Below are 60948 nucleotides of genomic sequence, written 5' to 3'. Positions count from 1 at the left end.
GTATCTTCAATCGCTCCTCCATCTGTCTGGTGTACCGTGCTTATGCCTTCTTAGTACTTTTGGCTATTCAGCCCAATTTTAGTAAGGTTTTCTATAATAAAAATCGAATTTTAATCGTTCATATAGGCAGTGATAAATTTTTTGGTACTTTAAAATGGTGACTGACACTACAACTCCTCCCACAAAAGATAAGCCTTCACACCACTCTATTGACGGAAAATACAAAAATTATAGCTCTTGGAAGGCGGGGAGTGTAAAACGAAAATGAAAAAACAGAAAATGGCTTAGCCCCGAGGGGGGTTAAAATCAGAAATCTATTGTCTAGTTGATATATATAAATCTAGGTCAGAACGGTTTATGAAAGCTTTATTTATATCATTTTTACTAGAGAATTGCGCTTATATTGTCTCCCATTATATTCTGTGATATTATTTTAGTATACTGTATAGCACTTGTTAAGGACACCCCAAAAATATTTTTTTTAAAAACGAGGCAAAGCGCACATAGTTTGCTGTTTTGGTGCATTTGTTAATCCAACAACAGATGACAGGTCCACGTCAGTGTCCCCCGAAGGTAAACGGAAGGTGAATTTCTGTAATAGACTTGTAAAAAATATGAAGAGCTCCATCCTTGCAAGTGTTTCTCCAACACATACTCTGCGACCTACAACAGGAGAAATAAGTAACATAACTCAATGAGACCTGAAAATGCTGCATGGCACAAAATACAAAGGAGAAACCTGACATGGGTGATATATACTTACCAGCAGAGAATGGCATGAAGGCATCTTTCTTTATGAAGTTTCCCTCCTGGTCAAGAAAATGATTTGGGTAAAACTCTTCAGGTTTCTCAAACTGCGTCTCGTCTCTTAATACAGAGGACAGTAATGGGATTATGTAGGTTCCCTAGGCCAGAAATTAGAATTTCGAACATAAAATTATCCAATTTGCATTAAAGAGTAGCTCTAGAGTAATACTTAATGAAATATTAAAGGAGTTGTCCCAACCGGACAACCCATGTCCAGATGCCCTGTTAAGTTATATGGACGTCATATAATCTAGAGCGCATGGACATCTATTAGTCGGAGCGGAGTCATGTGAAGAATGAAGATGAAAGGTTAGGCACGCTTTACAGAAGGTGATGTACAAGTGGCACAACCCTCTTCAGGCACTTCATGACATACAGCTCCCACATATACTTTTTCTATTGAATCTTGTTGCCTTCAGTTGCTAAAATTCTGTATTTACTTTCTATTATTATTTTTCGATTGACACTAGAACTTAAAATTTTTTTTAAAAAATGGTCTCAAACTTGTGTGTTTTTCTTTTTTTTAGTACATTTGATATATTATTTTATTTAGACTTTCTCAAACTTTTTATGGATCTGCTGATTATTAGGCTAAGTTCACACTACCGTTACTTTCCGTTCACCTCTCTTCCGTTAGAGGAAGAGATGATCGAAAGTTTAAACGGAAAGCAACGCTTCCGCTAGAATTACCATTGATTTCAATGGTAATTCTTTTGTTTCAGTTGCTTTCCATTTGTCTCTGGTTTGCTAGGTTTCTGTCAATTACCTTGACTAATGGGAATATCCAAAATGATAGATTGGACAAAAAAAAAAGGAAAAAGTTAGGGCTCATGCAGTTGGTAAAACAAGGGCCCTGTATGATGGCACACAAAATGCCTATAGATCCATATCACAGACTCAGACTTGTAGGAACTCTATGTATCTCTGTATGGTGCCTTCGTAATTTGGCATGCTATGGTCCAAACATAACCTCTTTGTGCTTAGCTATGAAATCAGAGGCACACTGTGGTATAGTATGGCCAAAAGAAGGCTATGATCAAGTGTAGTATCTGTTCTTATCAGTCCTTATAAGGGCGTAAGCTCGAAGAACCACTGAGGGCTATAGACACTTAGCTTGGTGATTAAAGAGCGTTCCAGAGGCTATGGATGTCCCTCTGACGGTGGAGGAGCTGCTCTGACGCTAAATCCTTCAGACCCGGCAGGACCCCGGACAGTGACGGTCTCCCAGCATAGCTCTATGTAGCGCTGGGGGACCTGATCTGTCCGGATCTGCTGGAGCTCTATGGGGAGATGGTGGTGGAGGGAGGAGTGCTGCCATCATTGAGGGAAGGCATGATCACGATCTTGTACAAGCGGAAGGGAAATAGATGTGACCTGAAAAACTGGCATCCCATCTCCCTCCTGAACGTGGACTACAGGATCCTCGCTAAAGTACTGTCTAACAGACTAAAGGTGGTCATCGGAGTGATCATCGGATCAGACCAAACCTGCGCCATCCCTTGCCGCAGGGTGGCCGACAGTCTTGCCATTGTGAGAGACACGGTACACACGTGGCCCTCATCAGTCTTGATCAGGAGAAGGCTTTTGACCGGGTCCCTCACGAATTCATGGACAAGGCTCAGCGTAGGCTGGGGCTTGGCAGGATGTTACGTTTGTATGTTGACCTGATGTATTCTGACATTTACAGCACAGTGTTGGTGAACGGCTGGAAGACTGAACCCTTTCCTGTCGGGGGTTAGACAAGACTGTCCTCTTTCACCTCTGCTTTTTGTTTGTGTTATAGAACTCTTCACACAGGCTATCCGGCAGAATGGAGAGATCAGAGGGATCACCGCACCAGGTCCAGGACACTTCGAGGTCAAGTGCTCGCTGTACATAGATGTTGTGACCGTCTTCTGTGCTGACCAGCGTTGGGTGACTGCACTCCTCCAGACCTGCGAAGAGTTCGGACAGGCTTCAGGGTCAAAAGCCAATTGCAGGAAGTCAGAAGCTATGCTCTTTGGAATCTGGCACCTGTCCTCTTCTGCCCCCTTCCGATTTACCATCTATCTGGACTTCATCAAAATTCTGGGAGTCTGGTTCGGGAAGGAAGGTGCAGCCCTAAAGTCGTGGGAAGAACACTTGGCCAAAGTCAACCAGAGAATCGGACTGTGGAGCCTCAGACAACCCACTATTGAGGGCAAAGCACTGGTCCTGCATAACAAAGTCTTGCCTGTGCTACAATACACTGCACTGGCATGGCCCCCTCTTGCCACCGTCTCGAGGGCCAATACCAGGACTGTGTTTCACTTAATCTGGGGCTCGAAAATAGACAAATGTGAAATGGACTGTTATGTACAAGGAGCCCTGCAAAGGTGGGAAGGGTATACCCGACATCCCCACTCTGCTGTGGATTGCTTTTGGATGTGACTGCGCTTGCAGGACCTGAAGGACAGAAAACAGCTCTGCGGGCAAGGCCATGTCCCGTTTCTTCCTCCTTCCCACTGGCGAGGTTTTGGCTGGAACAAGTGGGACAGCTCCTTCCCTTACAACTGACAGGCTCCCTGATTCTATGGGGATGTTGTCCAGTTTGTGAGGCAGCATCAACTGGAGGGTCTTAAGCCCGAATTGTGGAAACCTAAGATGATCCACAAGCACAGCAGAGCAAAGGACTTGGCGGAGTCTGTTCCAGGGCTTCATGCCGACATGTTGGAGACTGTTTGTACTAACGTGTCATCTGGCAGGTTGACCAATGAGCACAAGGACATTTCATGTATGGCCATCCAGGGAGGACTGCCTCTTAGGTCATTCATGCATGCCCGCAACCTGTGCAAGACCCGGTACTGCCCCAGGTGCCCCTTCACGGAGGAAATATCTTTGCACATTTTCTGGCAGTGCCCCTTAGCACAGGGTCTGTTGAAAGCCTTGGAGCACAAACTCAAGGACTCAGTTCCCAGGAACAAACTGTCGTACCACTCAGTACTTTATGAAATATTTCCTGGGATTGACACTGTTGGAGCAATCCAGGAGGCCTGGCATCTTATAAACGGTTTTAAGGACGCTATATGGTTTGCTAGGAATCATCTAATTCTGAGGAGGGAGGGAGGGCCGCTTCCTGACCACTATGATGGAGACGCAGGTACCGGTCGTGGATTTTTGAACCAGTGCCAGATCCACTTCAGCCTGTATCCTAGGGCATTTTCGTCTGATGGCGCAAGGGTCGCTTTCATCATCTCTCTTCTCACTGGCAAGGCTCTTGCATGGGCAAACCCTCTCTGGGAGAGACAAGGACAGAGACCCGTGAGTTCCAGGGATTCCTCCAGACATTTCGCACTTTCTTTGAGGAGCCTGGACAAGTCTCCTCTGCAGCGGATTCCTTGTTTGAACCTACGCCAAGGAGACCTCTCTGTGGGCGAGTACGCCATCCACTTCCGCACCTTGGCGGGAGAACTGTTGTGGAACAATGAAGCCCTGGTGGCTACATTCTGGCATGGGCTGTCTCCTAAAATTAAGAAGAAACTTGCCGCTCGAGACCTGCCATCTACCCTGGATGACCTCATCCTTCTGGCTGCCCGGATTGATAGAAGGTTCCGAGAACGGCTCCAATAGGTTAGTCGGGAAGGAGCTCTTCCTAGTCCGGCTCTTACCTTGCAGCAACCTCTGCCGTCCTCAGGTGCCGATCCTCCTAAGGAGTCTCTGAGACTGGACCAATATAAAGCTATCTACCCAGGAGAGACCACGCAGGCGCACTTCGGGACTCTGTCTATATTGCGGCCTCGGAGGTCATCTTGTGCGTCTGTGTCCCCAAAAGCCCCAAAGCCTAGGGTTGGTAGGAAAGATAACCTTGGGCAAAGAAGGACTCCCGTCTAAATTGTCGATACCCGTGACCATAGTATCCGGTGAGAAAACGCATCAGGTCTCTGCGTATCTGGACCCTGGATCCGCTGCTAATTTAATTTAATAGAACACAAGAGAAATAGGAGTCAAAAACTATTGAAATATGGATTGCCAAAGGCATAGAAAAATACAAATTTTATTTGGACAATACAAAATACATGGTTAAAAACAGACTACAAATCTCTCCATACTTGGGAGTTACTGCATCTGAGGAACCATATGGGTTAGTAGTTATGTAGGCTTCACTTCAATTTAAATACTTGTTATGCCATTTACACTCTGTAACCTTGTTTACTTTCGTCTGAGATTCAGACAGGCTGAGCTGAATATTCAATGTCTCTTAAATATAGCGAGTGTGGGTGAATGGAGACTATCTTTATTTACCACTGTTGGTATTCTCCACTACTTGCTATAAGACTCACCGTTTTGGTGACATGACAGAGTATCGGACATGAATATATGTATATTCTGGTTCTTGCCGTACATTTATATTTAAACTACCTTAGAGTGACTGACATATTTTCCTTTAGAGAATTTTTCTCTTTTGTGCATTTACTCATAACTATTGTAATCCTATTTCTCCTCCTACACATTTGGAGATATACAGTTTTTTCGATTTGTAGTCCGTTTTTAACCATGTATTTTGTATTGTCCAAATAAAATTTGTATGTTTCTATGCCTTTGGCAATCCATATTTCAATAGTTTTTGACTCCTATTTCTCTTGTGTTCTATTCAATGTTAGTTGGGGTTTCTATTTTTACTGGGGAGCATAATAACCCGCACTTGCTGGTGACTTAGCCCATATACCTTATAGTCCCATGAGACATATGTTGACATGCTAATTTCATTTGTAGAGACCTGGTGGGACCTTCTTCAGTTGCCCACTACCCCTCTGGAGAGACCATTGATGGTTGCATCGGTAAATGAACTACCTCTGCCAGACCCAGTTATAGATGTGACCAAGCCGCTGAGGCTCCAGGTGGGAGCTCTTCACTCCGAACTTCTGTCGTTCTTTGTCCTATCCAAAGCCGTTAACCCTGTGTTTCTGGGCCTGCCTTGGCTCCAACTACATGCCCCAGTCCTGAACTGGAATTCTGGAGAGGTTCTCCAGTGGGGCCCTGAGTGTCACAGCCGATGCCTGGTGCAGATTCGTTCAGTTCAGCCTTCTCTGCCTCGGTCATTGGCAGGATTGCCTGGTCACTATGCTGCATTTTTGGACGTCTTCAGCAAGAGGTAGGCGAAGACATTGCCCCCACACAGGGCGTATGACTGCCCTATCGAGCCGATTCCTGGTGCATCTCTTCCCCATGGTAGGATATATCCTCTCTCCTTGCCAGAGACTCTGTCCATGTCCGCCTACGTTAAAGAGAACTTGGAGAGGGGCTTCATATGGAAGTCTCCCTCCCCGGCTGGAGCCGGGTTCTTCATTGTCAAAAAGAAGGATGGCTCCCTGCGTCCTTGTACCGGGGTCTCAACCAAATCACGGTGAAGAATAAGTATCCGTTGCCACTGATCTCTGAATTGTACGTGGTGCCAAGATTTTTTCCAAACTAGACCTGCGTGGGGTTTACAATCTAATCCAGATTTGCCAGGGTGACGAATGGAAGACTGCATTTAAAACCCGTGATCGACACCATGAATATCTAGTAATGCCATTCGGCCTGTGTAATGCTACCGCGGTCTTCCTGGAGTTTGTTAATGACATTTTCCGTGACATCCTCTAAGTTTATGTTGTGGTCTATCTTGAGGACATCTTTATTTTTTCTCCAGATCCTATAACGCATCAGAGACATGTCCGTCAAGTTTTGCTGCGGTTAAGGGAGAATTGTCTGTATGCCAAGTTGGAGAAGTTTGTGTTTGAAAAAGATGCTCTACCCTTCCTGGGCTACAATGTCTCGAATAGAGGGCGCAGCTTATCCCATCCTGATTTTTATGAACCACAAGAACCTTAACTATCTTCAGACGGCCCAACGGCTGAACCCTCGTCAGGCCAGGTGGTTGCTGTTCTTTACCAGGTTCCAGTTTGAGGTCCATTATCGCCCGGCCGACAAGAATGTGAGGGTCGATGCCTTGTCCAGGTCTTTCGAGACAGAAGACACCATGGGGATTCCACAGAATATTATTGATCCGTCTTGCATTCTCTCTGTCAATCCCCTGCAAGTTGGGGACATTCCTCCAGGGAGGACTTTTCCTGGCTGACAGAGGGAGAATCCTCCACTAGGGACACTCCTCTAGACTGGCAAGACACCCGGGAACCCGTAAGACCCGGGATCTGATTGCCCGTCATTTATGGTGGCCCACGCTGCCCAAGGAGATTATGGACTTTGTTTCTTCCTCCTCAGTGTGTGCAGCTAACAAGGTCGCTCACTCCAGACCTGCTGGCCTGCTCCAGCCATTGCCTATGCACGATGCTCCCTGGCAGCATATAGCTATGGACTTTGTCACTGACCTGCCTCTCTCTGCTGGATGCAGTACTGTCTGGGTGGTGGTGGATCGATTTTCGAAGATGGCCCACTTCATTCCTCTGACCGATCTTCCTTCTGCTCCTCAACTGGCCAAGCTTTTCATCCAACACATCTTCCACCTGCACGGCTTGCAGTTCACCTCAAAGTTCTGGAGAGCCCCCTGCGGACTCATAGGTGTAAAGTTGGACTTTTCCTTGGCCTACCATCCTCAGTCCAATGGTCAGGTCAAGAGGATCAATCAGATCTTGGAGAACTACTTACGCCACTTCATCTCCAAGCAGCATGATGACTGGGTGCAGTTACTCCCGTGGGCTGAATTCTCCTACAATAATCACACCAACGAGTCCACAAGGAATACACCGTTCTTTATCGTCTATGGTCGACACTCACGAATTCCTATCCCGATCCGGTCGACCGCATGAAACGGAAGGCGGACACAAGGAGAAGAGAACCTCCTCAGAATATTCCTGGCACGAAGGTCTGGCTGTCCTCTAGGAATATTCATCTGAGGGTGCCATCATACAAATTTGCTCCCAGGTTCCTCGGACCCTTCAGATTCTGCAGCAGATCAACACTGTCGCCTACAAGCTTCGGCTGCCTCCTACCCTAAATATCCCTGACTCCTTCCATGTCTCTCTCCTGAAATCTGTGGTTCTGAACCGCTTTACCAAGACTCCTAGCCCTGCGGTTGCCTCCAGCGGCCCTTCAGACACCTTCGAGGTTAAGGAGATCTTGGACACCAAGAAAGTGAGAGGAAATACTTTTTATTTGGTGGATTGGAGGGGGTTTGGTCCTGAAGAGAGGTCCTGGGAGCCAGAGGAGAACCTCAATGCTCCTACCCTTCTGAAGAAATTCCTTTCTCGCTCTGGCCCCAAGAGGAGGGGGCATAAGAGGGGGGATACTGTAGCGTCCATGGCCGCGGGGCCGTCCGGTTTACTTACCTCCCGATGCCCAGAGCCTTGGATCTGTGAGCACCAGCGCTCATTTCCGCTCTGGTCCGCTGTGACCCGTAGGGTGCACGCGCACGCTAGTGCCCGCTCTTAAAGGGCCAGTGCGTACACATGAAAACAATCATCATCATCAACTCACATGATGTCCTTGACTATAAGAAGGCCTCTGCCACTTCCAATCCTTGCCCGAGCGTGGTTTGTCATATCCTAGTTTGTATAAGCAAATGGTCTCCTAGTGTGTTCCAGTTCCAGTGTTCCCTGTTCCTGTATCCTGTGCTATCCTGGTCAAGTGCCGTGCTATGCCATGCTGTAGTAGTACTGTGCTGTATCTACACCTGTCCTGCTACTCCACGCCTAACGTCTACCTGCTGCCTAGTCCCAGCCGAGCCTGTCTTGCTACTGTCCGAGCTGCCACAGGTACCCTATACGAACTATAGACTTTGACCTGTGCCCTGTTGGCCAGCTGCCATACTGCCAAGGCGGTACGGCCCAGTGGGTCCACGAACCCTACGTGACAGTGGTGCGATGTATAGTCTAGGTTAGCCTGTACTGTGTGTCATACGGTCATGTTATGTTTGGCGGTTATTATTTACTGCTTAATAGCCTGTGCTGCTTTGCAGTAAATGTTTGTATGATGACGACTGATTGTGAATAAAGCGTTTTCAATCAAAACATGGGCACCAAATTACAGATTCCTTCAAGGATCCAAAATACGGCCATGTGCATGTGACCTTAGTGGGTCTTGAATGCTGTAATCACTTTAAAATATAAATACTACTTTTAAATATCACATATAGAAAAAGGAAAACATTGCTCTTACTTTTGGAATTAAATATCCCTTAAAGGTTACATCTTTGGTTGTTTCATGACCCAAATTTAGAGGAACGACGTCAGAAAACCTCTGGATTTCATGTATTACTGCATTTGTAAAGGGCATTTGTACTCTGTGGAAGTACATTGGCTGTGCAGATCCAATAACTCTTGATATCTCCTCCTGGACTTTTTCTAAATAAAATAAAAAGAATATAATAAAATGCTAAAATGCAACATATTTTTATCAGTACCTGTTTCAGGGAAACCCACAATACAATTTCTCTATTTTACAAACACACCCTAGGTTTAATTCTACCGAGAGAGCGTAACGAAACTGGCTTACCTGGGAGAGACCCAAGCAAACTCTATGCAGATGTTGTCCCTGAAGACATTCCTACTCCCTGATGAGTACATTTTTTATATGGGCTGAGACAAGGAATTCCAAAAAGGTGTGAACCCCAATATTTGGCCGAGAATTGGATTTTAGCTCTTCACTTCTGCAGCCCGTGCCTTAAAGGGATTGTCTAGTTTAGAAAACCCATTTCCATATACCCCATTAGGGATTTCTAAGGTTATAGAGGGGGAGTCATCTGTTCAGGATCTTCATCTCTTGGCCATACTGAAGAGCAGCTACAAATGGCGTCTCTCCCTCTGGAGGACCTGTCCTGTATTACACAGACAACCTGTTGCTATGAATGGGCACTGTGTAATACTTATTTTAGCCAGTGGTAGCGCTGCAGGGAAATTAAATATTTACAGCCAGGCTTACCCACAGATTACAGCTGATCACCGGGGGTCCCAGCACGGAGACACCTTGAGATCAGTTTATTGTCAAGGGTCCCTTCTTGCAAGTAGGGATTGTAGAAATCAGACAACCCCGTTAAGCTGGAGATGTCTACTTGTTTTCAGTTGCTACAGGTCTTGACAAAATGGGAACACTGCTCTATAAGGGAGAAGGTGGCATGCAGTGTCAGACTGGGGTACATTGAACTCACCAGCGGGCCACCCGCTATCCATACAGAACATGTACATGTCCACTTTTCATTTAATCATTGTCCTTGTTGTTCTCATTGTACGCACAAGACATATCCTCAATAAGATCTAATAGGTTATTTGTGAAACATCCCATAAAAAATAGAACCGAAGTGTTAAATATAAAACACCTTGGATACTTGGATATTTTATCATCAGTAGAAGTCCCCAGTGCAGTGTGGTGGAAGTTGTCTCTATTCCAGCAGTAAACAAGTTCCTTACAACTCTTGTCAGATTACCATTGTGGAAATAAGATTGGGGGTTCCCCGCCTCCTGCAAAATAAATTGGTAAACAAAGTGAGCTAGCAGCACCTCATGCTCCATACATATACCATATAAATGTATATAACAAGCCATTTGACAATTTAAAATGACCTCTCGGATGAGCCTCTTTCTTTCACTGGGCTAAGTTTTTGAAACCCTGTGCGATCATCTGTTATCAGTGGGAGTAGATGCTAGATTTACATTTTTCTCCCATAGTCGACACTAAAATGTAGTTCTACATGGCATTCAATAAGAGTGGAGTCATCAGTGGGGGACCCTCATTACAGTGTCCATATGCCCAGATAGGGCATTTGAACAGGATTTATCCAGTTGGGACAACCCCCCTATTAAAAAAAACAACTGGTCACCGAGTACTGAACCAGCATGTACCACTGGGCTATACCAGACTAGACACTATATTATACCAGTAGGTGACCATCTATTGAATGAAATATATTTTACTGGTTTACTATTAATTGAAAATACTAGAATGTACAGATTTAGCGGTGCTAATTTTTATTTATTTCACGGTTTCAGAAGAGGATTTTTTGAGATAAGATAATGAGTATAACATCATACAGAAGGACAAATTCAGCTCTGCTGAATCTGTGCAAACACCAGTAGATGGATCAGTACAACACAGAACAGGGATTGCCCTGTGGTGACAATTTTTTTGTATTATATGCATGGATTCTGTACCTCTTTTTGTCTTACAAGGAATGCATCAATGAAACTTCTCTGATCATTCTCATCCAAGTTCTTCAGATGTTCTACAAATGTTTTTGTAATAAACTCACACTGTTCCTCTACATTTTTCACAATGGTTTTGTGACTTCCGGGAATAAGCCACAGAAACGTGAATATGTTACAAAGCTGACAAAATAAGAATGAGACAAAAATATCAAAACTGGACACAATTTTATTTATCAATTTTATCTATCTCTTTCCTTGCAAGCACCAAAAGATCTGCCTCTATAGGTAATGATACAACTCCAGATCTTCCCAGTGGTAAATCACAGGTGTTCTGAAGTCTGGAAGGATTTTAGTAGTAATCCCTAAATGATCTGCAGGGAAGTGTTAGGCCCAGACAATAAGGGAAATGCCCCTGGTTTTTAGCTCAGTGCGCCGGTTGTCCAAGTGATTGCCATTTCTAATTGCATCCCTATCCTCAGGACTTTATAACATGCGCCTGTGAGATTACCATTCCCCTCGGCTTGGTCTGAAGATGCTCATATACATTAGACAAAACTTGGCCACATCCACCAATTGAAACAGGATCAGTCAACCATAGACTGTGCATGGGGGCCACTTGTCTCTACCCTCAGGGCAGATGTTATGGGAAAGTAGGATCGATCAATGAGGGTCCTTTGCTCAATGGGAGGATGAGGAGATAGGTCTGGCAGTGGCTTATTCCCTTCTGCCCATTGACAAAAACATGCATGAACGACCAAGAGTCCTTGTTTATGTTGGACTTAGGAGAACTAACTAAAAGTTATTTAATGTGTATGGCGACCTCAAGACTTCTAGCTAAGAAAAACCTGAATTGAATACTGTTAAAGGGCTGGTGTGATAGTGGGGTTCATTGGCTAGTGTCACCCACTCAGACAACCTCCTTTATATCTGGGTCACTAGGATTATGTCTAGCTCCCCTATCTTTTCCTTGTATTAACGCCAATCTAACAGATTTGCTGCTACGTAAATGTATACAACTGTGTCGTTTATAATGGCAATATTTATTAATACAAACAGAAATCACTCTTAAATATAAAATACACCAAACTCAGAACACAGTAAATAATCTGTGTAGTATCAGTGTATCCCAATACATATAATAACTTAATATGTATTGAATACACTGACACTACACGTGGCACAATATAAACAAGGTATCACAATCCTAATTTATACCACCACCCACCATCTAAAAACATACATACAAGTTGTGTTACAATACACACACGTTCACCGTTTCTGTCCCACTCCTTAACTATAACTGTCCCTGTACACTAAGGGTTAACAAGTGATATGGAGGATAAAAGGGTAAATCAGGGGAATGGGTTGATGTGTACCAGGGGATATGCAGGTAAATGGTGGGAAAGGGTTAATGTGCGGGTAAACAGGTACCGGGGGATGTGCAGGTAATGTGAGGGTGAACAATGGGACCAGGGGATATAATGTGCAGGCAGGTTGGAAAGGGTTAACCAGGGATGTGTAACAAGGGGACCAGGGGATAATGTGCAGGCAGGTGAGAAGGTGTTAACTAGGGAAGTGTAGGTATAAAGGGTTTGTGCTCGTGCAGGGGGAAGAGTAAGATGGGCCACCAGCTCGTTGTATAGGGGGAGAGAGGAAAAGGATTAAACCAGGGAAATGTGTAGGGTGGAGAGGGTTACGTGTAGCTGCTGCTACACGTGGATACTTAGTGCTCAATGTCCAGGGGAGCGTGCCGGGAGGAGGACGTTGGTGGAGCCGGGAACAGGAGAGGACCATTGGCGGAGCGGTGAGGGAGGCAGGAACAAGTAGGGCGGGAGAGGAGAGGTCGGTGGACCCGGGGAGCAAGAAACAGAGAGAATGAATCGGTGCAGGGCAATTTAAACCTCTCCGGTATGCTCGCTCCTGAGCCAGGCGCAGGCACAATAGTGGCGCTCGTGCCCGGCTCAGATGTGGCGGCATGGTGGTATAAAGTCACCAGCCGACTCCTGAGCACGTGGGGGGAGGGAGGTATGTTAAATGGCTTATCCGGGATCCAAAGATTGCTTTGGAATAATTTATGTGAAACGAAGTAATTTACTAATATACTTTCATTTAAAATTCTGTACTAAATGGTGCAGTTCAAACCTGGTGAATTGTTCCCGGAAGTGCTGGAGCTTTTCTAAAAATGATGATGCTCCGACGAACACAGCCCTTACGTGACTGAGGGCTTGCTTTATGTGGTGTTCATGAACATGACCGCAAGGGGCTGTCAATTGCCTATTTCTTGAGTCCCGAGCAGAGCATCAGCTAGCGCTGTGCTCGGGACTCCAGCACTGCTCCCGACGTCCATATTTGGTCAATTCAGAAGTTTCCTATCGCTGGAGTCCCCGAGCAAAGCATCAGCTGATGCTCTGCCTGCGGACTACAGAACTTCTGCCAACGACACTGTCAATATATAGATGATGACGTCGGTAGCAGTACTGAAGTCCCCGAGCAAAGCATCAGCTGATGCTCTGCTTAGAAACTCCAGCTATAGGAAACCCCTGAAGTCACTGACCATATATGGACAGTGACATCAGCAGCAGTACTGAAGTACCCTGGCAGAGCTTCTGCTGATGATCTGCTCGGGGACTCCAGTACTCCTGCCGACGTCACTGTCCATATATGGACAGTGACTTGGGCAGAAGTACTGGAGTCCCCAGGCAGAGCATCCGCTGATGTTCTGCTCAAGAACTCCATTACTGCTGTTGATGTTACTGTCCTTATATAGATGTTGCCAGAAGTGCTCTAGTCCCCAGGCAGAACATCAGCTGATGCTCTTCTCAGGAATTCCAGCGATAGGCTATGTTACAACCCCTTGCGGTCATGCCATTGATAACACGCAGACACGAACAGGACATGAAGCAAGCCCTAAGTCACGTAGGGCTGTGTCAGAACATCATAATTTTTGGAAAAGCACCAGCACTTCCAGGAACAATTCACGAGGTTTGAACTGCACCATTTAGTACAGAATTTTAAAGGAGTATGTTCGTAAGTTACTTTGTTTCACATAAATATATTATTGCAATGCAATTTTTGGATCCCGGATAACCCCTTTAATCAGTGGGGATTGCACAAGTGCACCACAGGATACATCCCCAATTACCTCGTCGGCCCCCTGCAGAGTATGAAGACAGGAGATCAAAGGCAGTATCTTCTTTCTACCTATATTAATCAAATCAGGACATTGACTAAATTGTCATTGTCGGTTTTGAGTAAGTTCCCACGACCAGGTCTGTTTTTCTACAGACCTGGCTCCTGGGACATCAAGACATATACACACACACACACACACACACACACACACACACACGCTCCCCCTCCATCGCCATTAAAAGAGGACACTTCCCTTTACAAATACTTGAAGAAGAGAACTTATAATGTGGTGACAGAGCCTCTTTAAGTGCCCTATCTCCTACATAAGGAGATGGGCGCTATAATGTAGGTGACAGCAGTGCTTTTTATTTTAAAAAACAATCTATTTTCACCAGGTTATTAGCGATTTTAGCTTTATGCTAATGAGTTTCTCAATGGACAACTGGGCGTGTTTTACTATTGACCAGGTGGGCGTTGTACAGAGGAGTGTATGACACTGACCAATCAGCGTCATGTACTTCTCTCCATTCATTTAGTCAGCGCATAGGGATCCTTTTAGATGGCTATGTGCTGTCTTATACTAACACATTAACGATACTGAAGTGTTGACAGTGAATAGACATTCCACGGAATGTCTATTCACAATCCCGACACTTCATTAAAGTTTCTGTGATAGTTACAGCAGAGCAAGCGTAATCTAGTTGTAACCTGTCATTTACAGCGAGATCTCGCAAGATCACGCTTCCTCTGCTGTAACTACCACAGAAACATTAACGAAGTGCCGGGATTGTGAATAGACATCCCGTGGAATGTCTATTCACTGTCTAAACACTTCAGTATCGATAATGTGTTAGTATAAGACAGCACATAGCGATCTCAAAGGATCCCTATGAGCTGGCTAAATGAATGGAGAGAAGTGTATGACGAGGTTTGGTCACTGATTGGTCAGCGTCATACACTCCTCTGTACAACGCCCACTTGGTCAATAGTAAAACACGCCCAGTTGTCCATTGAGAAACTCATTAGCATAAAGCTAAAATCGCTAATAACCTGGTAAAAATATATTGTGGTTTTTTTTAAATAAAAAGCACTGCTGTCACCTACATTATAGCGCCCATCTCCTTATGTAGGAGATAGGGCACTTATAATGTGGTGACAGAGCCTCTTTAAGATTATTGGTGATTTTTTGGTATTTGGGAAAATGGTCTATAAAGCTTCGTTCACATCTGCGCTAGGTTCCCGTTCCGACGTTTCGTCTGAGCTTTGCGTCGGAATTTCAATGGTGATGGATCCGGTGACAATGGTTCAGTTTGTCTCCGTTGTGCAAGGGTTCCATCCTCTTGACGGAATCAATAGCGTAATCGACTACGCTATGGATTCCGTCAAAACGACGGAACACTTACACAACGGAGACAAACGGAAACCATTGGCACCGGATCCATCACCATTGAAATCAATGGTGATGGAAACGGAAACCTTCGGTTGCAGTTTGGTGTCAATCAGGTTCCCGATCCGACGGAAAGCTCCAACGAAACGTCGAAACGGGACCCTAGTGCATATGTGAACGATCTAATCTTTCTATTTTTTAAGGCTTTATAAATAGGTCTACATATTCTATATCTTACACTACCGAACTTCACAACTTCCTTCACAAGGTTACTCCAAAATTTGCTTATACATTTACGGAGTTGTATTTCTTGCATATATGATAATGGAGGCTCAAGTTTTGAATTTGTCCATCAGTAAACTGTATGCAAAACATTTCAGATTATTTAATCTGTAGTGTTTGATTTGGACAGTGATGAATCAACTGACCACAGGGTCCAGCTGTTAGGAGTCCAGGTGATAAACTAGGGGCAAGGGCTGTGGTCATAATGAAACTTGCACAACACTATTTGAAATACATTTTCCTGACTTTAGCTGTAAACTTTTTCTTCATCTCATATGTATAGCATGTATCATCAATAAGAAAACAAGGGTGAAGAGATGTACAGTATAGGTAGTCAATGATATTACCGAAACCATCGGCATTCCTGCCAGTCTCACGGTCTCATTGATTAGGCTCAATAGTCTCCTAAATTGGGGATCATCATAGTTCATTCGATGCCCGAGTAAAATTGATACAATTATATTTGCCACTGCAGCATTTAAGATCTTAATGTTGTCAAACGGTTTTCCTAAAGGAAATAATAATGAACAAAATTTAGCATTATGAAACATGTGACTTATGACATCACTCAGATACATTACAAGAGTCACCCAACACTCAAAATACACAACAGGAATCTTTATGTCAACAGTTAGAGTAACATGCATTGATATTCTACTGTATGGATGACCATGAACCATTCATTGAAAACAATGAGAAACGTATAAATGTATGGGTTGGCATGATGCGACTGTGAATGTATTTTTTTTATTTTTTTGGATACTGCTTGGAAAATGACCTACTAAGGGTATGTTCACACGCTGAGCCAAAAACGTCTGAAAATACGGAGCTGTTTTCAAGGGAAAACAGCACCTGATTTTCAGACATTTTTGAGCAACTCACGTATTTCGCTGCGTTTTTCGCGCCGTTTTCGCGGCGTTTTCGCGCCATTTTTTCGGCCGTTTCTGGAGCTGTTTTCAATAGTCTATGAGAAAACGGCTCCAAAAACGTCCCAAGAAGTGTCCTGCACTTCTTTTGACGAGGCTGTAATTTTATGCGTCGTCTTTTGACAGCTGTCAAACGACGAAGCGTAAATAACAGGTTGTCTGCACAGTACGTCGGCAAACCCATTCAAATGAATGGGCAGATGTTTGCCGACGTATTGGAGCCGTATTTTCAGATGTAAAACGAGGCATAATACGCCTCGTTTACGTCTGAAAATAGGTCGTGTGAACCCAGCCTGAGACTTCTTTTCTGGTTGTTTTGGTGAAGTTTTTTTTAAAAAAAATCTTTATGTATGGAAATGTGTTATATTATTTTTTCCATTGTCAAGCACCATGTTGTTGTGTTTTTATTTAAGAAAGGGAGTGGGTAAGATTAAGAAGTAGGAACATTTGGAAGCTTGACCAACTCTACAATACCCTAGTTAAGCTTACTTTAAATTGTACCTGTAATGATGGTATCCAACGCTAGAATTTTAAAAAGTGACAGCAAGAAAGTCAGTAAGCTGCATGCCTAGGCAAACTGTCATGTCCATGGCCGTGGGCCGTCAGGCTCACTCACCTCCTGACGGCCGCAGCCGTGGGTCTGCGAGCGCTGGTCCCAGTCTCCTCCTCAGGAGACGCCATCGCTCACTACCGCTCACCTCGGCCGGGTCCCGTAGGGTGCGCGTTCATGTTCGTGCCCGCTCTTAAAGGGGCAGCGCGCGCACCGGACTTTTAAAATTTTACAATTAACCCATAAGTACCCTGGAATAAGAAAGGCCCAGCCCCTTTCTTCCATGCCTGAACATTGTTTGTCGTATCCTAGTTTGTCTATGCAAATGATCTCCTAGTGTTTTCCAGTTCCCAGTGTTCCACGTACCTGTAACCTGTATCCCGTACTGTCCTAGTCAAGTGCCGTGCTGTGCTGTAGTCGTATTCCACGTCTGTCCTGCTACTCTACGCCTGACATCTACCTGCTGCCTAGTCCCAGCCGAGCCTGCCTTGCTACTGTCGGAGCAGCCACAGGTACATTATACAAACTATAGACTGTGACCTGCGCCCTGTCGGCCATCTGCCATACTGTCAAGGCGGTACGGCCCAGTGGGTCCACGAATCCAACGTGACACAAACACATTACGCCGGAAGCTTCTGGTGAGAGATGCAGTCAACACAGTCATGTTAGGTACATTTTAAAGCTGGGTCTGATCGTCTGGGGTATGAATAACTGTAGAGGTAAGGTCTGAGCTCTAAATTAATTTAGGGGTCTGGGCTGGGTGTCTAAATTTGTTTTGCAACAGAGGATGAGGATGGGCTGCAAAAGCGAGGGGCCAAAGAAGTCTAAGCAGCAAACTGTAGTCGTTGGGAGAAGTCTTTATGGTATTCTGGGCCCGATCAAAAAGAAAAGGAAAATGAACACCTCCCATAAGAGAAAACGTCACCTGTGGGTCACTGGACTTAATAGTTATTTATTCTATCTGTGTATGATCAGCATTGTACCCACTTGTATTGTCTGCAGCAAGATAATACTCTGCAGGCCACCTATTTAGAACCAGTGTCTGACTGCTATATTACATAGTACATTCGAAAAAAGACACATGTCCTTCAAGTTCAAACAAGGGATGGAAGAAAGGGAAGGGGTGGGAGAATTTATAGAACTTTGTTTTTTACCCTTTTGGTCGAGAGCAAGGTTTAAAAAAAAAACTAAAAAACGAAAAATAATATTGTCGCTGTATGGCGGGACTATTGCCATTTATATAGTAGAAGTAGTAGCGCACACCGGTCTCTGATTGTATAACCAGGTGTTTGTGTTCCTCTTTATTTTTCTCTCGTGTATTGATGGTGTGGCTTACATATTTAAGGGAGAGGTGAGACAAAACAAAGAAAAATTTGCCGTGGCACGCGTAGCTTTATTTTATCCCATAGACTTCAATCCTGGATTCGCCCCTGTGGGAGGTTGATGTGGATGAAGAAAAGAGGAGGGGAGAGGAGGGTTTACACAAGACAGTTTGGTGCAATTTCAGTTTTTTCTACACAAAGTCAGGATGGGATCTTGAAAGGAGAAAAAGGATTAAAAGGGAAGACTTTATTTCTGCTCTTTTGTGTCTACTCCTTTATTTAGCTGAAACAGATGTACTAAAAATGGCAATGTGTGAATCTGAAAGGGGTGTATTTGGCCCCAAAAAAAACAATAATTTTTTAGTTGTCCCAGAATCCTCGGACAATAAGTATATCATACCTTTAAAAGCAGCTAACACATTAGTTAAGTGGACACATTCATCAATAATTTTTTCTTCAATTGTACTTTTTCCCATGCCGAAATCACGTAAGGTGCTTATTGTAAATCTTCTCATTGTCTTCCAATTTTCCCCATGTGAAAATAGCAGTCCTGAAATATGTCAAAAATCATAACCTCTGTAGAGTAAATATATTTCATAAATATATTAAACATTTTGAATATATAATATTTTTTACCGTAGGTAGGCGAGCAAACTTTAAACTCCGCTCAACTATACAGGAATATTATCCTCACTGTTTTGCATATTTTTCCCAGGGAACATTAATCTAAAGACTACCTACCAGTTGGATCTCAGCAAGGAGAGTCAGTACCTCCCCAGAGTTGATTCACAATTACAGAGGCTCTGTCAGCAGATTATAAAATCCATATCTCCTATTTAATGTGATCGGCGCTGCAATGTAGATAACAGTAAAGTTTGTTTTTTTGAAAAACAATAATTTTTGCCCAAGTTATGAACAATTTTAGATTTATGCAAATGAGCTTTTCAATAGACAACTGGGCGCGTTTTCTCGTTTTACCAACTGGGCGTTGTGAATAGAAGTGTATGACACGGACCATTCAGCATCATACATTTCTCATCGTTCCTGGGTAAGGGTCTGTGTGTGGCACTATCTCCAGGGGGTCTGTGTGTGGCAGTATCTCCAGGGGGCTGTGTGTGGCAATATCTAAATGAGGGTGTGTGTGATGCGGTCTACAGGGGCGGTGTGTGATGCTACCTACAGGGGGTCTGTGTGGCGCTATCTACAGGGGTCATGTGGCACTATCTACAGGGGGTCTGTGTGGCGCTATCTATAGGGACAGTGTAATGAGGGATTCTTGTATTGATGCCTATAATTGGTGTATATAACGGTCTATTTTACTGGTGGACTTGTAATATTATAGTATTTAAAAAAGTAATTAAAACCAATTTAAAATAAGTTTTCTTATTCTATTATTTAGTCGTAATATTAGCGTTTACTGGGGGTATTAGGTCATCGGATCGCTCACCATCGATGGAGACATGCCCTGCTCCTTAACTGCCCCGCTCAGGAGCTGCCAAGACTTAGAGGGAACATTGCTTATGAAGCACAAAAGTTACAAAACTTTACATAACTTAATAATACGTAAAAATAAACTATAGCACTAGCTTATGTAGACGTCACCCAACAACAGTTATGATCCAGTATTAAACTAGTCTCTGACAAATCGATAGAGGTCACAAAGATTCCATTTGCAACCTTGACCTGGTATCTGGAGCCCCCACAATCCCCCCTTTCATACGTGACTGCAAATAAATCCCTACGGTGATTCAGCTCACGAAACCAAGTTGTGAGGTTCTTGTTTAAATTTGATAATGGAGGCGAAGATACAATCCAACATCAAGGGAGCAGTCAGGTGCGGTTATCAGCTGCTCGATGACCATAAGTTACATATATCGGTCAAATAAAGACTGAGTGTACCACCACCACCCTCACCACCACATATAGGTGGCGTTGTTGCCGGTCCTAACTGGCAGCCTCAACAATCCATTTGACCTCAAGAAATGGAATGATACTATGCTTTACTCTTCACCACCAGGAAAAAATGTTAGATCTGTTATCACTATTAGGGTATGTTCACACGGCAGCCTCCGTTACGGCTGAAATTACGGTGCTGTTTTCAGGAGAAAACCGCTCCATAATTTCAGCCGTAATGGCATGTGCAGGCGCCTTCCGCTGCCTCCATTACGGACGTAATTGGAGCTGTTTTTCCCATGGAGTCCATGGAAAACGGCTCCATTTACGTCTTCTTTGACGTGGGCGTCTTTTTTACGCGCCGCCTTTTGACAGCGACAGCGGCGCGTAAAAAAATAAATAAATGACCTTCGGCAGAGAACATCATTCAAATGAATGGGCAGATGTTTGGCAATGCTTTTGAGCCGCATTTTCTGACATAATTCGGGGCTAAAACGCCCGAATTACGTCCGTAAATAGTGTGTGTGTGAACCCAGCCTTAGTACCATTGCTGACAACTGCCCTGTCCAAAGAGAGGAAAGGCGGGCGAAGGTTTCAATGCGGAACCCACACACTCCCGGCAAAGACATCGAAACGCTCCTGAGACGGTTCCGCACAATGTTGAGGGAACCCACCCACATCCTGAACGGACTCGGCTTCTGGACTGGCAAGTGGTTGGTAATCGTCCGACTGAACAAAGACTCAAGCTCGGAAGACGGCCTCCAGCACCTGCCCCAGTCTTTCTTGTTGATCTGAAGGAGATGCAGCAAGAAGGGTCACTCGATGAAGGACTGCAAGGAGGATGCCGGAGGATGCTTGCAGGAACTGCCGGGTAACAGGACAAGAGACTAAAGACTGCCCGAAACAGACCATGTGCAACCTCTGCTGACAAGCAGCCCACTTCTACAAGGACTGCCCGAAGAGGGAGCGATCCTGGGAATCTGTAGGAGCGAAAGCTCTTGACAGAGGGAACCCCGTCCCAGCCAAAGCTCCAGCAGCGCAGAAGACTGGGAAGTAGAAGGATGGTAACCGAAGCATCCTTGCAGGATGTTGGGGAACGGCTCTGTGAACTATTCATGGAGCCGGCCCAATGGCTCACTTCATTCTCAGATTGACTTTGTGTTCCCGGGCAGTCAAGCAGCATGTGCACTCTATGGTCCCCTGCTTCTTCTCTGACCACAGGGCCATTCTCTTCCAGGCTGCCATCGGCCATTGTTTTCCTCCTGGCCCTGGCTCTCGGAAGCTGAATTGCGCCCTGCTGAAAAGACAAGGAGTACTGTCAGGACTTAGGGACGCCTATATTGTTTGACGGAATGACCACATTTTCTTTAACAAAACCTGTGACTGGTGGGAATATGTTAACGTTGAATTTTGCTGTTTCTTTCCGGCAAAAAGTCGTCAACAGGCGTGCGAGAGGAAGAGAGACTTCAGAGAGATGCAGAGTCAGCTGTGATCCCTGCAAGACCTCCATCAATGTGGTTGGGACGTCAGGAAGAAGCTGGAGGAGGCCAAAAACGGCCTGAAAATGGCACTTTGAGGAGGAATCCAAGTGAATTGTCTTTCATTCCAAGGTGGAAAACCTGGAGAAGTGTGTGAAATGTAACTCGTTCTTTTTCAGGAAACACCATGCCGGCCACACGACCCTGTAGGAACTCCGAGATGAGACCGGAAACATGCATTCTGGGAAGAAGGAAGTAATGGGAGTCGTCACAGACTACTGCCGAAGCCTCTACTTCACGAAGACCACTGACCTTGAAGCTACCGATAAATTCCTGTCAGGTATCACTAACCATCTTGATCCTGCAGGTACGGAGGCTATGGATGTCCCTCTGACGGTGGATGAGCTGCTCTCTGCCACTAAATCCTTCAGACCTGGCAGGACCCTGGGCAGTGACTGTCTCCTAGCAGAGCTCTATGTAGCACTGGAGGACCTGATATGTCCAGACCTGCTGGAGCTCTATGGGGAGATGGTGGTGGAGGGCAGAATGCCGCCATCATTGAGGGAAGGCATGATCACGATCTTGTATAAGCAGAAGGGGGAGAGATGTGACCTGAAAAACTGGCTTCCCATCTCTCTCCTGAACGTGGACTACAAGATCCTCACTAAAGTATTGGCTAGCAGACTGACGGCTGTCATCGGACAGATCATCGGATCGGACCAAACCTGCAGCATCCCTGGCCGTAGGGTGGCCGACAGTCTTGCACTCGTGGGAGACACGGTGCATTACATGCAAAGCCGCCATACACACACGGCCCTGCTCAGTCTTGATCAGGAGAAGGATTTTGACAGGGTCTCTCACAAATTCATGGGCAAGGCTCTGCGTAGGCTGGGGTCAACTGCGGGAAGTCAGAAGCTCTTCGGGAACTGGCACCTGTCCTCTTCTGCCCCCTTCACATTTACCATCTATACGGACTTAATCAAAATTCTGTGAGTCTGGTTCAGGAAGGAAGGTGCAGCCCTAAAGTCGTGGGAAGAACGCTTGGCCAAAGTCAATCAGAGAATCGGACTGTGGAGCCTCAGACAACTTACTATTGAGGGCAAAGCACTGGTCCTGCGTAACAAAGTCTTGCCCATGCTACAATACACTGCACAGGCATGGCCCCCTTTTGCCACTGTCTCGACGAGCATTACCAGGACTGTGTCCATTTTCGAACCGCAGATGAAGCAAAACAGAGTAAAGTGAACTGTTATGTACAAGGATCCCCGCAAAGGTGGGAAGGGTATACCGGACATCCCCACTCTGCTGCGGATTGCCTTTGTATGTGACTGTGTTCGCAGGACTCTAAGGACAACAAACATCTCTGCGGGCAAGGCCATGTCCTGTTTCTTCCTCCTTCCCTTCTGGCGAGGTTTTGGCTGGGACAAGTGGGACAGCTCCTTCCCTTACAACTGGCACGCTCCCTGGTTCTATGGAGATGTCCAGTTTGTGAGGGAGCATCAACTGGAGGGTCTTAAGTCCGACTTGTGGAAACCTAAGACGATCCATTTCTGCAGAATTTGCCACTCCGATGTCTTCGGCTCAACACTTTTCCAACATTTCCACACCTATAAACGAAAATAAAATTATCATGGTGCCACATACTGTGCCCCTAAATATAATAGCACCAAACACTGCGTGCCTGAATATAATAATACCATACACTGTAAAATACCACATACACACAGCCCCCTGTATAGATTACACATCCCCCTATAGGTAGCACCCCCCCGTAGAGAGCGTTACTCACAGCCCCCTATAGATCGTGCCATACAGCCCTCCCCTCTTGTAAATAGCGCCACAGAGCCCCCCTGTAAAGGAGCGCCGCACACACATATCACTGTGGATGGCACCACACAGCCCCCCCTTGCACATAGTGGCACGCAGCCCTCCCCCTTGTACATAGTGGCACGCAGCGCTCCCCCCTTGTACATAGTGGCAAGCAGCGCTCCCCCCTTGTACATAGTGGCATGCAACGCTCCCCCCTTGTACATAGTGGCATGCAGCGCTCCACCCTTGTACATAGTGGCACACAGCGCTCCCCCCTTGTACATAGTGCACGCAGCGCTACCCCCTTTGTACATAGTGCACGCAGCGCTCCCCCTTTGTACATAGTGCACGCAGCGCTCCCCTCCCCCTTGTATATAGGCCCACACAGCGCTCCCCTCCCCCTTGTATATAGGCCCACACAGCGCTCCCCCTCCCCCTTGTATATAGGCCCACACAGCGCTCCCCTTTGTATATAGGCCCACACAGCGCTCCCCTCCCCCTTGTATATAGGCCCACACAGCGCTCCCCTCCCCCTTGTATATAGGCCCACACAGCGCTCCCCTCCCCTTGTATATAGGCCCACACAGCGCTCCCCCTTGTATATAGGCCCACACAGCGCTCCCCCTTGTATATAGGCCCACACAGCGCTCCCCTCCCCCTTGTATATAGGCCCACACAGCGCTCCCTTCCCCCTTGTATATAGGCCCACACAGCGCTCCCCTCCCCCTTGTATATAGGCCCACACAGCGCTCCCCTCCCCCTTGTATATAGGGCCAAGCAGCACTCCCCCTTGTATATAGTGCAACAGAGCACTCCCTCCCCCCTCCTTGAATATATACACAGCGCTACCCCCACATAAAAAAAAATATATATATATTTTACTTACCTTGCCCCGTGGCGGCCGCTCCAGCTGGACACATGTGAATCCTCCGGACTAGACACATTGCCAGACTGGCGTGATGCAGTACCTCATCACGTTGGCCTGCGCAGGGAGTCTCCCAGCGCCTTATAGGCTGCAGGCCTAACATGGCCTGCAGCCTATAATATTCATTTGTATCTGAGTCCTGAGGACTCAGATACAAATGAATGTTGCTGCCGCTAGCACCAGGGCCCCCTCCGGTGCTAGTGACACCACTGGACAGGAGGGGGCCCGTGCGATTCGGGCAGCCGCCCGAACCGCCCTAATGATCCGCCACTGGTGGAAAGGCAGCTGCAGAGTCGCCGTTCCCGGGCGCTTCTGAAACACAAGCAGGGGAAGGGAGCCAGCGCAGCGCCCCTTTCTATCTGCTGGAGTGATGCGCCCTGTGCAAAGGCACAGGTCACACACCCCAAAGGCTGGCCCTGGTTACAAGGACACTGGGCATCTTAAAAGGCAGCAATTGAAAAAAAATGGCATGGCTAGCAATGTGGGGTAAGATGAGCCAGGGACCAACTGCAACTGTTGTACCCAGGAGCTTGGCATTAGTTTTCTGGAGAATTTACATAACGTAGGAAAGTTAACCCCTTAAGGACGCAGCCTTGTTTTGGCCTTAAGGCTCAGAGCCCATTTTTCAAATCTGACATATTTCACTTTATGTGATAATAACGTCGGAATGCTTAAACCTATCCAAGCGATTCTGAGATTGTTTTCTTGTGACACATTGGGCTTCATGTTCGTGGTAAAATTTGGTCGATATATTCAGTCTTTATTGGTGAAAAATTGCAAAGTTTAGAGAAAATTTTGAAAAAAAATATCATTTTTGTGAATTTAAATGCATCTGCTTGTAAAACAGACGGTTATACCACACAAAATAGTTACTAGTTCACATTTCCCATATGTCTACTTTAGATTGGCATCGTTTTTTGAACATTCTTTTATTTTTCTTGGACGTTACAAGGCTTAGAACATAAACAGCAATTTCTCATATTTTTAAGAAAATTTGAAAAGCCTTTTTTTTTAAGATACCTGTTCAGTTCTGAAGTGGCTTTGAGGGGCCTATGTATTAGAAATCCCCATAAAACACCCCATTTTAAAAACTAGACCCCTAAAAGTATTCAAAACAGCATTTAGAAAGTTTTTTTTAACCCTTCAGGCATTTCACAGGAATTAAAGCAAAGTGGAGGTGAAATTTGCTAATTTAATTTTTCTTGCTGAATTTAAATTTTATGAAAACATTTTCTGTAACACAGAAGGTTTTACCAGAGAAATACTACCAAATATCTATTGTCCAGATTCTGCAGTTTTTAGGAATGTCGCACATGTGGCTCTAGTGCGCTCGTGGACTAAAACACAAGCCCTAGAAGCAAAGAAGCACCTAGTGCATTTTGAGGCCTCTTTTTTATTAGAATATATTTTAGGCAGCATGCCAGGTTTGAAGAGGTGTTGAGGTGCCAAAACAGTAGGAATCCCCCAATAGTGATCACATTTTGGAAACTACACCCCTCAAGGAATTCATTGATGGTTGTTATCATTTTGACCACACCGTTTTTTCACAGTACCTATTTGAATTGGGCTGTGAAATTTAAAAAAAGTCATTTTTGCCAATAAGATGTCATTTTTGATCAAAATTTCTTATTCTCACAGGGAACAAAATACCCTATTTTGTTGCCCAATTTGTCCTTAGTGCGGCAATACCCCATTTGTGGTGATAAACTGCCGTTTGGGTCCATGGCAGGGCTCAGAAGGAAAGGACCACCATTTGGCCTACTGGTGCTTTTCTGGTGCTAAGTCATGTATGCAGTAGCCCCTGAGGTACCAGTACAGTTGAAACCCCCGAGAATTGACGCCATTTTAAAAAAAACTACACCCCTTAAGACATTCATCTAGAGGTGTAGTGAGCATTTTGACCCCACAGGTACGGTGTAAAAGATAATGCGCAGCAGATGGTGCAGAGTGAGATTTGCAATTATATATATATATATATATATATATATATATGCCATGTCAGTACCGATATAGTGTGCCCAGCATGTGCCACCAGAGATATACACCCCATAAACTGTAATGTGGGTTCTCCCGGGTACGGCAATACCCTACATGCGGCTGTTATCAGCTGCCTGGGCACACGGCAGGGCTCAGAAGGGAAAGATGAGGGGGATAAGCTGTGCGGAGTGCATCAGGATAAATTAAAAATCAAGGGATGTATGATAAATTCGAAAACAATCTTTCATACAGAGCCCTGGATTTTCGGGACACGTGTCGCATTGGTATGTTGTGTCCTTCCTTATCCCCCTCTTATAGCAGACTCTGCACCTCTTTTGACTTTTTCCCTTCTTGCCAGCTTGGGGAACTTCTCCTGGAAAGTGTTGCCCTGGTACGATTCGTGTGGCCTCGCTTCCAGAAGTACTGGGTGCTCCCTCTTCTTGGTCCCTAAATATTAGGTTCTTGATAACCACCTCTTGAAATTCCAGGAAAGTTCCCCTCTGGCCTGCACATCGACGTAGCACGTATGCATTGTACAATGCCATCTGTATGATGTGCAAGGCCAGCTTCTTATACCACACCCTCGATTTCCGCATGGCGCTGTATGGCTTCAGGATTTGATCTGACAAGTCCAACCCTCCCATGTACCTATTGTAGTCCAGGATGCAGTCTGGTTTGGGGGTCTCTGTACTGGTACATGGGTACTGGTGTGGCCATGTATTGTTGTCAATACAAGGACATCTCTCTTGTCTTGTACTTGACACACAATATGTTGCTGCTAGAATGTGCCCTGCTCTCACCCCTTCTTGTTTGCCCAAGAGTCTTAGGGAGACCTCTCAGATTTTTTTTCTAGCAGTGCCGCATGTCACAGTACTTCTGGAAGCGAGGCACTTGAAGAGTGGGACGCTGGTATAAAAATTATCCAGGTAGAGGTGGTAACCCTGGTCCAGCAGTGGGTGCACCAAATCCCACACAATTTATGCATTAACTCCCAGTAAGGGGGGGCATTCTGGGGGCTGAATACTGCTGTCCTTCCCTTCATATATCCTAAATTTGTAGGTATACCCTGATGCACTCTCGCACAGCTTATACATCTTTACGCCATACCTTGCCCTCTTACTCGGCAGGTAATGGCGGAATTGAAGCCTCCCTTTAAAATGTACCAGGGACTCATCAATAGAAATACACTTCTCGGGGGTGTATGCTTGGGTAAACCAGGCACTGAAATGGTCTAATAGGGGTCTCAGTTTGTACAAACAGTCAAAACTGGGGTCATCTCGGGGTGGGCACTGCTCATTATCCGTATAATGTAAAAAGCAAAGTATTGCCTCATAACGCATCCTGGACATGGCCATACGGTACATCGGGGTGTGGTATAAGAGGTCCATGCTCCAGTAGGTCCTAATGGACGGCTTTTTCAGAAGCACCATGTTCAAGTGAAGTCCCCAGAACTTGGCCAACACTGCTGCATCTACAGGGGTCCACCTGTGGGATTGGGCATAAAATGATGTGGGGTTCTTAGTAATATACTGTTGGGCATATAAATTAGTCTGGGAGACCATAAGATCTATAAAGTCATCAGTAAAGAAGAACTTGAAAAAGTCAATTTCACTGAGCCTTGCTGTATTAAATTTTATCCCTGAGCTGCTTGTGTACTCTGGGATTTGGGGCTCATAAATGTCTGGTGTGGGGGTCCAAATGGGGTCACTTCGCTCGGGGGCTTGAACTGCGGCGGGGTCATCTCGCTCAGGGGCTTCAACTGTGGTGGTGGTCCTGGGGCATCTCCTACGGGGTTCCTCTTTTTCATCACTGGATGAGGAGGTGGATAAATAAAATGGAGTCTCACCATCCGACGACTGTCGGAGGCAAGAAATGAATATGCCTCTTCGGCACTAAATGTCCGTTGGGACATGTTTGACTGCTTCCCTAACTAGGAACAATAGGCTGCTATCTAAACCAGCCCAAAAAATTGGTGTTTTTATAGAACGAGTGGGCTTCCCTGAGACTAAACCTAACTAGGGCGAGGGTTCCTGACACTAAACCTAACTAGATTTTATTTGAACTTCCATGAGACTAAATCTAACTACGGCGACTATTCCCTGACACTAAACCTAACTAGATTATTCCGAGCTTCCCCAACACTAAACCGATCTAGATTATTCCGAGCTTCCCTGATGCTAAACCTAACTACGGTGATGGACCCCTAACGCTAGATCTAACTACGGTGACGGATTCCTTACGCTAAATTCCCTGACGCTATACCTAACTACACTTTTTGACGGTTCATTGACACTAACTAACCCTAATACTAAACTAACCAGTTAAATTGTTTAAATGAACTGGTTTTTTTTTTTTTTAATTTTTATATATTTTTTTGTTTTATAAAGAAAAAAAAGAAAAAAATAATAATCCCCAGGCACCAAGAAATTGGTCCTGAAGACTAAGAAGTGGTCAGTGGTAGGAGATCACTGACCAAAAACGTGGGGGGGGGGGGACACAAGGAAGGGTACAGGACTGGGTAGTGGATGGGAGAGGTGGGATGCAGAAAAAAAAAAAAAGTTGTTTTTTAGGGCGGATTCAGACGAGCGTGTTTTGCGTCCGTGCCGGCCTTGTGGTTTTCACGCGGCTCGCGAGAAGTCTATGGGGCAGTGCAGACACCGTGAGATTTGCGCAGCGTTAATCCGCTGCGTAAAACTCGCGACCTGTTCTATGTGTCTGCATTTTTTGCGCATCACGCACCCATTGAAGTCAATGGGTGCGTGAAAATCACGCATGCCCCACGGAAGCACTTCCGTGGGACGCGTGTTATTCGCGCAATAACAGTAAAAGAATGAATGTAAACAGAAAAGCACCACGTGCTTTTCTGTTTACAAACATCCAAACGGAGTGTCATAAAGATGGCGGCTGCGCGAAAATCACGCAGCCGCGCATTCATATGAACAGGGCACTCGGAGCAGTCATGTGCCTTTTGCGCACGCAAAACACCGCAGTTTTTGCGTACACAAAAACGACATGTTTGTCTGAATCAGCCCTTAGACTTTTTTTTTTACTTTTCTTTGACTTTCTCTTCTCTCTCTCTCTCAACTTCTCTGAACGCCTCGCTATGTCCAACAGAAGCGTTCAGGGCGGGTGCGGCAGGATGTGATGTCAGGGAGGGGAAGTGAAGAGATCGATCGCCACTATTGGACCATTACTCACTAACTCACCAATAGTGGCGATCGTGGAGGCGGGACCATCGCGACAGGTCCCGGCGTATTGAGCTGTGATAGCCTGTTGTCAGAAACAGCAGCTGTCACAGCTCGTACTCGCGTCGCTGGAAAATGGCGATGCATTTTCCCTGCGACTTACTATTCCGTCGCTGAGCGCGAATGTGTCGGTCAGCACGACGGAATAGCACATCGCTGAGCGTTAAGGGGTTAAAGTAGGAATGTTGTGTAATGTTCTTTTTATATGTAACTTTACAGTTAAGGGACTTAAATGGAAGTTAATCATTGTTGGGCATTAGATAACGAGAGAGAAAACATAACGTACAATAGACATTTACGCGTATTGAGAACTGATTACCAGACCTACTCTCAAAAATATTGGTGGTTGTTTATTAGTGAAACGAGAACCTAAAACTAACACTCCAGAACCTTTAAAGAATCCTAAAGAGAACCTGTCACTAGGTTTGGGGCCACTGAATCACCACCCTGTCATTATGGGGTTTAGTATTCCAAAAATGTCCATGTCAAAAACGGCAGTTTTGGCAATAGTTAGTGAAAGAACTTACAAGTTAGCGAGAGGAGTCCGTGAGAGGAGTCCAGTGGTATCCGGCGAATGCGCATTGTGCACATGAAGCTAAGGAAAGTACACCTCACTGCTTATACGCAGCGTACTGTGCCGGATTCATGTGGGCAAATCGCATATGCACCCGATGCCGCTCTCGGACTCATCTCGCTAGCTTGTAACTTATTTTACTAACTATTGCCGAAACTGCCATTTTTGAAACACAAAACCCCAGCTGCATAATGACATGCTGATGGTTTAGTGGCGGGTTCAGTTTAAAGGGACTCTCCAAAACATAAGAGGAATTACGTCCAAAAATACGGCTCCAAAGCGGCAGCAAACATCTGCCCATTCATTTGAATGGGTTTTACGATGTTCTGTGTTGACGGTCAAAAGACGGCGCGTAAAAAAGACGCCCGCGTCAAAGAAGTACCTGTCACATCTTGAGACGTAATTGGAGCAGTTTTCCATTGACTCCATGGAAAAACATGCTCAAATTACGTCCGTAATGGACGCAGCGAAAAGCGCCTGCACATGCCTTTACGTCTGAAATACTGGAGCGGTTTTCTTATGAAAACAGCTCCGTAATTTCAGCCGTAACAGAGGCTGCCGTATGAACATACCCTAACTCTTTGGCCTCTGCCCTTTTTAAAAAAACAAAAAGTTAAGGAATAAAAACTTGTTATCAATATTTAGAGGCAAATATGGCACAACACATTAAAATGTAAGTATTATACTAATACATATTTTTTGATCACTTACCCATTCCCTTGTCTATTTCATGAAATATTTTAAGTCGTCCCCTCTCCCCAAACTCTTCAGCATGGTTGACGAGCGCATCTCTCACCGTCTCATATCCGGCTAGGACCACAATTTTTTTCATACCCATGTGAAAAGTAAATACCGGTCCATATTTCTTTGCCAGCTTAAATACAATTATAATATAACATCTTTCAAAATCTATTTATATTGTAAAATGTATGTATTTAAATATGTAATGTTATCCAATGGTGCACACAATCTCACACAATAAATATGTAATGTTATCCAATGGTGCACACAATCTCACACAACACAGGGCTATAGTGTAGTGACATTTTGGGGGATCTTATTTTAGCATAATGTTGGGTTGGGCTAATTATAAACTAATTGTCACTTAAAGGGGTTGTCTGTGCTGGATTGTAAACACATGGTTTCTTTCACTTAAAGGTGTTCTTACATTAAGATATTAATATTTGATTGAAGGGAATGGGAATTCTGGAGGGTCCGCAGCACTCTAGCAAACATTGCGCCCCCTATGGTTTGCTCAGGCATAGCGCTGTGTATATGTTGTGATTGAGCCTGATACTGCAGATTAGTCCCATACACTTGAATGGCACGAAGTTGCAGTGAGTTGCAGTACCAGGCACAGCCACAACCGTATATATGGCGCTTTGCCCATGTAAACAAGGAGATGTGGCACAGTGACGGTAATTGGACCCCCACCGATCTATATTGATGGCCTAGGAAAATATTAAAGTCTGAGAAAACCCCATTAAGACTGGGTTCACACACCCTATTTACGGACGTAATTCGGCCGTTCTAACCTCGAATTACGTCCGAAAATACGGCTCCAAAGCGTCGGCAAACATCTGCCCATTCATTAGAATGGGTTTTACGATGTTCTGTGCCGACGGTCATTTTTTTTACGCGCCCCTGTCAAAAGATGGTGCGTAAAAAAGACACCCGCATCAAAGAAGTGCCTGTCACTTCTTGGGACGTAATTGGAGCCGTTTTCCATTGACTCCATAGAAAAACAGCTCCAATTACGTCCGTAATAAACGCCGCGAAAAACGCCTGCACATGCCATTACGTCTGAAATTCAGGAGCTGTTTTCTCCTGAAAACAGCACCATAATTTCAGGCGTATCGGACGTGTACGTGTGAACATACCCTAAAGGGTCATCTCACCAAGACAGCCACTTCCCCAAATAAAAATGCCATGTACATCAGACTCTTTAACCCCTTAATGACCGGGCCTGAAAAGACGTTAATGACCAAGCCAGATTTGTTAAATCTGGTATGTCTGACTTTATCAGAGAATAACTCTGCGAAAGTTTTGAATATCCAAGTAATTCTGACATTGTTTTTTCGTCACATGTTGTACTTTATTTTAGTGGTAAAAGTAGACTGATACGATTTGCGTAAATTAATGAAAAAATAGAAAAATTTAAGAAATTTTGTAAAAATTTGCATTTTTCCCTATTTTTAACTGCAATATGCCACATATGTACATACATACAGTACAATTTTTTAAATTAAATATATATTTCCATCGTTTTACTCTATTTTGGCATCACTTTTGAAAAAAAAAATTTTTTTTGGAGCAATTTAGAAGACTTACAAGTTTAGTAATGATTTTATAACTTTTGAAGTACATTTTGTTTTCCTGCACCAAGCCAGGTTTTCAGAGGCTCATAGGTGTCAGAATGGTGGAAACACCCACAAGTGACACCATTTTGAAAATGACACCCCTTAAGGTATTTATTAAGGGGTGTTGTAAGTATTTTGACCCCACAGTTTTTTTTAATTCATGCAAAGCAGGCGTAAAAAAATATAATTTCACTTTTTTCATAAAAGTATCACTTTGAAGACCGATTTCTTTGTAAAGCGACCATGAGAATGAAGAAATGCACCCCAAAATCTATCACCCTGTTTCTCCTGTTTTCAAAAATGCCCACATTGTGACCCTAATGTGTTGCCTGGACACACGGCAGGGCCCGAAAGGAAGGGAGCAACCGGAGGCATTCAGGTCTCATTTTTGCTTGAAAATGTTTTAGGCCCCACTGTACATTTGGAGAGGTTTTGAACAACCAGAACGATAGAAACTCCCCATAAACGACCCCATTTACAAAAATAGACCCCTTAAGGTATTTATCTAGGGCTGTAGTGAGTATTTTGACCCCACAGTTTTTTGCTAAATTGAATGCATAGCAGGTGAAATAAAAAAAAACAACACTTTTTATATAAAAGTATCACTTTGAAGACCGATTTCTTTGTAAAGCGACCATCAGAATGAAGAAACACACCCCAAAATCTATCACCCTGTTTCTCCTGTTTTCAAAAATGCCCCCATTGTGACCCTAATGCGTTGCCTGGAAACACGGCAGGGCCCGAAAGGGAGGTAGCACCCGAAGACTTTCAGGACACACATTTTGCTTGAAAATGTTTCAGGTCCCATTACACATTTATAGAGGCACTGAGCTGCCAAAAAGATAGAAACTCCCCATAAATGACCCCATTTTGAAAACTAGACCCCTTAAGGTATTCATCTAGGTGTGTACTAAGTATTTTGACCCCACAGTTTTCGCAGGAATTAATGCAAAGCAGGTGGAAAGAAAATTTTACTTCACTTTTTTTCACAAATGTGTAATTTTAAGGTCAGATTTCTTGTACAGAGGACATGAGAATAAGGAAATGCACCAGAAAATGTATCACCCTGTTTCTTCTGTGTTCAAAAATATCCCCATTGTGGCCCTAATGTGTTTCCTGGACACACGGCAGGACCCAAAAGGAAGGGAGCACCCGGAGGCTTTCAGGACACACATTTTCCTTTGAAAATGGGAGGATTCTACTTTTCTAGATTGAGAAATAGATGTCCCTAACAGTTTCTACACCCTATGACTATGTCGTGCTAAGAAAGCAGCTGTCCTGAAATCATGTCAGTCCATAGACATTATGTATATCAACCCGCTCTGATATATAGTAAGTTAGAGTGGGAAAATGTATTAAACTGTTGGCGGAAAAAGGCAATATATCCCAAAAAAAGGAGGAAGAATGTATCGAGCTATGTGGAAAACTAGAGCATGTTCACAGGATGAAAGAAAATTTGTAGGGCTGTAATGACTTTATTATTCAAAGTGACTGGTCATACAACGTCTCTTTAGCTCTATCAATCCCTATATAAGGGACGAATGTGCCAAGTGACGCGGTACACAATAACAAGCCCCTGCCCGGCAAGGTAGGAACCGCCATGTGCACAAAACAACCAATCACCTGTAGAATATATAAAGGGGCAGTGTCCCACACCGTATGTATAGATACAGTAAAGGACCACTACTCCCCAAATTAATGTCGCTATTTCTAGAAGTATTGTCGGGTGTAAGAGGTCCACCAAAAACCCGAACAAAACTGTAATAAAGCCCATAGTGTATTGATAAGGACAAAACAGGGACTTATGCATAGACCGGGGTTGGAAGGACAAGCGGAACAATAATATCGTGACTCACTTCGCTGTCCTCGTTTGCTGCAGACCCGACACCGTTTTTGGGGTATTTTTGGTTAGATGTTGAAGGGATGGGGTGTAAAAAATGTTTTTCAACAAGTCGGTGTACATCCTCTGACTCATGGACTACTCTCTGGTCTGCAGATTGAAATAGGAGATCTTCAATCACTTTCTCCTGAAATTCAAAGAATGTCGCCCTGCCCGCTGATTTTTTGTACAGGACAAATGCGTTCGGCATCGCAACCTGAATTTGTTATAGCCGATGACACACACAGGCTTTTGTCTATCTGCAGAGGCCCCACGTTCTCTAATAGTTGCTGTTGCACTTGAATGGACAGTGCTGATCATGTAGACGTCCTTGCGGTCACGAAATTTTAAAGCCAGCATCTTCTCAGTGCATGACTCCCCTTTTCGTAGCTTTTTATCCACAAGTTGACGTGGGAAACCTTTGCGATTCCTGCGTATTGTGCCACAGGCTCCGGTGTTGGCACAATGAAGGGCGATAAACAATGGCACACTGGTATAAAAACTGTCCGTGTATACATGATACCCCTTGTGTAGGAAAGGGCCAATTAAATCCCACACAATCTTACCAGTGGTACCAATATTTGGAGGGCACCCTGGTGGATTAAATTCACTGTCTTTACCCTCGTAGATCTTAAATGCACATGTGTAGCCAGTAGTGCTTTCACATAACTTGTAGATCTTTACCCCGTATTTTGCACTTTTTGAGGGTATGAATTGACGGAATGAGAGACGCCCTTTGAAATTTGTGGGATTCCACAACCTGGCATTAGGTGACGAAGGCTTATTGGCAATGTACTGCCTGGCATACAAATTTGTTTCCTGCACAAAATGTTCCAAAACTTGGTCCGTAATAAAAATATTAAAATAATTTAGTGGTGAAAAATTACTGAAATTGGGACTTATGCCAGGAGTATCAATAAAGTCATTTATGGTGGGAGAAAATAAACTCGTGGGTTCCCACACTAAATCGGTTTGGTGGGGTTGTGCAATGTCAGGGGCTGCACTTTGAACGGACGTTGTGGCAACTGCGCCGTCTCCCATATCACTGGTGCTGGGTCTCATATCCATAGAATCCCTTGAAGCGACACTTTCGCTGTCGCTTTCAAGTAAGGCTGGGTTCACACGACCTATTTTCAGACGTAAACGAGGCGTATTATGCCTCGTCTTACGTCTGAAAATAGGGCTACAATACGTCGGCAAACATCTGCCCATTCATTTGAATGGGTTTGCCGACGTACTGTGCCGACGACCTGTCATTTACGCGTTGTCGTTTGACAGCTGTCAAACGAAGACGCGTAAAAATACAGCCTCGTCAAAAGAAGTGCAGGACACTTCTTTGGACGTTTTTGGAGCCGTTTTCTCATAGACTCCAATGAAAACAGCTCCAAAAACGGACGTAAAAAACGCAGCGAAAACGCAGCGAAAACCGTGAGTTGCTCAAAAAATGTCTGAAAATCAGGGTCTGTTTTCCCTTGAAAACAGCTCCATATTTTCAGACGTTTTTGGTCACTACGTGTGCACATACCCTAAAATCTCAACTTCAGATGCAGAATCTGTATCTGAGCATAGCATCTGATAGGCTTCCTCAACGCTGTATCTTTTGGCAGCCATAATGATAATACAGTCTAAACCGAAAATAATAAATGGAACTAGCGGTTTAAATTTTTTTTTATCAACTAAGGCCTCATGCACACGACCGTAAAAACACCCGTTATTGCGGGTCGTAATTACGACCCGCAATAACGGGTTCATAGACTTCTGTTACCCACGGGTACCTTCCCGTTTTCTCACGGGAAGGTGCCCGTGCCGTTAAAAAAATAGAACATGTTCTATTTTTCTATTTTACGGGCCGTGCTGCTATACTTTATAATGACAGCACGGCTCGCAAAAGCGGCCGGCTGCCCGCGGCCGGCCGTGCTCGTAATTACGAGTCGTAATTACGAGCACGGTCGTGTGCATGAAGCCTAATCAACTAAGATCACTAAAAAAATGAAATGTTTTTTTTAAGTTTTTTTTTTTTCAAACTTAAACCTAAACCCTACGCCTAACACAAACCGTAAACCCAAGCCCAGAACAGCACCCTACGCCGTTTAAGGCCCCATGCACACGAACGTGTTTTTGCGGCCGCAATTCCCCCGAAAATCCGGCAGAATTGCGGCCGCATTCTTTTCTATGGGGCCATGCACACGACAGTAGTTTTTGCGGTCCTTGCACAGCCCGGGAGCCCGGACCGCAGAAAGAACGGGTATGTCTTATTACGGCAATGGTGGCGGCCATGTGCATGTGCCGCGATTTGCGGGCGGCCTGCGGCTGACAGTCCACAGCCGGCCGACCCGAAAATCACAGCCGTGCACACGGCTACGGTCGTGTGCATGAGGCCCAACAGCGTACACGCCGTCTAACAGCGTACCCTAAAAAGAAAGTAGTTTATAGTACGATTCTTAGTATATACAGTAAATATATTTATATATATATGTATATACTATAAAATACTGAAAAAAATTGTTTTTTTTTAATAAACTGTGTGTGAGGAACAAGTGATTTTGTGTGGGGACACTGACACACTTGTATCTGTTTCTCTCCACAGCTAGAACAGTGAGGAGAAACAGATACATATTTTTACTTTTATTTTACTGTAGTGATCACTATGATTGGATCTCATAGTGATCACAAAATATCAGGAACCAATACTATTGGCTCCTGATCACTGCTCTAAGAACAGAGCTGCTAGCAACAGCTCGTTCTTAGAGCAGGAGCTGTCATTTAGACACTCCCGGCGGCTCTGTACGCAGTAACAGCATGTGACCGCTGTGATTGGCTGTCACAGCGGTCACGTGCTGTTACGACGAAATCGGCAGGTCCTGATGGCTGCACTAAGAACCGGACCTGTTACATACAGCCGGTTTTTAGTGCAGTCTTGACCAGGGTGCCGTTAAACCCCCTCTACTACAGCGACGTCAAAAGGCGTAGTTGTAGACTGAGTACCTGCACCGCCTGACGTCAAAAGACGGTGGGCGGTCGTTAAGGGGTTAAGATATGATATCTGCTTACCTCTAGATAAGTCCGTTGAGGCTTCTTTAAATCCAGTATATGTAAATTCCCAATCACCGGCCAACATCTGGGTCCAGGAGGAAAATCTGCCGAATTACTTGTATTCCAACTCTTCAGAACATTCAGAATATATAAAAGAGTCAAAACCAGGACAAAGTAAGAAGCAAAAGAAAAATCTAAATCCATTGCTGTGGCCCGTGCTGATACAAGTGTAGGAATCTGGTAGCTGAATCCAGTGTTTTCTCCTTGCTGGCTCCACCTATGGTTATGCTCCACCTATGGTTATGCTCCACCCATGATTCAGGGATTCAAGATTCATGATTAAATGTATAAACTGTACGGATGTAGCCATCTTTATCTTGGCTCTGAAAGTTGCTGCAGCCTGATATCACACAACAAAAGCCATTGAAATGTCAAGTTTCTTGACATTTTATCACAAGCCGAGGATCAAGTGACTTCTTCATGACTTGCTTTTCTTGTTAAAGGAACAGTGTCACCAAAATTTTTTTTTTTATATCAGTTTTATGTTAGGGTTTTATTAAAAACGTTTATATTTATTTGTGTGTTTGTGTGTTACTTTTTTCTATTTTTACACTTTTTCTTCCCTATGGGGGCTGCCATTTTTTTTTCCATTTCTGTATGTGTTTTGCTGGCAACACATTCCCTTTAACCCCTTCCCCCCGCAACCATTTTTCAGCTTTCCATTTTTGTTTTTTCCTCACCACCTTCCAAAAGCCATAAAGTTTTCATTTTTCCATTGATATAGTCCTATGAGGGGTTGTTTTTTGCGTGACGAGTTGTATTTTTTATTTTGCCGTATAATGTACTAGGAAATAGGAAAAAAATATTTGGGGGATAGAAAATGAAAAAAAACAGCGATTCCGCCATTGTTTTTTGCGCTTCGTTAATACGTTATTCATTGTGCAATTAAAGCAACATGTTAACTTTATTCTGCTGGTCAATACGATTACGGTGATACCAAATATATGTAGTTTTTTCTAAGTTTTATTACTTTTACAAGGAAAAAACCTAACTGTAAGAAATAAAATTTATGTTGTGTTGCCAAATTCTGAGAGCCAACATTTTTTTATTTTTCCAGCGATTAAGTGGTACGAGGGCTTATTTTTTGCGGGATAAGCTGTCGTTTTTAATGATACCATTTTGGGGTACATGCGACATTTTGATCACTTTTTATAAAAAATGTTGTGGGAGATGAGGTGACCAAAAAATAGCGATTCTGGCGTTTACATTTTTTTTTTATTACAGCGTTCACCGTGCGGGTTAAATGATGATATATTGTAATAGTTCAGACTTTTACGGATGCGACAATACCAATTATGTTTATTTATTTATTTTACAATGCTCTAGGGAGGAAAATGGGAAAAGGTTTTTTTTTTTACTTTTAACATATACTTCCCCTAGCCAGCTATGACGTAACCACACGTCAAATGTCGGGAAGGGGTTAATGTGTTAAGAGTCAAGATTAAGATGGCTACATCTGTACATGACGGCTGAGAAAAAGTACAGTACTCAGAAACAATGAGGAGAAAAAACAATACTTGACGGAGTCTGTAAGAAGTATGACGTTTATTGCAATTTCTCATTGAGGAGTCCCTCAGACTTCTGAATTTGACCCGATTATAGGTTAAAGGGGCATTTGAAAGAAAGTTGCAGCGTCATTATATATATATAACAACAACATAACAAGAATATTACATCCTAAACATGTTTGATTCCCTTTTTCGCACACTGTTGCTCCCTATGTTCTCCATCTTGGTGCAGCATGAGTGGGCTTGGCTCCAGCAGCAGCCCATGTGGGTAGAAGTCTACAGTTCACATCAGTGGCGTAACTACCGCTGTAGCAGCCGTAGCGGCTGCTACGGGGCCCGCGGCATGAGGGGGCCCATGTCGCCCGCCGGCACGGGCCCCCACCATGGCCAGAGGCTCCGCTAGCAGCCGCTATGACTGCTACAGCAGGACGCCACTGAACACTACAGCAGAGCAGGGTGGTATCTTCCCGCTCTGCCATTAAACAAAAGACATGTAATCCCTATCCACAGGGTAGGGGATACATGTGTGATCGCTGGCAGAGATAAGGAGAACGGGGGACCGAAAGTCCCCTGAAGTTCTCCATCACAAACCTCGGACTTCTGGGGTCTGTGTCGGCAGCTCCGTAGAAATAAATGGAGCGCATGCGTGACCAGCGCTCCTTTCATTTTTCTTGAGCTGCGCAGACGCCGGAAGTCAAAGGTTAGTCATGGAGAAGTTCAGGGGACTTTCGGTCCCCCGTTCTCCCTATCGCTGCCAGCGATCACACATGTATCCCCTATCCTGTGGATAGGGGATGCATGGCGTTACCTACAGGGGGGGGACTCTGCATGCCGTTACCTACAGGGGGGACTCTGCATGGCGTTACCTAAAGGGGGGGGGACTCTGTTATACGTTACCTACATGGGGGGGACTCTGCATGGCGTTACCTACAGGGGGGGGGACTCTGCATGGCGTTACCTACAGGGGGGGACTCTGCATGGCGTTACCTACAGGGGGGACTCTGCATGGCGATACCTAAAGGGGGGGGAGTCTGTATGACGTTACCTACAGGGGGTATGGCGTTACCTATAGGGGGGGACTCTGTATGGCGTTACCTACAGGGGGGGCTCTGTATTGCGTTACCTACAGGGGGGGACTCTGTATGGCGCTACCTACAGGGCGGGAATCTGTATGGCGTTACCTACAGGGGGGACTCTGTATGGCGTTACCTACAGAGGGGGCTGTATGGCATTATCTACAGGGGGCTGTATGGCGTTATCTACAGGGGGGGCTGTAAAAAAGGCACTATTTACAAGGGGGGGGGGGTTGTGTGTCACCCAGGGGAGGGGGGGCCCCAGTCAAAAGTTTGCTATGGGGCCCAGTCTTTCCTAGTTACGCCCCTGGTTCACATCTTACATTTCAGACCGTCCCTCCTCCCTCCGTGTGGGGGCTGTGGGACTGGACTGAAAAACTTTGAGCATGTCCTCTTCCTGCCCGTGTTTGCGGCTCAGTCTCGTCCATTTAAGTCTATGGCGACGTGAAAACCACAGACGGCACCCGGATGACATCCGTATGCTTTATGTATGTCGTCCGTGTTTTGCGGATGAGTTGCAAGGCGACGGGGAATTCCCCATTCAGCAAATTTCTGAGGCCTATACACCACAGAAGAGCCTACTGGAGATTGCAAGAGATAATGGCGCCAGAGAGATCATGTGACCTTCTCAGGGGATTCGGACAAGCTATCGAAATAATTTCCCACCATTCGGTTTTTTTACAGCTCTGTGAATACCGATGACATACGGATGCAATACGGACCGTGTTTGCGGACATACGGAACGGAACTGGTGACACAGCGATAGCAAAAACGGACAACGTTGTTTACAGGCCACAAAATACAATGGCGTTCCTGCAGCCTAAAAATGTACATGATGAGAAATGCTGCTGGGATTTATAGTTGGGGTTTTTGTGCAGATTAAATGACATCTCCTGTAAACATTGCGATTTTATGAGCGGTGTTTATATTTCCTAGCCATAAAATTTGTTGTTTGCTCTATTAAGATTCTAAAGGTTTCATCTATAAAATTGAGAAGATAGTGGATGATGGGCATCCCTGGCAAGTGGCGTTTATTAATTGGAGGTTGCCTGTTAGACGGCCATGATTAATAATGCTAGACGAGAAGTTAGACTATAAGGCTGGATTCACATAAAGCTTTTTGCTGCACTTTTGTGCGTTTTTTTGTGGCATTTTAATGGAATTTTTAACAGCGTTATTTATGCATTTTTGTGTCGGCCATTTTTCGTAGTCCTATAGAGAACATATGAGAAAAATGCCTGATAAAAAGCAGAGCTTTCTTGGTTTTGAAAAAAACGCCACTGACCACCAAATTGTCTCAAAAATGCCACAAGCCATAACACAGCTGTATGTAGTGCTTTTTATATATCACTACAGACTTCGATATAATACCTGGCTGCACTAAAGAATGCATGAGAAAGATTGTTAAAAAAAGGCCATAAAAAAATAAAACGCCACCAAATAAGTCAGACAAAAACTCGTTACATTTTAATAACACTAGCATTTTTGTAAGTCTTTTTTTGTGTAGTTTAAAATGTACGGCTGGATTCACACGAGGATGTTCGGTCCGTAAAGGACGGAACGTATTTCAGCCGCAAGTCCCGGACCGAACACACTGCAGGGAGCCGGGCTCCTAGCATCATAGTTATGTACGACGCTAGGAGTCCCTGCCTCTGCGTGGAACTACTGTCCCTTACTGAAAACATGATTACAGTACGGGACAGTTGTCTGGCAGCGAGGCAGGGACTCCTAGTGTAATGTCCCCAAAACATTACTATAAAGATAATGTGTAGTAATTGTATTTTATGACCTTTTTCCAACTAGTAGGTACTGTCACTTTAAAAAGTAAATGTGAATTTGCAAAGCACTCTTTTACAGCTTATGCAGGAGTGTCAGATACAGGGGAAGTTTCCAGAAGGTGGGAGGAGCTTAGGGGATAGAGGAGAGTCCTGAGGCAGTTGGAGAGGAGAGTTGCAGAGAGTGAGCAGTTGAGGTAACAACAAAGTGGAGTTGCTCCTGGGTTTTATCCATCCTAGATTCAGGGACAGGCGGTCTACAACATCAGGCCATAGAAAAGCTTGCAGAAGGAAAATGAACAAGCTGAAGAGAAGTAGTTCTTAGAAAGCCATTTTGGGATTTTGAACACCGCCACCATGTATGTTGGTGGGTCTCATCCGTCATTATACTAGCCCTGACTACCCGTGATAGAGGCAGAAGTAGCACAGGCCATTACAGAGATTGGCAGATATTGGACAGATACTGCATTGCCCGATTGGACAGACACTGCATTGTCCCGCATACTATGGGGTCAGCTATGTCCTAGAATTGCCGAGGGTAGGATCAGAAGAGGAGCAGTGAGAGAGGGTCTCCCACTCCTGCGGATTACATGAGAAGCAGAAAACTTCGGGGTCTGCATGGTATTGGAAGGATTGAGTTTTACTATAAGGCATTGTGCCTCCATTCTATGTGGAAGATTGTAAACGCCATGTTTGTTTGAAACTGAAGTAAATTGTGCCGCGAGCGAGCCTGTTCAACTGCCACCTCAACCTCCTGTCTTATGCTGTAACCAATGTAACCACCAAGCGTATTGTGCCCAGTAAAATCTACTGTGAAAGATTTTGAACCCTGTCTCCTGGAACATCTTTATTTCGGGGTACACCACATAACACCCCAGGGGACAGAGAACAGTGTATCCCGTAAGCACCACCTATATTTCACTGGTTCCGCGGCCCGAGGAGCGGGAGAGAGAGAAAGGGCGCCGCCGTGACCAAAGGGCGCCAAAACCAACACCAGCTCCTAGAGCCCCTCCCTCTGCGACTCGGCGCCCGCGGTTTACCACACTAGCATCGTACATAACTATGATGCTAGGAGCCCGGCTCCCTGCACTGTGCTCGGTCCGGGAATTGCGGCCGGAATACGTTCCGTCCTTTATGGACCGAACATGCTCGTGTGACTCCAACTAAACGTTCGACAAACTTCTGACATGTCATAGTGACATGTCAGAAGTTTTGATTGGTGGGGGTCTGACCACTGAGACCCCCACCAATTGCGAGAACGAAGCAGCAGAAGTGCTCATGTGAGCGCTCAGCCGCACCTGTTCGGCTTTTTCCAGAAATCAATGTATCGGAGTTCAGGCTCAATAGAAAGTCTATGAGCCCATACTCCGATACATCGGCTTTCCAGAAAAAGCCGAACAGAATCTAAGAGGCTAAGCGACTTCTGCCGCTTCTTTTTAGCGATTGGTGGGGGTCTCAGTGCTCGGACCCCCACCAATCAAAACTTCTGACATGTCACTGTGACATGTCAAAAGTTTGTCGAACGTTTAGTTGCCCTTTAAATTTACAGAAAAATTCTGTATGTGAAGGAGGACTTCTGTGTGTGAAGGAGGGTTCCCACAGTACAGATTTGCTGCAGATTTTTCATGCGTTCTTTTAAGCCAAAACCAGGAACGGAACCAAAACAGAAAAAATATATAAAGAAAGGCACTATAGTTCTCCTGGATCCAATTCTGGTTTTGGCTTACAAAATGCTTGAAAAATTGGCAGCAAGTCCTCACTGTGGGAACCCGGCCTTAGGCCCCATGCACACAACCGTAAAAACGCCCGTAATTACATGCGCATAGACTTCTTTAGGCCATGGGTACCTTCCGGTTTACATATGGGAAAGTGCCCGGGCCATGGAAAAATATAGAACATGTCCTATTTGAGGCCGTAATTCCGTCAGGGGATTTCAATTTTTGAATAAAGAGAAGCAGAGAAAATGGCGTCTGAGCGATCATGTGACCCTTTTAAGGGGTTTGGACATGATTGTGACATCATTTCCTGTCCCCTTTTTTTCATAGCTCCCAACCACCAGCGGGACAGTCTCGGTTTTTAACCGCTCTCCCGCCATCCCGGGAGGTCTGAAAAAATGTCCCACTATGCCTCGTTGAGTCACAGACTCCGTCTCCCTGTGGCCAGCCCCTCCCCTCCTTACTGTCGATGTAAACAGGGCCGCATCTACCATGAGGCGAGTTGAGCCTCAGGCGGCACCCTGCAGTGTCTCAGAGGGGGCGGCATTACAGAGCCGATGGCTGAGGTTCCCTCCACTTAGCAGCTGCAGGATGTGCTGCCTCCTTAAGAACAGCACAGCTCTCCTATGCACCTTAGTAACCCCTCCCTGACCCCCCCTCCCCTCCCCTCCGCTGCTCAGTGTCGGGACAGAGAGGGAGGCGCGCATGGTGTCTGCTCTGCAACTGAAGGGAAATCCTGTGATGGACTCACCAACACTTGCTGGTGGTTTCCTGTGGAGTCTCCGTGCACAGCAAGAGAAGATCCATATAGGCAGCTGCCTGCACAAAAGGTAAGTGTGTTTAATGTGTGTACTGTATGTGTATAGTGTATGTCCAGTGTGTAATGTATGTCCAGTGTGTAATGTATGTATTGTAGTGTATGTCTAGTTTGTAATGTATGTATTGTAGTGTATGTACTGTATGTGTATAGTGTGTAATGTATATAGTGTAGTGTGTACTACATGTGTAGTGTGTAATATATGTAGTGTATAGTGCGTGTGTAATGTGTGTAATGTATTGTAGTGTATGTGCAGCGTGTAATGTATATACTGTACATTGGTTTCTTGCCCTCCCATTCAGCTCTTTTCAATAACGCAGGTGGCGCGGTGACGTCATCACCCCACTTGCATCATTCAGCTCCAGCAGACCTGCTCGGCCTGCGTTGCTTGAGGACTGTGTGGGAACAGGATCAGGTGAGCGTGTAACGTTTGTTTTGTTTTTTTTAGTTAAAGGGGTTGTCCACTAGTGGACAACTGATGACCTATCCACCGGATAGGTCATCAGTAATGCATCGGTGCGGGTCCGACACCCGAACCTGCACCGATCAGCCGCTCCAGTGGCCTGCGAGCACCGGATGTTATTGCCCATTATGCAATGTACATAGCCTGAAACAGTTGGATCCGTACATAGCATAGCAGCCGTGCTGCAGAACTGCAGCTCCGCTCCTATTCACTTGAATTGTAATGCAGCTCGGCTGCTATTCTGTGGCCGGAGCCAACTGCTTCCGGCATGTACACCCGGTGCAGGGTCCAGATGTTGGACCCCCACAGATCATGTATTGGTAACCTATCCGGTGGATAGGTCATCAGTTGTACGGTAGTGGACAATCCCTTTAACAGTCTGAGTGGCATTATCCACCCGGGGGCGGATTTAGGCTATACAAGTGTATAAACACAAACAGAAAAAATGGGACATAAATATCAAAACCACAAAAAAGGCCATACTCACTAGGTAGATGGGTGGGTGAAAACCCGTTCCCATCAGGACGCAGACGGGTCAAAGAATGCTGCAGAAGGAGTGTGCATTAAATAGTGATAGCCCCTCCCACTAGTCTTGAGGGGAGTGGCAGACTAAGTGCTCAAAGGTGTGCGATAAATGTGTGTCAGTGTAGTGCTAGGGTGTGAATGGATGGTAAAAAATAAATATGTATGTATGAAAGTGTCAGAACTGTGTAATAATGTAATAAAAATAAATAAATAAAATAAATGTGATGAATAGGGGTCAGTGCTGTGAATAGTACATGGGGTGTCAGTACTATGTGTAATACGTGGAGGGATAATGTGCTGGTCGTCAGGCATGGCGTATCTTGCCGAATAACAGCCTATTTGTAACGCCGCTAGTGTTAGCTAAAGCGGGCTGCTCTGCATTCCAAACCAAACGCCAGCACATCATGCCCTCCCAGCATATAAGACCCGGCTGCGTCCTGAAAAAATGTGTAGAATACGTAGTAAGAAATATCCATGAAACATGGGGTATTAGTTGTTATTTTGGCCAAAATACGCAAAGCTCGCAACCCAACGTCAAGGGTCCCCAGTGCCTTGCGAGTCCCTAACCAGAACTTTTCGTTCCTAATTTAAAAACACAAACAGAAAAAATGGGACATAAATATCAAAACCACAAAAAAGGCCATACTCACTAGGTAGATGGGTGGGTGAAAACCCGTTCCCATCAGGACGCAGACGGGTCAAAGAATGCTGCAGAAGGAGTGTGCATTAAATAGTGATAGCCCCTCCCACTAGTCTTGAGGGGAGTGGCAGACTAAGTGCTCAAAGGTGTGCGATAAATGTGTGTCAGTGTAGTGCTAGGGTGTGAATGGATGGTAAAAAATAAATATGTATGTATGAAAGTGTCAGAACTGTGTAATAATGTAATAAAAATAAATAAATAAAATAAATGTGATGAATAGGGGTCAGTGCTGTGAATAGTACATGGGGTGTCAGTACTATGTGTAATACGTGGAGGGATAATGTGCTGGTCGTCAGGCATGGCGTATCTTGCCGAATAACAGCCTATTTGTAACGCCGCTAGTGTTAGCTAAAGCGGGCTGCTCTGCATTCCAAACCAAACGCCAGCACATCATGCCCTCCCAGCATATAAGACCCGGCTGCGTCCTGAAAAAAAGTGTAGTATACGTAGTAAGAAATATCCATGAAACATGGGGTATTAGTTGTTATTTTGGCCAAAATACGCAAACCCTTGACGTTGGGTTGCGAGCTTTGCGTATTTTGGCCAAAATAACAACTAATACCCCATGTTTCATGGATATTTCTTACTACGTATACTACACTTTTTTTCAGGACGCAGCCGGGTCTTATATGCTGGGAGGGCATGATGTGCTGGCGTTTGGTTTGGAATGCAGAGCAGCCCGCTTTAGCTAACACTAGCGGCGTTACAAATAGGCTGTTATTCGGCAAGATACGCCATGCCTGACGACCAGCACATTATCCCTCCACGTATTACACATAGTACTGACACCCCATGTACTATTCACAGCACTGACCCCTATTCATCACATTTATTTTATTTATTTATTTTTATTACATTATTACACAGTTCTGACACTTTCATACATACATATTTATTTCTTACCATCCATTCACACCCTAGCACTACACTGACACACATTTATCGCACACCTTTGAGCACTTAGTCTGCCACTCCCCTCAAGACTAGTGGGAGGGGCTATCACTATTTAATGCACACTCCTTCTGCAGCATTCTTTGACCCGTCTGCGTCCTGATGGGAACGGGTTTTCACCCACCCATCTACCTAGTGAGTATGGCCTTTTTTGTGGTTTTGATATTTATGTCCCATTTTTTCTGTTTGTGTTTTTAAATTAGGAACGAAAAGTTCTGGTTAGGGACTCGCAAGGCACTGGGGACCCTTGACGTTGGGTTGCGAGCTTTGCGTATTTTGGCCAAAATAACAACTAATACCCCATGTTTCATGGATATTTCTTACTACGTATACTACACTTTTTTTCAGGACGCAGCCGGGTCTTATATGCTGGGAGGGCATGATGTGCTGGCGTTTGGTTTGGAATGCAGAGCAGCCCGCTTTAGCTAACACTAGCGGCGTTACAAATAGGCTGTTATTCGGCAAGATACGCCATGCCTGACGACCAGCACATTATCCCTCCACGTATTACACATAGTACTGACACCCCATGTACTATTCACAGCACTGACCCCTATTCATCACATTTATTTTATTTATTTATTTTTATTACATTATTACACAGTTCTGACACTTTCATACATACATATTTATTTTTTACCATCCATTCACACCCTAGCACTACACTGACACACATTTATCGCACACCTTTGAGCACTTAGTCTGCCACTCCCCTCAAGACTAGTGGGAGGGGCTATCACTATTTAATGCACACTCCTTCTGCAGCATTCTTTGACCCGTCTGCGTCCTGATGGGAACGGGTTTTCACCCACCCATCTACCTAGTGAGTATGGCCTTTTTTGTGGTTTTGATATTTATGTCCCATTTTTTCTGTTTGTGTTTTTAAATTAGGAACGAAAAGTTCTGGTTAGGGACTCGCAAGGCACTGGGGACCCTTGACGTTGGGTTGCGAGCTTTGCGTATTTTGGCCAAAATAACAACTAATACCCCATGTTTCATGGATATTTCTTACTACGTATTCTACACATTTTTTCAGGACGCAGCCGGGTCTTATATGCTGGGAGGGCATGATGTGCTGGCGTTTGGTTTGGAATGCAGAGCAGCCCGCTTTAGCTAACACTAGCGGCGTTACAAATAGGCTGTTATTCGGCAAGATACGCCATGCCTGACGACCAGCACATTATCCCTCCACGTATTACACATAGTACTGACACCCCATGTACTATTCACAGCACTGACCCCTATTCATCACATTTATTTTATTTATTTATTTTTATTACATTATTACACAGTTCTGACACTTTCATACATACATATTTATTTTTTACCATCCATTCACACCCTAGCACTACACTGACACACATTTATCGCACACCTTTGAGCACTTAGTCTGCCACTCCCCTCAAGACTAGTGGGAGGGGCTATCACTATTTAATGCACACTCCTTCTGCAGCATTCTTTGACCCGTCTGCGTCCTGATGGGAACGGGTTTTCACCCACCCATCTACCTAGTGAGTATGGCCTTTTTTGTGGTTTTTATACAAGTGTATATAATAACACTCCAAAATTAATCATCACTCACAAATGTGTACGGTTTTAGGTAAGTCACTAAATGATAGTGTATGCACAATTAGTGTCAAATTTCCCACACAATGATGATAGGTCCAAATAATGTATATACTAACTATGATTTGAAACTTCTATCTATATAAGGCTTCTTTCACACTAGCGTTACTATCAGTTTATCTCTCTCCCGTTAGTGGAAAAGACGATCAAAACATTAAACGGAAAGCAACGGTTCCGTTAGAATTACCATTGATTTCAATGGTCATTCTTTTGTTTCAGTTGCTTTCCGTTTGTCTCCGTTTAATAGGTTTTCGTTTTTTTTTTGACGGAAGTAAAAGTGCAGTCTGCAGAACTTTTGTTTCCAGGAAAAAATTAATTTAGTGACCTACTTAAAAACGTACACATTTGTGAGTGATGATTAATTTTGGAGTATTATTATATACACGTGTATAGCCTAAATCCTACTCTTCTTCTTTGTACTATAACATTTGGGATATATATATATATCTATTTTTGTATTTGTGTCAGTATATACTGCTCCGAGGCATTGTATTCAGACGTATCAAACCTGCTGTGTCCCCCATTGTCCTACTACTCTGTTGATTTTAATTGTCTGTGTACAACTGTTCTTGTTTTTAATGGATTATTAACCCCATCCCTCCATAGCCATTTTTCAGATTTTCACTTTTGTTTTTTCCTCCCCACATTCCAAAATCCATAATAATTTTTTTAATTATTATTATTTTTATTTTTCCATCAATCTTGCCGTATGATAGCTTGTTTTTTGCGGGACAAGTTGTAGATTTTCACAGCACCATTTTTTGTACCATATAATGTAGTGGGAACCAAGAAAAAAATATATATGTGGAGTGGAATAGGAAAAAAACTGCGATTCCTCAACATTTTGGGTGGTTTTGTTTTGACGGGGTTCACCGTATGGTAAAAACGGCAGGTTCACTTTATTCTGCGGGTCAATACAATTACAATTATACCAAATTTATATAGTTTTCTTTACGTTTTACTACTTTTAGGGTATGTGCACACACACTAATTACGTCCGTAATTGACGGACGTATTTCGGCCGCAAGTCCCGGACCGAACACAGTGCAGGGAGCTGGGCTCCTAGCATCATACTTATGTACGATGCTAGGAGTCCCTGCCTCGCTGCAGGACCACTGTCCCGTACTGTAATCATGTTTTCAGTACGGGACAGTAGTTCCACGGAGAGGCAGGGACTCCTAGCATCGTACATAAGTATGATGCTAGGAGCCCAGCTCCCTGCACTGTGTTCGGTCCGGGACTTGCGGCCGAAATACGTCCGTCAATTACGGACGTAATTAGTGTGTGTGCACATACCCTTACAAGGAAAAAACTGATTGTAAGGCCTTATTTACACTAACGTGTTTCACGTCCGTGATACGTGCGTGAAAATCACGCGTGTCGCACGAACCTATGTAAGGCAATGGGGTCATTCAGACATTCCGTGTTTTTCACGCGGCGCGTGTCCGCTGCGTGAAGCTCACGACATGTCCTATACTTGAGAGTTTTTTGCGCATCACGCACCCATTGAAGTCCGTGTGTGGCGCGTGATTCGCGCAACAGTAGATCAAGAAATGAAGGGAAAAATAAAACCACCTCCTTCATTTCTTTTTCGAAACCACAAAACCGCGTGTCATAAGGATGGCATATGAGCGAAAATCACGCAGCCACGCACCAAACACGGATGACACACGGAACTGCAACGCGCAAAAAACGGTCGCCTTAAGAATAAAATTTGTGTTTTGTCGCCACATTCTGAGAGCTACAACTTTTTTTTAATTTTTCCGTCGATTTAGCGATATAGCGGTATGAGGGCTTATTTTTTGCGGGGCGAGCTGCAGTATATATTGGTACTATTTTGGGGTACGTGAGACTTCTTGATCACTGTTTATTTCATTTTTTTTGTGGGAGATGAAGGGACCAAAAAACAGCAATTCTGATGTTTTTTATTTTTTACGGCGTTCACCGTGCAGAGTAAATAATGATATATTGTAATGGTTCAGACTTTTACGCACACGTCGATACCAGTAATGTTAGCTTCTTATTTTTTTTACATAGTGCTTGAGGGAAAATGGGAAAAGGTTTTTTTTTTGAGCTTTTAATTTTTGTATTTTTTTTTATTTGTTAAAAAAATGTTATTTTATTGTTTTTTTTTTCCTTTTTTTTACTTGTCCCCCTAGGGGACTTTAACCAGCGATCGTTAGATTGCTTGCACGATATACTGCAATACTACTGTATTGCAGTATATCGTGATTCTGACAGTCTCCTATGAAGCCCTGCCGGAGGAGTACAAAGATGGCGGACCTGGGGGACTTCATCAGGCCCCCAGGCTGTCATGCCAACCAACGGCACCCCCCGATCTTGCCGCGGGGGGGCCGTTGGGACGTTACAAGGGGTGGCCCCCCTGTTTTAAGTCATTTAAATGCCGCGATCGCTATTGACCGCAGCATTTAACGGGTTAAACAAGCGGGACCGCGCTCGAACCGGATCCCGCTCCTTACCCGGAAGTGTCGGCTGTAACACACAGCCGACACACTCGCTCTATGGAGCGGGCTCAGCCCGTGAGCCCGCTCCATATTCCCCCACCCGGCGTGTGCCGTATATATATGGCGGATGTCGGCAAAGGGTTTAACCCATTACTGACCGGCCCATCGTGTTTCTACGTCGGTCACTAACGGGCCTTATTCCGATGCCATAGACTTTTTACGTCGCCGCATCGGAATAAGTTTACAGAGCAGGGAGCTGTCAAATCTCCCTGCTCTCAGCTGCTAGAGGCAGCTGAGGGCTGGGGGCGTCCCTGCTCTGCCGGGTGAGATCGATATAAGTATCGATCTCCCCCGTTTAACCCTTCAGATGCGGTGCGCAATAGCGAGCACCGCATCTGAGTGGTTTTGGAGAGACACCGACACCCGGCGATACGATCGCCGAGTGTCTGTGTCTCCAATGGCAGCCGGGGGTCTAATAAAGGCCCCCAGGTCTGCCTGGAGTGAATGCCTGCTAGATCATGACCTAGCAGATGCCTGTCCGTGTTAAACGGACAGGCAGTAATACACTGCAATACAAAAGTATTGCAGTGTATTATAAATGCGATCGCAGAATCGCATATTATAGTCCCCTAATGGGACTAGTAAAAAAGTGAAAAAAAAGTTTAATAAAGTTAATTAAAAAAAATGTGAAAAAAAAATGAAAAACCCAGCTTTTCCCCTCACAAAATGCTTTACTATTAAAAAAACAAAATAAAGTTAAAAAGTTACACATATTTGGTATCGCCGCGTCCGTAACGACCCCGACTATAAATCAATAACATTATTTAACCCGCACGGTGAACGCCGTAAAAAATGTAATAAAAAATTATGGAAAAATTGCTGTTTTCTGCGAATACTGACTTTAAAAAAATGTGATAAAAAGTGATCAAAAAGTCGCATCTACTCCAAAATGGTACCAATAAAAACTACAAGTCTTCCTGCAAAAAAAAAGCCCTCATACAACCGCATCGGCGAAAAAATAAAAACGTTACGGCTCTTCAAATATGGAGACACAAAAACAAATAATTTTGAAAAAAAAGCGTTTTTACTGTGTAAAAGTAGTAAAACATACAAAAACTATACAAATTTGGTATCGTTGCAATCGTAACAACCCGCTGAATAAAGTTATTGTGTTATTTATACTACACGGTAAACGGCGTAGATTTAAGACGCGAAAAAGAGTAGCGACATTTCAGGGTTTTTTTCTATTTCCCCCCAAATAAAAGTTAATAAAAGTTAATCAATAAATAATATGTCCCCCAAAATGGTGCTATTGAAAAGTACAACTTGTCCCGCAAAAAACAAGACCTTATACAGCTATGTCGACGCAAAAATAAAAACGTTATAGCTCTTGGAATGCGACGATGGAAAAACTTAAAAAATGGCCTGGTCACTAAGGTCTAAAATAGGCTGGTCATTAAGGGGTTAATAAAGATATTGATATTCTCATTTTGTTATCCTTTGGTTTTTAGAGATTGGTTGTATATTAAAGAAGTACCTACTATCCATATCACATGTTACTACTGGGTATGTACCTTCTGTTATTTATAGGTTGTTAATAGCTAAAGGGGGCCCTATTTACAGTTACAATTACAATTTTATCTTCGTTTATAGGTGCGGAAATGTTTAAAAAGTGAAAAGCTGAAGAAATCTGAGTGGCAAACTGCAGAAATGGGCCGTGGCAGGGAGAAGTCATCATAGAGGTCTGGACCGGATGGAGAAGATGAGAGAAAAAGAACAGCTAGAATCTGAGAAGTCGTCACCTGTGAGTCACTCAATGTAAATGTTTATTCTTCCTCTAATCAGTACTGTAGTCAATGTTAAATCTGCAGCGAGATGATGGGTGGTATGATTTTTTTTTTGTGAAACCGCATCTCCCAGCATATCCTTACCGTTGTTCGAGTCATTCTGGGAGCTGTAATTTTATGCCGTACAAACCTATACGGCAGGGATTAAACTGAATATATATATATATATATATATATATATATGTACTGAGCTCTGCTCTGGTGCTGTATTTATGTACTGATTTTGGTTCTGGTGCTGTATTTATGTACTGAGTTTGTTCTGAAGCTGTATTTATGTACTGAGCTTTGTTCTGGTGCTGAATTTATGTACTGAGCTCGGTTCTGGTGCTGTATTTATGTACTGAGCTCGGTTCTAGTATTGTATATATGCATGAGCTTGGTTCTGGAGCCGTAATTATATAGGATATATTTATAATAACAAAATGGGCAGATGGAATTTTTTTCAATTTATTGTATATTTAATGGGAACCTGTCAGATACGTTTAACCCCTTGAACAGCCACCATGCAGTAATACATGACCTGACAATATTTACAAACATTCCCCTGTATGTTTTTTTTTTTCAGATGCAGCAAAATATATCAAATCAACTGATTAAAACGGTGCATGCGATTTGCTAATTACTCTATACACTGTGTTCCAAATTATTATGCACATTGGATTTAAGTGTCATAAACATTTAATTATTAGTTTTTCAATTAAACTCATGGATGGTATTGAGTCTTAGTGCTCTTTGGATCATTGTAATCAATCTCAGACACCTGTGATAATTAGTTGGCCAGGTGTGCCCAATCAAAGGAAAACTACTTAAGAAGGACGTTCCACATTATTAAGCAGGCCACAGGTTTCAAGCAATATGGGAAAGAAAAAGGATCTCTCTGATGCCGAAAAGCGTGAAATAGTGCAATACCTTGGACAAGGTATGAAAACATTGGATATTTCAAGAAAACTTAAACGTGATCATCGTACTGTGAAAAGATTTGTGGCTGATTCAGAGCACAGACGGGTTTGTTCAGATAAAGGCATAATGAGGAAGGTTTCTGCCAGACAAATTAATAGGATTAGGAGAGCAGCTGCTAAAATGCCATTGCAAAGCAGCAAACAGGTATTTGAAGTCGCTGGTGCCTCTGGAGTCCCACGAACCTCAAGGTGCAGGATCCTCCAGAGGTTTGCAAGTGTGTATAAAGCTATTATTCGGCCACCTGTAAACAATGCTCACAAGCAGAAACGGTTGCAGTGGGCTCAGAAATAAATGAAAACTAATTTTCAAACCGTGTTGTTTACTGATGAGTGCCGTGCAACCCTGGATGGTCCAGATGGATGGAGTAGTGGATGGTTGGTAAATGGCCAACAAGGCTGCAACGTCAGCAAGGAGGTGGCAGAGTCATGTTTTGGGCTGGAATCATGGGGAGAGAGCTGGTAGGCCCTTTTAGGGTCCCTGACGATTTGAAAATGACCTCTGCAAAGTACGTAGAGTTTATGACTGACCACTTTCTTCCGTGGTACAAAAAGAAGAACCGTGCCTTCCGTAGCAAAATTATCTTCATGCATGACAATGCACCATCTCATGCTGCAAAGAATACCTCTGTGTCATTGGCTGCTATGGGCATAAAAGGAGAGAAACTCATGGTGTGGCCCCCATGTTCCCCTGACCTCAACCCTATTGAGAACATTTGGAGCATCCTCAAGCAAAATATCTATGAGGGTGGGAGGCAGTTCACATAAAAACAGAAGCTCTGGGAGGCTATTCTGACATCCTGCAAAGATATTCAAGCAGAAACTGTCCAAATACTCACAAATTCAATGGATGCAAGAATTGTGAAGGTGATATCAAAGAAGGGGTCCTATGTTAACATGTAACTTGGCCTGTTAAGTTTTTTTGGATTGAAAGAGCTTTTGATTTCTGTAAATATGACTTCCTGATGCTGCAAATTCAACAAATTACAATTTTAGTTCTCTTTGCAACCTTTAAAATGTTTTGATCTCTGTTGTGCATAATAATGGGAATCAGTGCATTTTGAGTTTTTTATTTCTAAAAAAAAATCTGCTATCATTAGGATATTTGTTCAATAAAATTTGCATTATACTCCAATGGTTGATGGCTTTAAGATTATACTGACTGTCATTTGCATCGACTATTTAGGAAAATCAGCAAAAAATAACATTTGCATAATAATTTGGAACGCGGTGTAATGTCTGTATTCAGGAGGAAAAATGGACAAAAATTGCCTGTTAAATCTGGTAATTTTTCTGGCTTGGGTATTGTTACAATTATGGTTGATGATTTACCTTATTGTAATAGGGGAATGAACCAACCAAGTGATAGATTCTATAGATTATTGTTGCATTTTGTCAGTCTTTGGTCACAGAGAAACATATCACTTCTAGAGTATGAGCGGAGTGGGGATGAAAAAAATGTATAATCCTATTGTTGTGCACGTTGAATTCTTCATATGTCATGTAATTTCTGTTCCCTAATAAAGAGTTGGGAGGGAAATCTCTGTCTGGTAGATACTGACACAAATAAGGAAGGGGTATGGCCTAAGGGCGGTCTCCGCTCACATGCGTATTTGATACAATTGCCATATCCCTGTTTGACAATACAGATAGAATAGCACATTGTAGCGCCCTCGACCGTGGACCTCCGGCATCCCACTCCTACCAGTGGCCGTGACCGCAGAACTGTGTTTCCTCCCCGTTCTCTGTGACACCGGCACACTCTGCTCTCCGCTTTCCTCGGCTGTACCATAGGGCGCGCTCGTGTCAAGACTTAAAGTGCCAGTGCTCTCAACAGTAAAATTATCCCCAACCTATCCCTGAGCATCCTGGCCCTTAAAAGGAATCCTGCCCCATTCTTCAGTGCCTGAGCAATGTTGTGTCTTGCCAGTGTTATTCCTGAAAATGGTTCCCTAGCTATGTCCTGTATCCCGTATCTGTGCCAAATCAAGTGTCCCTAGCTATGTCCGGTATCCTTGCCAAGTCCATTGTCCAAGATGACTTCTGTATTTACGTTCGCTGTCCGCGACGACTTCTGTGTTCAAGTCTAGTAGTCCGGCACAAGCCAGCTTCCGATATTCCAGCACCAGCTTGCTTCTGATTATCAGGCACAAGACAGCAATTGACATTTTGTTTGACCAGCTGCTACTCCGCTACGGCGGAGCGGCCAAGTAGGTCCACATATCCCATAGCCGTGACATACATGTGTGAAGATCTCTGCATACTGAAATCAACTGCATTAGTATGCAAGAGCATAATGGGTGTTGAGATACCAGTGTAAACGTAATTTTCTGTGGTCGTGGTCAATTCCTGAGGTCAGATAAAAGGGAGGTGATCATGATCAGAGAGCTAAGCAGGAGGATGTGCTAAAATGGCAGAGCTTTCTACAAATTGTGTGCTGACAGCAATGCATGCTGGGAGATGAAGTTTCATCACAAAGCTAAAACTATGGACCCGCCCAGAGGCGTAGCTAGGTTCTCCAGCACCCAGGGCAAAGATTGTTTGGCGCCCCCCAACCTCTTTCCCGACATCTCCTTTCCCCTTGCCATGTTTGTTTTCTCTACCAATCAATGATGTTTAATTTCTTTTCACATTTTTGTTTTAATGTAACTCGAGCATAAAAACATTTGTACATTTTACAAGCAATATCGTTCTATACACAACACCAGAACAAGGCTCATTACATATATACAGCACCAGAACAAGGCTCATTACATATATACAGCACCAGAACAAAGAGTACGTAAATACAGCATCAGAACAAAGCTCAGTACATAAATACAGCTCCAGTACCAAGCTCTGTGTAGCGCCAATGGCCGCGGGCCATCGGGTTTACTCACCTCCCGACGCCCGCAGCCATGGATCTGTGAGCACTGGCCTCCGTCTCCCTCCTAAGAGATGCCAGCACTCACTTCCGCTCCGTCAGGCTGGGTCCCGTAGGGTGCGCGCACATGCTCGCGCCCGGCCTTAAAGGGCCAGCACGCGCAATTAGGAAATCATCATCATCAACTGCCACGATTTCCTAGTCTATAAGAAGGCCCCTGGCCTTCTAATCCTTGCCTGAGCGTTGTTAGTCTTTCCCAGTCTGTCTCGCAAATGGTCCCTTAGTGTCTCCTGTTCCAGCTATTACCCGTGCCCTGTTACCATTCCTGTATTCCGTATTGTTCCTGTGCCTACCCGCGTTCAAGTGTCTTCTGCCACGTCAAGTGCCATCTGCCACGTCAAGTGTCTTCTGCCACGTCAAGTGCCATCTGCCACGTCAAATGTCTACCGCTCATCGGATACTGCCCGCCACGTCTGGCACCACTTGCCGCACCTGCCTCCATCCGTGCTGAAGCCACAGCCACCGCCCGGACTATTTCAGGTACCCAAGCATTACTGTCTGCCATTTTACTTTCGCATAGACTGTCACCTGGTCAGCTGCCTCCCCGCTACGGTGGAGCGGCCTAGTGGGTCCACAAACCCAGTGTCCGTGACAGTACGCTCAGGCCATGGAACCCGCTGGCCAGCCCAAGACCCCAGTACAGAAGATTCAGACAGAGATGCATGACCTACGCACACGTCAGGATTAACTCCTTGAGGCGGTGAATTCTATTCTGGTCCGCCTGGATCTACTCGCGGTTCCACCCCCGGTTCTTCCTCCTGAAGCTGTTGCCATGCCACTGCCTGTTGCTCCCCCTGTTTGTTCCGGATCCTCAGTTCCTCTTCCTCCTCGCTACGACGGTGACCCCAGAGCATGCAGAGGATTTCTCAATCAATGCATGGTGCATTTTAGGCTACGGCCTCATCTCTTCCCCTCCGAGGAGGCCAAAGTAGCGTTCATTATCTCCCTCCTCGCTGGCAAGGCCCTCGCATGGGCGAACCCAATCTTGGAGCAATAAGGACCTGTATCCTCGGACCTAGCCTTGTTCCTGCAGTCCTTTCGTGCCGTGTTCGAGGAGCCGGGTCGAACATCCTCTGCCGCAGCCACTCTGCAGACTCTCAAGCAAGAAGGCTCCACAGTAGGGGAGTATGCGATCTCCTTTCGTACCCTAGCAGCTGAGCTGGCATGGAACAATGAGGCACTGGTGGCGACCTTCTGGCAGGGACTGTCCTCTCACATCAAGGACGAACTGGCAGCCCGTGACCTTCCTTCTACCTTGGATGCCCTCATCCTGTTAGCCACCCGGGTTGATATGAGAATCCGGGAGCGCTTTCAAGAGGTTCGTCAGGAGAGCCGGGCACACAGACCAGCACCCTCTGCCCAGAGACCACTATTGCCCACTCCTAGTGCGCTACCTGAGGAACCAATTGCAGGTAGACAGAGTCCGGTTATCTGAACAGGAGAAGCAGCGCAGACGCTCCTCTGGACTTTGTATGTATTGCGGCCTCAAGGGTCATTTTGTGCGCCAATGCCCACAGAAACAGTGAAACTCCTGTACCTAGGGTTGGTTGGAGAGGCAACTCTAGGTGGAACGTCTCCAAACGTTAAAACCTCTTCCAAATTGTCGATACCTGTGGCCATCGTCACCGGACAGGCATCACATCCTTCCTCCGCCTATCTTGACTCTGGAGCGGCTGCTAATTTTATCCACCAAGATCTAGTGGATCGGTTTCAACTACCCACAGTCCGTCTGGAGAGACCCCTGGCAGTTGCTTCTGTGAATGGTCTACCATTGCCTGATCCGATCATGTTCATCCCTGAGCCGTTGACGCTACGGGTCGGAGCTCTTCACTCAGAACAGATCTCCTTCCTGGTACTACCCAAGGCTATCAATCCTATCCTGCTGGGTCTGCCATGGCTCCCTCTACACGCCCCGACACTCGACTGGAGTTCTGGAGAAGTTCTTCAATGGGGTTCCAGATGCCATAGCCATTGCCTGTCACAAGTCCGTCCTGTTGTGCCCCCTCTGCCTCAGTCACTCTCCGATCTACCTTCTCAGTATGCCAGTTTTGCGGATGTCTTCTGCAAACGAGAGGCTGAGACGTTGCCTCCACATCGGAATTATGACTGTCCCATTGAACTGGTTCCCAATGCTTCTCTTCCCCGTGGACGAGTATATCCTCTCTCCTTGCCAGAGACTTTATCGATGTCAGCCTATATCAAGGAGAACTTGGAGAGGGGTTTTATTCGAAAATCTTCCTCCCCGGCCGGTGCAGGATTCTTCTTCGTTAAAAAGAGAGATGGATCTCTCCGACCCTGCATTGACTACCGTGGACTCAATCAGATCACGGTCAAGAACAAATACCCGTTGCCACTCATTTCCGAGCTGTTTGATCGCATACAAGGAGCCAAAAAAATTTCCAAGCTAGATCTGCGGGGGGCCTATAATCTAATCCGGATTCGCCGGGGTGACGAATGGAAGACGGCATTTAACACCCACGATGGGCACTACGAATACCTAGTGATGCCCTTCGGACTGTGTAACGCTCCCGCAGTATTTCAGGAGTTCGTTAATGACGTCTTCCGAGATCTCCTCTATACGTGTGTTGTAGTTTATCTCGATGATATTCTAATTTTCTCCCCAGATCTGATGACCCATCGGAGGCATGTTCGTCAAGTTCTTCTGCGACTAAGAGAGAATCGCTTGTATGCCAAGTTAGAGAAATGCACCTTTGAAAAGAGGTCTTTGCCCTTCCTGGGCTATGTCATCTCGGATCAAGGCCTTAAGATGGACCCTGAGAAGTTAAAGTCTGTCCTGGAATGGCCACGTCCTCAAGGCCTTAAGGGCCATACAGCGGTTCCTGGGTTTCGCCAATTTCTACCGCCAGTTTATTCCGAACTTTTCTTCTCTGACGGCCCCCATCTCTACCCTTACCAAGAAGGGTGTGAACGCCAAGGTATGGACTCCAGAGGCAGAGTCCGCATTCATTAGCCTCAAGAAAGCCTTCACTTCAGCTTCTATCCTCCATCACCCTGACGTATCTCAGCAGTTCTCACTGGAAGTGGACGCTTCCTCTGTTGGTGCAGGCGCACTTCTGTTCCAGAGGAGCTCCAAAGGAAAGGCAGTAGTATGTGGCTACTACTCAAGACTGTTTTCCTCTGCTGAGCGCAATTATTCCATTGGAGATCGGGAGCTACTGGCTATCAAGTTGGCTCTGGAGGAGTGGAGACATCTTCTGGAGGGCGCTGCTCACACCATCCTGATCTTCACCGACCACAAGAATCTCACTTACCTTCAGTCCGCTCAAAGACTGAATCCTCGTCAAGCCAGGTGGTCACTGTTCTTCACCCGTTTCCAATTTCTGCTCCACTACCGTCCCGCTGACAAGAACGTGAGGGCCGATGCCCTGTAAAGATTATTTGAAACGGAAGACACGGTGGAGTCCCTTCAGACGATCATAGACCCATCCTGCGTTATCACCGCCAATCCTCTGCAGCTTAGAAATATCCCTCCGGGGAGAACTTTTGTTCGGTTGGCAGACAGAAAAAGAATTCTCCGCTGGGGACACAGTTCTAAACTAGCTGGGCACGCTGGTGTCCGTAAAACCCAAGACCTGATCGCTCGTCACTTCTGGTGGCCCACGCTACCTAAGGATGTTCTGGACTTTGTCTCTGCTTGCACGGTGTATGCCTCTAACAAAGTGACTCACAGCAAGCCTGCCGGCCTGCTTCAACCTCTGCCTGTACCCAGTGCCCCCTGGCAGCACATCGCTATGGACTTCGTCACGGACCTTCCTCTCTCAGCAGGATGCAACACCATCTGGGTGGTGGTAGACCGGTTCTCTAAGATGGTACATTTTATCCCGCTGACCGGCCTACCCTCTGCTCCTCG

General features: G+C 44.9%; 1 protein-coding gene across 4 annotated transcripts; it reads right to left on the bottom strand.

Annotated features, from left to right (window-relative positions):
- Positions 1 to 349: 349 nt before the first annotated feature.
- LOC142759066 (cytochrome P450 2K1-like) lies at positions 350 to 37941 on the bottom strand. 4 transcript variants are annotated; one of them, XM_075860902.1, is made up of 9 exons: positions 37692 to 37941; positions 31113 to 31275; positions 18901 to 19050; positions 16050 to 16210; positions 10908 to 11081; positions 10076 to 10217; positions 8920 to 9104; positions 764 to 905; positions 350 to 663 (listed from the first exon to the last, which is right to left on the bottom strand). In XM_075860902.1, the coding sequence occupies exons 1-9, from the start codon at positions 37875 to 37877 to the stop codon at positions 482 to 484; spliced, it is 1485 nt and encodes a 494-aa protein (XP_075717017.1). In that variant the 5' UTR covers positions 37878 to 37941; the 3' UTR covers positions 350 to 481. The 4 variants fall into 4 exon arrangements, with proteins under 4 accessions (XP_075717017.1, XP_075717019.1, XP_075717018.1 ...); XM_075860904.1 differs by lacking the exon at positions 10908 to 11081; XM_075860903.1 differs by lacking the exon at positions 18901 to 19050.
- Between the last annotated feature and the right edge of the window lie 23007 nt (positions 37942 to 60948).

Source organism: Rhinoderma darwinii, chromosome 4 (assembly GCF_050947455.1).
Source record: "Rhinoderma darwinii isolate aRhiDar2 chromosome 4, aRhiDar2.hap1, whole genome shotgun sequence".
Lineage (NCBI taxonomy): Eukaryota > Metazoa > Chordata > Amphibia > Anura > Rhinodermatidae > Rhinoderma > Rhinoderma darwinii.
The sequence above is the reverse complement of the archived record's forward strand: the minus strand, read 5'-3'. Positions and strand labels throughout refer to the sequence as shown.

Bases quoted from the DNA above. Each gene is read 5' to 3' on its own strand.
- LOC142759066 (XM_075860902.1), bottom strand. From the start codon at position 37,877: ATGGATTTAGATTTTTCTTTTGCTTCTTACTTTGTCCTGGTTTTGACT. The intron at 31,276-37,691 runs GTAAGCAGATAT...ATTGTATTTAAG, and splicing joins CTCAACGGACTTATCTAGAG to CTGGCAAAGAAATATGGACC. The intron at 19,051-31,112 runs GTAAGTGATCAA...GACATATTTCAG, and splicing joins TGAAATAGACAAGGGAATGG to GACTGCTATTTTCACATGGG.